Genomic DNA, 72,089 nt, shown 5'->3' on the forward strand with positions numbered 1-72,089 from the left:
AGAAGAATTTCAAGTAATAAGAAGGGATGGGGAAATAGAAAATGACCATTAAAATACCATAGTAACAATTGTTTCAAGCAAAATCCATGGATGAATGCTATAATTTGTAGGAAAAACTTTAAGGAGAGACCAAATAAGTGTATAGCCTTGAAATATCTACCCCAATATATTTATAAGTAATTGTGGTGCATTTTTAATATATGTCCATAAATTCTTTGATATTTCTTCAACCAAAAGGTGGACATTAATAGATCTTCTTGAGGGTATGCTGGATTTAGTGATTTGCTTCCACTGAATAGAATATAGAAAGCACGATCCAAAATCTTCATTGTGTTTTCCACGGAAAAGGCAAGGCAGGGCAGGGGGAAAGTTTAGGATTGACTAATTTGAATAATGTCAATACACTCTGACCTATAGGATGTCTAGTACCTTGGGTGATTTTAGGCAGGGGAAATACTGGCTTGGTATATGAGAGTTAAATAAAGGAGATGGTTGTGGGGGGGTGGGTATGGACCCAGATCGGCTCGAAGGTTTATAAAAAAATCATTTTCATGTGCCTATCTATGAAGGCTGAATCACAGGGGAAGTGCAAAGAACTTTGGCCATTCATTTGTCTCTGTGAGTATGGATGCCAAATAGATGAATACAGAATCTAAGGAAACATAGAACAGAAAATATCACATAAACTCAGAGTACAAAATGCCTTCTACAAAATACCTTCAGCAGTACTCTTCAAAACTATCTAAGTCATGAAAAACAAAGAAATACTGAGAAGCTGTTATATCCTAGAGGAAACTAATGAAATAGAATGGGGTTGTATCCAGAATTGGATCTTGGAACAGAATAAAAATCAATGGAAAGACTGATGAAATCTCAGTAAAATTTCTACTTTAGTAATAATAATGTAATAATGTCAATTTCTTAGTTTGGATAAATGTAAAATGGTTATGTAAGATATAAACATTAGGGAGAACTCAGTAAAGGGTATATAAGACCTCTTGACTATCTTTGTAACACTTCTACAAATCTAAGATTCATTCAAAACAGAAACTTTATATATAAACAAGTAAAATAACTTTCCTTTGACTCTACATATGACTCTGTCAAAATATTTCTTTCCATCTCTTCTCAGCAAAAATCTCTGGAGAAAATTATCTAATTTTGAATTTTAACTTTCAGTGAATGAATTAGACCCATGTTTCCATGTTGATAGATCTTAAAAACGTAAGTGAATAAAGCAAGTTGCAGAGCATGGAAGAATGTGATATCATTTGTAGAAAAAAAGTATTAACCTACAGAACTATACCACATTCAGTTTATGGGTATACACCCCAGAGGCTCCCAGGAATGATTTTTTTTTTTATTCCCTAGAAAAACTGTATTCCTCCCTAAGAGCAATGGTTCAGTATTATGTAATTAAGGGTTTTTAGTAAGCTTGTAGAACATAATGTGGTAAAGGAAAATCAGCTGTAATGTGTATAATATGTAAATATTAATAAAGTTACTCATTTTGAATATGAAAAAAAATAAATAAAGTCTCTGTTGATAGTTTTTTAAACACAGAAAGAATATTCAAGGATTCTTTAAAAATAATTGTTCAATTTATTAAAATTACCAATTCAAAATTCTATTTGTTCTTTAAGTTTATCCCTTAAAAGTTTTTTATTTAGGTAAAATTTATAGTGAAATGCACATATCTTTACAATATAATGACTTTTGACGAATGCATACATTCAGGTAATCCACACATGTTTAGATACAGAACATTTAAATGACCCAAGAAAGTCCTCTCATGCCCCGCATCCATATACCTCTCAGAATACTTTTTTATTCTATTAGAATTAATTTTTCTGATTTTTTCCCACCATAGATTAATTTTTCCTATTCCAGAACATCATATAAAATACATTACAGTATGAATTATTTCATATTTGGCTTCTTCCATCTAGCATAATGTTCTGGCTTCTTTCAACTCATATCATATCATATCACTAGGGTTTATCAGTAGTTTTTTCCATTTTATTGCTTAGTAATGTTCCATTTTATAAATACAACACAACTTGTTTATTCAATAAAGATAAATATTGATGGACATTTGGATTATTTCCAGTTTTTAGCTATTGCGAGTCAGTTCAGTTCAGTTCAGTCATTCAGTCGTGTTCAAATCTTTACAACCCCATGAACCGCAGCACGCCAGGCCTCCCTGTCCATCACCAACTCCCGGAGTTCACTCAGACTCACGTCCATCGAGTCAGTGATGCCATTCAGCCATCTCATCTTTTGTCGTCCCCTTCTCCTCCTGCCCCTAATCCCTCCCAGCATCAGAGTCTTTTCAAATGAGTCAGCTCTTCGCATGAGGTGGCCAAAGTATTGCAGTTTCAGCTTCAACATCAGTCCTACCAATGAACACCCAGGACTGATCCAACCCAGACCATCTGGGTTGGATCTCCTTGCAGTCCAAGGGACTCTCAAGAGTCTTCTCCAACACCACAGTTCAAAAGCATCAATTCTTTGGCACTCAGCTTTTTTTATAGTCCAACTCTTACATTCATACATGACCACTGTGAGTGAAAATGCAATAAGCTTTCATGTTCAAGCTGTTTTATACTTTTTTTTTCATTTTGGAGGTTAAGTAACTAAAATTGGAATTGTTTTGTTTTATAAGAAACTGTCAAAATTTTCCAAAAGTGTTGTGCCATTTTATAATCCCAGGAGTTACACATCCTGGTTAACATTTGGTCTTTTCAGTCTTTTTAATTCATTATTGTGGTGGGTTTACAGTGGTTTTTTCATCATGGTTTTACTTTTGCTTTTCGTTGCTGATTAGTTATATTAAGTACTTCATGCGCTTACCGGGCATTCATATATTTTCTTTTGAGAAGTATCTGTTCAAGTCATTTGCCCATTTTTTTATTGTTTGCATTTATTATTAGGATTTCTTTAATTAGTAGGAATATAAGCCACTTCCCATATACATATTTTTTACAAAAGCTTTTGATCTACAGAAAAATTGAGAATATAGTAAGAGAGTTTCCATAGACTCCCTCATTCATTTTCCTTTATTATTAACATCTTACATAAGAAAATCTTATGGTATTTCCTTAAAATTAATGAACCGATATTATTAACTAAAGTCTGTAGTTTACTCAAGTTTCCTTAGGTTTTTAGTTTTAACTAATGTATATTTCTGTTCCAGAATCCTATCAAGATATTAATTCCATGTGTCCTGTTTCCTTGGGTTCCTCTTGGCTGTGACAGTTTCTCAGACTTCCTTTATTTTGATGATCTTACAGTTTTGAGGAGTACTAGTCAAGTATTTTGTAGAATGTCCCTTTATTGGAATTTACTGCTGTGTTTCTCATGATTAAACTGGGAATATGGACTTTAGGGCTTTAGACAAATAGGGGCTTTAGACTACAGAGATAAAGTGTCATTTTTTTCACATCATATCAAAGGTACATATCATCAATATTGTTTACCACTGTTGATATTGGCCTTGATCACCTTGCTGATGTAGTGTTGACGTGTTTCTCCAGCCTAAAGTCATGGTTTTTTTCCTCTCTCTATACTGTACTCTTTGAAAGGTAATCACCAGGCACAGCTGGGATTTATGTGCCCTCTGTCTGAGGGCAGAGTATCTACATAAATTATTTGAAATTTTTCTACAAGGGAGACTTGTCTTTTCTCCTCCATTCATTTTCTCCTTGTTTATTCAATCATTTATTTATATCACCATGGACTCATATTTATTTTTATACCTAGAGCTATAATCTAACACTATTCATTTGTTGTTATTGACCTTGATCATTTGGCTAACGTAGCGTTTGAAAGGCTTCCCCACTGATACTTTTTCTCCCTTTCCAAAAACTCTTAGGAAGAAGGTCACTATATGAAGCTCAGACTTACGGAACAGGGAGTCATGTTTCAATTCCTTAAGGTTGGAAAAGCTACATAAATTATTTTGAATTCTTTTGTGCTGATAACTTATCTATTATTCCCATTTGTTTAGTAATTTAATCACTTGCCTATATCAGTATGTACTAATGAACATTTATTTTATACTTTGGGTTATTATCCAGTGTGACTTTATTTTGCATTCAAGGTGTTCTACAATGTAAGGTTTTTTTTCTTTTCATCCCCCCTTCTTTTGTTTTGGTTCTATTCTGTTTTGTTTTTTGAGCACTTCCTTACATTCTGGGGGCTTCCCTGGTGGCTCAGCTGGTAAAGAATCCACCTGCAATGTGGGAGACCTGTGTTTGATCCCTGGGTTGGGAAGATCCCCGGAGAAGGGAAAGGCTACCCACTCCAGTATTCTGGCCTGGAGAACTCTACGGACTGTATAGTCCATGGGGTCACAAAGAGTCTTGACATGACTGAGCGACTTTCACTTTCACAAGCTGGACTTACAAAATGCTCTAGGCTTATCTTGTGTATTTTCTGCTCTAATTGTAGACTCAGACATTTCTCCAAGAAGTCCTAGTTCCTTTTATTGCAGAATGATATTATAAACAAAGATCTGGGCAACAGATTTGCTTATTGCCATTATACTTCCAGGCCTTCTCAGCTGACAGAGCAAGGAAATATATACATGTATACCAACCTTGATAATACACACAGCTATAAATATTTCTATGTATTTAATAATTTTTATCTCCCCAAAAGAAAACTCTGTACCCATAAGCAGTCTCTCCCGATTTTTCTCCTCCTTCTAGCCCTGGCAACCATCAGTCTTCTTTCTGCCTCTACAAATTTACTTAATCTACACATTTCATATAAATGGAAAGTAGATATGTGACTTTGTATCTTGCTTCTTTCACACAGCATAACATTTTCCAGATTCATGTTGTAGCATGTATCAATACTCGACTCCTTTTTATGGTTGAGTAATATTCCATTGTATGTATATAGCACATTTTGCTTATTCATTCATCCATGAATAAGACGTGGTTGTTTCCACCTTTTGGCTATTGTGAACAGTACAGCTATAAACATTTGTGTAAAAGTATTTGTTTATCGGTTTTCAGTTCTTTGCAGTATATGCCTACCAGTGGAATTAATGGGTCATAAGATCATACTATATTTACTTTCTGAAAAATGACATAACTATTCTGCACAGTGGCTACAGCATTTTACATTCCCACCAGCATGCACAAGCATTTCAATTTCTCTATTTCCTCAAAAATACATGTTGTTTTGTTTTGCTTTTTTCAAATTACAGCCATTCTAGTGAAAGTGAAGAGTATCTCATTGTGATTTAGATTTGCATTTACTTAAGGACCAATAAGGTTGAGCATCTTTTTATATGTATTTCAGACATTTGTATAGTCTTTTGAGAAATGTCTGTTCAAGTCCTTTGCCCATTAAAAAAAAATGGACTGTCTTTTGTTGTTTGAGATTTTTTACTGCAGTTTTATAAGTCTTGAAATAAGGTAGTGAACCTTGTTCTTCTTTTTATAAATTATTTTGGTTAGTCGAAGTCCTTGAAATTTCCAATATAGATTTAGGATAAGCTTGTCACTTTCTCTACAAAAGCCTACTGGAATTTTTATTAGGACTGCATTTAATTTATAGATCAATTTAGGAAGTACAAACAACAATATTATGTCATCTGATCCATGAACATGACATATGTATCCAATTATTTAAGTCTTCTTTACCTTAACTCCAGAATATTTTTATTATTTTACAGTTTTCAATATACAGGCCTTACATCTATTTTATTAATAAGTATTCAATTTTGTGATGCTATTGTAAATGGTTCCTTTTTAAAATATTTAATTTATAATTGTCACTAACATAGAAATATAACTGATTTTCCTGTTGGCTTTGTATCCTCATTTATCAATTCTTGAAAACTCATTTGTTACTTCTAGTCCCTTTTATATACTATGGAATTTTCAACTAGATGTTCATAAGATCATAAGTAAAGTAATATCTTATCTGTATACTTTTCTTATCTTGTTGCACTGGGTAGCATCTTCAATACAATGTTGAATACAAGCGATTATAGTAGAATCCTTGTCTTGTTCCTGTTCTTAGAGGACTAGGTAGGTAGAATTCTAAAAATGTCCCCTATGATTCCCGTCTCCTGATTATTCAAATACAAGCATACCTTATTTTATTCGGCCTCACTTCATCACGCTTTGCAGATATTGCACTTTTTAGAAATTGAAGGTTTGTGGCACCACTGTGTTGAGCAACTCTATTGGTGTCATTTTTCCAACAGCTTTTGCTCACTTCATGTCCCTCCTGTGTCACAGTTTGGCAATTCTTTCAATATTTCAAACTTTTTCATTATTATTATATTTGTTGTAGTGATGTGTAATCAGTGGTCTTTGATGTTACTATTATGACTTGCTAAAGGCTCAGATGATGATTGAGAAAAGATGAGATGCAAAAGGCAAAAGAGAAAGGGAAAGATATATACATCTAAATGCAGAGTTCCAGCATAGCAAGGAGACCTAAGAAAGCCTTCCTAAATGATCAATGCAAAGAAATAGAGGAAAACAATAGAATGGGAAAGACTAGAGATCTCTTCAAGAAAATTAGAGATACTAAGGGAACATTTTATGCAAAGATGGCCACAATAAAGGACAGAAACTGTATGGACCTAACATAAGCAGAAGATATTAAGAAGAGGTGGCAAGAATACACAGAAAACTATACAAAAAAGATCTTCATGACCCAGATAACCATGATGGTGTGATCACTCACTTAGAGCCAGACATCCTGGAGTGTGAAGTCAAGTGGGCCTTAGGATGCATCACTATGAACAAAGCTAGTTGAGGTGATGGAATGTCAGCTGAACTATTTCAAATCCTAAATGATGCTGTGAAAGCGCTGCACTCAATATGCCAGCAAATTTGGAAAATTCAGCAGTAGCCACAGGACTGGAAAAGGTGAGTTTTCATTCCAATCCCAAAGAAAGGCAATGCCAAAGAATGTTCAAACTACCGCAAAATTGCACTCATTTCACACACTAGCAAAGGAATGCTCAAAATTCTTCCAAGCTAGGCTTCAACAGTACGTGAACTGAGAACTCCCCAATGTTCAAGCTGGATTTAAAAAAGGCAGAGGAACCAGTGATCAAATTACCAACATTTGTTGGATCATAGAAAAAGCAAGAGAATTCCAGGAAAATATCTACTTCTACTTCATTGACTATGCTAAAGCCTTTGGCTATGTGGATCACAAAAAACTGTGGAAAATTCTTAAAGAGATGGGAATACCAGACTACCTTATCTGCCTCCTAAGAAATATGTATGCAGGTCAGGAAGCAACAGTTAGAACATTATATGGAACAACTGACTGGTTCAAAATCGGGAAAGGAGTACATCAAGGCTGTATATTGTTACCTTGCTTATTTAACTTATATGCAGAGTACATCATGTGAAATGCTGGGCTGCATAAACCACAAGCTGAATCAAGACTGCCAGGAGAAATATCAGTAACATCAGATATTCAGATGACACCATCCTTCTGGAAGAAAGTGAAAAGGAACTAAAGAGCCGCTTGATGAAAGTTAGAGAGTGAAAAAGCTGGCTTAAAACTCAACATTCAAAAAACAAAGATCATGGCATCTGGTCTCATCACTTCATGACCAATAGATGGGGAACAATGGAAACAGGGACAAACTTAATTTCTTGGGCTTCAAAATCACTGCAGATGGTGACTGCAGCCATGAAATTAAAAGATGCTTGCTCCTTGGAAGAAAAGCTATGACAAACCTAGACTGCATACTAAAAAGCAGTAATAAAAATTACTTTACCAACAAAGGTCCATATAGTCAAAGCTAGGTCCATATAGTCAAAGCTATGGTTTTTCCAGTAGTCATGTATGATGTGAGAGTTGGACTAGAAAGAAAGTGCTGAAGAATTGATGCTTTTGAACTGTCGTGTTAGAGAAAGACTCTTGAGAGTCCCTTGGACAGCAAGGAAATCAAATTAGTCAGTCCTAAAGGAAATCAGTCCTGAATACTCATTGGAAGGACTGTTGCTAACGATGAAGCTCCAATACTTTGGCCACCTGATGCAAAGAACTGACTCATTGGAAAAGACCTTGATGCACAGTGCATGGAGTTGCCAAGAGTTGGACACGACCAAGCGACTGAACTGAACTGAACTATGACTTGCTGAAGGTTCAGATGATGGTTGGACTTTTTTTTTTAACAGGAAAACATTTTAAAATTAAGATACATACATTTTAAAGACATAGTGCTACTATACATGTATTAGACTATATTATAGTATAAATATAACTTTTACATACACTGAGAAACCAAAAAAAAATTGTGTGACTAACTTTATTGTGATATTCCCTTTATTATGCTGGTCTGGAAGCAAACCCCACAATATCTGTAAGGTATGTCTGTACCAACCTGGGTATGCTGTGTAGGGACTCTAAAGATGGAATTAAGGTAGTAATCAGCTCAACATTAAATTAGGAAGATTATCATGCTGGGTCCAATGTAATTACATAAGCCCTTAAAAGTGGAAGAAGAAGGCAGAAAAGTGAGTCAGAGAGATGCTAAAGAAGGAGAAGTAGTAGATGACAGATGAAGAAGAATTCTTCAAAGAGATTCAAGGCATAAGAAGGACTTGACTAGCCGTTGCTGATTTTGAAAATGGAGGAAAGGGGCCATAAGCCAAGTTACACAAGTGACCTCTACAAGCTGAGCACAATCTCCATCTGACAACCATCAAAGAAATAGAACTCCAATACTAAAACTGCATGGAACTGAATTCTGTCAACAACCTGAATGAACTTAGAAGTGGATTCATCCTCAGAGCCTTCAGAAAAAAAAAAAAGCTCTGCTGAAAACTTGAATTTGGCCTGTTAAAATCCAGAGAAAAAACTGAGCCATCCTGGCATGGACTTCTGATGTATACTGTGTAATTTTTTAAATGAGTGTTATTTTAGGGCACTAAATTTGTTGCAATTTGTTGTGGGCACAATAGAAAAGAAATAGAGAGTATGTTCCGTCTTTCACTGTTGAATATGGCATTAGTTGGCCACCTCCACCCCACAGGTTGAAGTAGTTCCTTTATATTCTTGGTTTGCTGTTTCTCTCAGCAATGGGTACTGAATTTTGTCACTTTTTTATTGCATCCACTTAGATAATTGTATGTTTTTCAACATTTTTCTATTAATGTGGTGAATTATATTGATTTTTTTCTCTTTTTAATTAATATTCAGGAAAGTAATGACAAATTGAGTTTTTCATTTAAAGCATATGAAGGCGTAGGGTCGCAAAAGGATACTCACTATAGTATGGTGAAATTATTTATGCTGAGTAGATGAGTATTAATCCTCATTTTTTATCTTTTCTTAAGTAATAGCTTTCAGTTCAGTTCAGTTCAGTCGCTCGGTCGTGTCCAACTCTTTGCGACCCCATGAATCGCAACACGCCAGGCCTCCCTGTCCATCACCAACTCCCGGAGTTCACTCAGACTCACGTTCATCGAGTCAGTAATGCCATCCAGCCATCTCATCCTCTGTCGTCCCCTTCTCCTCCTGCCCCCAATCCCTCACAGCATCAGAGTCTTTTCCAGTGAGTCAACTCTTTGCATGAGGTGGCCAAAGTACTGGAGTTTCAGCTTTAGCATCATGCTTTCCAAAGAAATCCCAGGGCTGATCTCTTTCAGAATGGACTGGTTGGATCTCCTTGCAGTCCATGGGACTCTCAAGAGTCTTCTCCAACACCACAGTTCAAAAGCATCAATTCTTCGGCGCTCAGCCTTCTTCACAGTCCAACTCTCACATCCATACATGACCACTGGAAAAACCATAGCCTTGACTAGATGTACCTTAGTTGGCAAAGTAATGTCTCTGCTTTTGAATATGTTGTCTAGGGTGGACATAATTGAGGTATAATTCACTTATCATGTAATTTCCCTTTTAAAATGTACAATTCAGTGATTTTTAGTATATTCAGAATTGTACAACCATATTATCTATTATCAGTACATTTTCATCACCCCCAAAGAAGCCCTGTACCCATTAGCAATAATCTCTCATTCTCTCCTCCACCCAGTCCCAGCAATCACTAATCTACTGTCTGTTTCTATGGATTTGCCTATTCTAGACATTTCATATAAATGAAATCATTCAACATGCAGCCTTTGCGACTGGCTTTTTTCATGTAGCATAATTTTTAAGAATAATCCACACTTACTATTTATAAGTACTTCTTCCTTTTTATTGCTGAATGTTCCATTATATAGAATAGCCTATTTCATTTATCCATTCATCAGCTGATGAGCAATTAAGTTTTTCTCGTTTTTTATTATGATGAATAATGCTGTTATGAACATTAATGTACAAGTTTTTTGCAGGGATGAACATTTTCAATTCTTTTGAGTATATAACTAGATGTAGAATTGTTAGGTCATATGCTGTCTCTAAGTTTGATATTTTGAGAAACTGCCAAACTGTTTTCCAAAGCAGCTGTGCTGTTTTACAGCCCCACTAGCAATGTATGAAGATTCCAATTTCTCTACATCCTTGCAACAATTGTTACTGTGTTTCATTTCAGTCATTCTAGTGGGTGTAAAGTGGTGTCTCACTGTAGTTTTGATATGCATTTCCTTAATAACTGATGATGTTGATAAGTTTTTTGTGTTTAATAACCATTTGCATATCTTCTTTGGAGAAACATCTATTCAAATCTTTAGCCAATTTTTAAAAATTATTTTTCTGTTTGAGTTGTAAGAGACATTTACATTTCTGTATACAGATCCCTTATCAAATATATGACTTGCAAATATTTTCTTTGTATGATTTTATTTTCACTTTTTTGATGTTGTCCTTCAAGGTACAAACATTTTCAATATTGATGACATTCAATTTACCTTTTTTTTTTTTTTTAATTTATTACTTGGAGTTCTGCCCACAGGTGCCACCTGGGAATCACTTCACAATCCCAGCAGGAGCAGCCCTGTGGATTCCTTTAGGTGGTGCTGGAGGGGCCAGCACTTTGGGGCTTCTGGCCACAGGTGGGCAAGGACTTCACTGTGCCCTTCTCCATCTCCTGGCTCACTCAGTCCTGGAGGTAAAGCTGCGCAGGCCAGCATGGCTGTGGGTGACTGGGTGCTGAGTATTGATGGTAAGAACGCCTCATCCAGCATGGCCGTGGGTGACTGGGTGCTGAGTGTTGATGGTGAGAATGCAGGGGGCCTCATACACATAGAAGCCCAGAACAAGATCCATGCCTGTGGGGAGAGCCTCAGCCTTGGTCTCAGGAGGGCTCAGCCCCCTCAGAGGAAACAGCAGAAGGCCCTGGCCCCTCGCCATGGATCCCCTCTCCCCACTCCCACCCCCATCCAGGCAGTATACCTTTGCACCCAGTGCTTCCCTCAACAATACACCTGGCCTTCAGGGCAACCCTGCTTGCTGACAGTGCCCTGTAGCAGAATGGACAGCTGCTCAGCAAGTAGTGGCTGATGGAGGACACAGAAGACTGGCAGCCGAGGTCTGGGACAAGCCAGTCCCATTCCTTCTGCATCCTCGCCCACCTCACGAGCACCGAGTTCATGCAAGACCTGATGAGGAGCACCTGAAGAAACCAAGGGAAAACTATGTCCTGGAGTTGCAGAGCCCATGCCACACCCACCTCCAGGACTGGCACCCCTGGCACTCTGCCCATGTGCCCAACATGCAATGGTAGTCTGGCCCTCGCTGGCTGGCTGCCCTCTCTGCCTCTCTTTCTGTTCTTCCACCTAGGGCACCTCCCCTTGGCATTTCCAGCTTCTGCCTACCTCACCCATCCCTTTCTTGCCCCTGCATTGAGCCTCCTGCTGGCCTAGCCCTGGCTGCCCTACTGGCACTGGGCCTGGCTCCATTTGATACTGCCCTCACTCTTTGCCCTATGGTATTGCTGTCTGCCACGTCTGTGCTGGCTTATGCATGAAAATAACTTCTTAGCCCTGCTTAAAAAAAAAAAATCTGCTTGCCAATGTAGAGATGCAAGAGGCAGGGGTTGATCCCTGGGTGGGGAAGATCCTCCAGTAGGAAATGGCAATCCACTCATTTTCTTGCCTGGAAAATTCCATGGACAGAGGAGCCTGGTGGCCTACAGTCCATGGGGTTGCAAAGAGTCACACACAACTGAGTATACACACACATACACACACAAACATATGCTGTGAAAGGATTCCTCCCATCTAGTTAATTGGCACATCCATCATGTCATATGTCATACATTTATCTTTTTTTGATGAGAACATTGACATTCTACTCTCTTATACAACACTGTGTTGATTCACCATGCTATACAATACATCCTTATACCTTATTCATCTTATAGCTGAAAGTTTATACCTGTTTACTAATCTCTTCCTATTTCTCCCTAGGTCCTGGCCACAATTTTCTACTCTCTGTTTCTGGTTTGTTTTTCAAGATTCCACATATAATGAAATCTAAATTCAGTATTTTTCTTTCTCCACCTGGCTTATTTCACTTAGCATCTATGTGTTCATCTATGTTTCAAAAGTGGCAGGATTTTCTTCTTTCACATGACTGAATAATATTGTATTCATTGTGAATATATACCACAGCTTCTTTATCCACTCACCCACTGACAAACACTTAGGTTATTTCCATACCTTGATTATGCGAGTAATACTGCAATGAACATAGGAGTGCAGATGTCTCTTCAGTATCCTGTTTTCATTCCCTTTGGATATATACACAAAAGTGGGATTGTTAGATCATATGGTAGTTCTATTTTTAATGTTTTGAAGCACCTCCCTGCTGTTTTCCATAGAGGTTGCACCATTTTACAGTCCCCAAAACTGTGCACAAAGATTTCCTTTTCTCCACAACCTACCAGCACTTGTTATCTCTAGTCTTTTTGATGATGGTCATTTTAACAGGAGTGAGGTGATAATATCGTGATTTTGATTTCCCTGATGATTAGTGATGTTAAGAAACTTTTTATGTACCTGTGGGCCATTTGTATGTCTTCTTTGGAAAAATGTATATCCCATCCCTCTATTTTAAAATCAGATTTTTTTTTTGGTTACTGAATTGCATGAATTCTTTTTTAAAAACAACAATGGCTAATTTTGTATTCAAGAGCTCTAATAATTGCTTATTTTTAATATTTATTTATTTATGTGGCTGTATCAGGTCTTAGTTGCAGTACGTGGGATCCTCATTGCATCATGCAGGATCTTTCACTGTCGCACACAGATTCTATTTAGGGTGCAAGTGCTTAGTTGCCCCTCAGCTTGAGGAATCTTAGTTCCCCAACCAGGGCTTGAATTAACGTCCCCTGCAGTGCAAGGCAGATTCTTATTCACGGGACCACCAGGGAAGTCCCCGAATTTTGCATGAATTCTTGATGTATTTTTGGATACTTACACCTTATCAGATGTATGACTTGCAAATACTTTCTTCCATTCCATAGGTTGTCTTTTCACATTGTTGATGATTTGCTTTACTATGCAGAAGCTTTTCAGTTTAATGTAATTCTTGTTCATATTTTCTTTTGCTACTTTTGCTTTTAATGAACTATCCAAAAAAATCATTACCAAGATCAATGTCAAGAAGCTTATCTATATTTTTTATGGTTTTTGTTCTTATGTTCAAGTCTTTAATGTATTTTGAGTTAATTTTTATGTGCGGTATAAGATAGGAGACCAGTTCCATTCTTGTGCATCTGGCTATCCGATTTTCTCAACCTTATTTATTGAAGAACTATACTCTCCCCATTGTATATTCCTGCCTCCTTTGTCATCAAGTTGGCCATATAGGCATGAGTTTATTTCTGGACTACTTTTATAATTCGTTCATCTATGTGCCTGTTTTTGCACAATGCCGTACTGTTTGATTACTACAGCTGTGTAGTATAGTTTGAAAACAGGAAACATGATGCCTCCAGCTTTATTCTTCTTCCTGCACTAGATTACTTTGACTACTTGGGATATTTTGTGGTTGTATACAAATTTTAGGATTTTTTTATTTATGTGCAAAAATGCCATTGGAATTTTGATAGAACTGCATTGAATATTAGATTGCTTTGAGTAGTATGGAAATTTTAACAATATTGTTTCTTCCAGTCCATAAGCATGGAATATATTTTGTGTCTTCTTCAATTTCAAAGTCTTAAAGAGTTTTCAGATCTTTTACCTCCTTGGTTAAATTTACTCCCTAGAATTTTATTCTTTTCGAAGAAATTGCAAATGGACTTCCTTTTCATTAAAGTATTGATGATTTACAATACTAATTTCAGGTGTACAGTATAGTGATTCAGTATTTTTGCAGATTATACTCCATTATAGATTATTACAGGTAGTAGATATAATTCCCTGTGCTATACAGTATGTCTTTGTTAATTATCTATTTTATATACAGTAGTTTTTATCTATTAATCCCATACCTCTTATTTGTTCCTTCCTGAATTCAGGTTGTTAATACTTTCATATTGCACTATGCTTATTATTTTCCCTTCTTGTAGTGTCTTTGTCTGGTTTTGGTTAATAGAGTAATGCTGGCCTCATAAAGTGAGTCCAGAAGTGATCACTCATCTTTCAGTTCAGTTCAGTCACTCAGTTGTGTCTGACTCTTTGCGGCTCCATGAACCGCAGCACGTCAGGCCTCCCTGTCCATCACCAACTCCCTGCGTTTACCCAAACTCATGTCCATTGAGTCCGTGATGCCATCCAACCATCTCATCCTCTGTCATCCCCTTCTCCTCCTGCCTTCAATCCTTCCCAGCATCAGGGTCTTTTCAAATGAGTCAGCTCTTCGCATGAGGTGGCCAAAGTACTGGAGTTTCAGCTTCAACATCAGTCCTTCCAATGAACACTCAAGACTGATCTCCTTTAGGATGGACTGGTTGGATCTCCTTGCAGTCCAAGGGACTCTCAAGAGTCTTCTCCAACACCACAGTTCAAAAGCATCAGTTCTTCGGTGCTCAGCTTTCTTTATAGTCCAACTCTCATATCCATACATGACCACTGGAAAAACCATAGCCTGGACTAGACAGATATTTGTTAACAAAGTAATGTCTCTGCTTTTAAATATGCTGTCTGGGTTGGTCATAACTTTCCTTCCAAGGAGTAAGCGTCTTTTAATTTCATGGCTGCAGTCACCATCTGCAGTGATTTTGGAGCCCCCAAAAATAAAGTCAGCCACTGTTTTCCATTGTTTCCCCATCTATTTGCCATGAAGTGATGGGACTGGATGCCATGATCTTAGTTTTCTGAATGTTGAGCTTTAAGCCAACTTTTTCACTCTCCTCTTTCACTTTCATCAAGAGGCTCTTTAGTTCTTCACTTTCTGCCATAAGGGTGGTGTCATCTGCATATCTGAGGTTATTGGTATTTCTCCCAACAATCTTGATTTCTGCTTGTGCTTCATCCAGCCCAGAATTTCTCATGATGAACTCTGCATATGAGTTAAATAAGCAGGGTGACAATATACAGCCTTGACGTACTCCTTTCCCAATTTGGAACTAGTCTGTTGTTCCATGTCTAGTTCTAACTGTTGCTTCCTAACCTGCATACAGGTTTCTCAAGAGGCAGGTCAGGTGGTCTGGTATTCCCATCTCTTTCAGAATTTTCCCCAGTTTATTGTGATCCACAGTCAAAGGCTTTGACATAGTTAATAAAGCTGAAATAGATGTTTTTCTGGAATTCTCTCGCTTTTTTGATGATCCAACGGATGTTGGCAATATGATTTCTGGTTCCTCTGCCTTTTCTAAAACCAGCTTGAACATCTGGAAGTTCACGGTCACTCACCTTTAACATGTTGGAAGAGTTTACAAAAAATTGGAATTAATTCTTCTTTAAATGTCTGTTATAATGCACCAGTGGAACCATCTGGTTCTGAACTTTTCTTTGTTGGGAGTCTTTGATTACTGACCTATAATTCTTCCTACTAAATGATCTGTTCAGATTTTTCATGATTCATTCTTGGTAGGTTGGACATTTCCAGTAATTTATCGATTGTTATATTTCAACTGAACAATACCTAGACCAGATAAAGAGGGCCAAGACCTTTATTTCAGCACCCTGTAGTTATTTCTTTAGCAGCATTGTATCTGTTAAAATTGCTCGATTGTATCCTACACTGGACAGCAAGTACCTAATGAACAACAGGCTGTCCTGATGTTAACACAGTCATTCCAGAGCTGAGTGGACTAAGATAAAAAGTAACCCTCATTTTTCATGGATTCCATATTTATGAATATACCTGATTACTAAAGTTTACTTGTGACCCCAAAATCAAATTTCGCTGTGTTTTCTTGCTCATTTGTGGACATTTACAAAATAGGAGAAGATTTTAGTCAGCCAATACATATTTTCCTGCTGCTGCTGCTGCTGCTAAGTCACTTCAGTCGTGTCCAACTCTGTGTGACCCCATAGACAGCAGCTCACCAGGCACATATTCCTAGCTAAGGTCAAAGAAGGCAGTGCTCTGCCTCGTTTCAGATATCAAACTGTAAACAACTGTTGTTTTCACAGTCTATTTGTGTTTCTTTTTGCTTTTTTGTGACTTTCGTTGATGACTTGGTTGTTTAAAATGGTCCCCAAATATAGTATTGTAGTGCTCTCTAGTGTTCCTAAGCACATGTAGTCTGTGATATGCCTTACAGAGAACACACGTGTTAGATAAGCTTCCTTTGTACATGAATTACAGTGCTGTTGGCTGTGACTTAAATGTTAATGAGCCAATTTATATTAAATACAGTGTCTTCAAACAGAAGCACACATAAAGCAAGATTATATATGTTAGCTGACCAAAATGTGATGCTCACAGAAATGTAATATGTACTTTCTCTAGTAGCAACAGTTCAATATTCACTAATCCAGTGTTCCAGCAACTTGACTAGAATCAACTATATTTGTTGAATGCATGAAGCTGGATCATTTGATTCCAAACCCAAAGCTTGTGTGACTGCAGTATACGGTGGTATACAGGCAGCATGCAATAGTATATGGTAGTAACAGTGACTGTGGAGACAAACTTCCTTAGAGTTCAATCCTGGCTCTTTGACTTGCTAGCTGTCTAATTTGGGGCAAATTATTTAACTTTTCTCTGCCTTCTTCCACAATTTAAAGTGCAGACAAAATAGTTGCTAATGATTGCCTGGGCTGGGTGTTGGGGGAGGGGACTGACCACAAAGAGGCACAAAGAAAGTTTTGAGAAATATTCTGTACCTTGTTTATAGGTTTACAGTGGTAGTTACAAAACTGCCTATGTTTTTCAAAACTCATAGAACTTAAAAGGGTAAATTTCACTTTGTATAAACTCTAACAGTAAATTTGAAGGTTGAAAAAGGAGTAACAGTCAAGATTAAAGGAATAATGCACATAAAACATTTACTGCACTACCTGCTTATATACTCTAAATATTTGTAACTTTCTAACAATAATAGGGAAAGGTTAGGGGGTGTGAGGAAAAGCAGAGTTGACTCCTGAACCAGGGTCCTTATCTGGCTCTTTCACATATTAGCTAGATGCTGAACTCAGTTTAGGGCGTTCACTTGCTTACTGTAAATTTTAGACTGGACAACACACGTGAAACATTCTGTGTAAACCATGGAGTCACATAGAAGAGTGGGAAATGGAATTTTTCATGAGACAGCAGTACAAAATCACAGGGCCACATAAACTGGGGTTTTAAGGCCATCTCTGCAAGGTAGTAGAATTTGGTGGGCTGTGAAACCACTGAGAAAAGGAGAATGCATTTCTTTTTAAGAAACTCGGTCCTAATCCTATTCAAGTCACTACTGGCTCCATATTAATTCCAAGACAACCCAACTGGCCTAATGAGGTACAGGCATACCTCAAACTTGAAGGAATCCCAATGCCAGGAGGATGTAAGAACTGAGTTTGGCAGCACATCTTTCTGCTGGACAATGCAGTAGGAGTCAGACACCATTTGCCTCCAAAACTCGGTAACAGCCTCTGATGTGAGGAGTGTGAGTAGAGAGTTAGGTCATTTCACAGCTGCTTTTTAATTCGTGGGATGTCTCAGGAGTTCTCCCCCTTGAAAGCGGATCAGCAGTGGCAGCCGCTGCTGGAATCTCATAGTGGGCGGCTGGTGTCTCCCGCGAAGCCCACAGTGGGAGCCGGGTAACACCATACTGCACTCATGCTCTTCCTCAAGGAAAAAGCATGGTTTGGAACGCCAAGTAGGGCTTCAAGTTGGGCCAGAAGTTGGAACCCAAAGTTCCCTCCAAAGCCACGAGATACACTCGTTGAATTCGCACGCCTTGTGAGTTCTGACAGCCGTCACATGACAACTACCACAACACCTGAGGGCACGGGCCATCGAGTGCGTGGCTTAGTTTCCGTTCAGTTCGACAGGGACCCTAACTTAATTGCACCTGGAAGTTTTAGAGAGCAAGTTTCCTTGCCGGCGAGTTTACCCTCAGCAACCGGACTCCATAAAGTGCTCTTCACGCCGGAAGTGCACTAATCCGCAGCACGTGGGGTTGCCAGGGCGCTCTTCACGTGACTGGGCGGGGCCTCAGGAAGCTTATAGCCAATGGTAGCGCGAGAGGGCGGTGCCTATGACGCGCCGGGACCTATCCCGGAAGTGGGGCTGAGGTGGGGGCGGGAAAGGGCGGGGAGGCCGGGGTGTGGAAAGTGTGGCGGCCCCGCCCCGTCTCTTGGAACTGCCGCGGCCGCCACAGCTGCCGCCGCCGCCGCTGTGCGGGACCGGCGCGGGTGCGCAGGCAAAAGGCTCTCTCTACCTTCTGAAAGGTGAAGACTCGGGGAAAAGGTGGTGGGGCTGCGACCGGAGCGAGGAAGGGCTGGGGTAGGCAGCCAGAGCCGAGCCCCGACCGAGAAGAGGAGGAAGGATGGATGGGGGACCGAGGCGAGCGCGGGACCCGCCAGGGCTCAGGCCCGTGAGGCGCCGGGCCGGGGATGTCGGCAGGACAGAGGGTGTCTGAGAGGTCGAAGTGACGCCGCTGCAGGCTGGAGGGAGAAGTGTGCGCCCACTGCCCGAGGGGCAGGTGCTGATGGCCAGGTCCTGTTATCCCCATCCTTCGCAGGGATGTGCGGCCTGGGCTGGGTCCCCCGCACTGAGGATCCGGGCGGCGGCAGAGGGCCGGGCGGCGCGGTGCGGGAAGGTCGTCCGGCTGTGGGACGGTGGGGGCCGGGATTTGCTGCCCCCCGAGCGGGTGAGCGCCCTCGGCGGGTATTCCCCAACCCCAGCGAGCTCTGCTGCGACTTCCCTCCCACCTCCCCACCAAAGGATGGAAAAGTTTGTAAGGCCGGAGTTAAAAAGTGCCCGCTATTCCGGGTGGGTGTTCTATAAATGCAGAAATAATAGATCCATGATGCTTGGCTCGTTACTTGTCCGAAATGAGGCGTTTCCCTGCTTGCATGCTAGTTGTTAAAAAGCAAACAAACTTTTTGCATAGTACCCTCAGAAGAATATCCCTAGCCCACCATGGCGGATGAAATTGATTTCACTACTGGAGATGCTGGGGCTTCCAGTACTTACCCTATGCAGTGTTCCGCCCTGCGCAAAAACGGCTTCGTGGTGCTCAAAGGACGACCATGCAAGATAGTGGAGATGTCAACTTCCAAAACTGGAAAGCACGGTCATGCCAAGGTAAATGCCCTTCCTGGTCTGCCTTGGCGTTGGGGTTTTGATCATTTGTATTCCATTACAGAACATGAGGTTTCTGGACTTATAAGTGTGTAAGAACACATTTTTATTCTTCCCACAATTACTGGGTGATCGGCTATTTGAATACTGAAAGGTAGCATTTCCTTCTTGGGCCCAATAATGTTTCATTAACTGGGAATTGAAACTTTCCTGAATCCTAGTGACTTAGGCGATCTATTTTACAAATGAAAAAACCTGTTCTAACATCATTCTAAGGAAACTAACCTCATTTTTCTTAAGCACTTTTATGATTGGGTTACTAGACTGTATGATATTGTGTCTTGAAATGTCATGATACTGTTTAGTTGTTCACTGCTTCTCAGTTGTATGACCACTACTTTTTTTTTCTAAGAAAGTAAAATTAGATGACCTTGAAAGAAGAAAGAATCTGTCATAATCAGCATTGGTATTATGCTTCTGTGTATGTAATGAGTGATACCTTGGCAAAGATTAAACAGATTTCCTGTTCTCCCTTCTCTGTTAGGTTCACCTTGTTGGAATTGATATTTTCACGGGCAAAAAGTATGAAGATATTTGCCCTTCTACTCACAACATGGATGTTCCAAATATTAAGAGAAATGATTATCAAGTAAGTATTAATTTCCTTTAAAATACTACTTGTTTCCTAAAGGTGCAAATACTTTCTACTGTCAGTTGTAATTTAATAAAACCCACAAGTAGTTTTGTAGGTTTTTCTAACCCAGTATTAGGTACTGCTTATCTTAGAAATTGGAGAAATATAGTGCTGTTTAACACTTGTACTTTATCTAGGATGACTGTTAGTTTGCCCTTTAACATTCTTGCATTTTAAAAATTTGAACACTTCCTATTTTTCAGATCAAGTGACTCCATATTGTGAGTCCAATGTTTAGTAAAATTACTATTCTCTTTGCTGTAAATTATTTCAAGTTTAAATAATTCCCTTCTAGGTAATTTTTTTTTTTTTTAACCTTACCAGACCTAAGATTCTCAAGAAATTTTTGGAATTCATGTTCCACCAACCAAGTTTGTATGTATTAATGAATGAGTGTCAGAATTTGGTGTCCTTAAATAGGGAAATAAGTTGAAAGCCATAAATACAAAGGATAAAATGTATGGTCACTGAATAGGTGAAGGAAAAAAAAAAAAAACTTTGTAGTTTTATTTATATTCAGTGACCATGCTGTGAAATTATAGGTATAAACTGCAACTTTTAGTTCCAATTATACATTTGGATAAGTCATGTTTAATGATAGCATTTTCTTGTTTGGAGTATTGATAGTAACTAAACCACTGACCTCATAGGATGTGGAAACTCAGATTAATCATAACTAAAGTCTTTCTTGAAAGTCTTTAATTTCTTTATCAAACATGCTATATGTAGAACTCTTTTCTATTCATTTTACATAGTGAAAATACAAATGTGATGCTCAATTTGTTTTACCCAATTTAAACTGATTTCTTTCATTACTTAATATTGTGTTTATAATTTTTAAAGAATGTTACCATTAACTGCAATATCCAATGATTTCCTTTTAGTTTTTGTCCACATGTAAACATATTTTTTTGGAGAAGGAAATGGCAATCCACTCCAGCACTCTAGAGAAGGAAATGGCAATCCACTCCAGCACTCTTGCCTGGAAAATCCCATGGACAGAGGAGCCTGATAGGCTACAGTCCATGGGGTTGCAAAGAGTAGGACACGACTGAGCAACTTCACTTTCAAACATATTTTTACACAATTTTAATCTAGTAAGCAGTTTTATATTTTCATTTTCCCTCTTAATAAATGTTTTCTATTGTTGTTAAAAAGTCTGCAGAAATTTAAATTGTCTTAGTAGAATAGTAGAAAGTTTTTTTTTTTAAGTCAGGCAGATCTGAGTTTCAATCTAGTCCTGCCACTTTCAAGCTGGGTGATCTTGGACAAATTATGCAACCTTTCTAAGCCTCAGTCTTCCCATCTACAAAGGAGGGATAATATGAAGGTTAAATGAGAATATGTACCCCATAATTACCTCTTAATTAGATATATGCCCCAAACTATTTTTTCCTATATAAAAACTTCACTTAATCACTAATTCTTGGAGTACTTAGACATTGCATACAGTGCTGCTGCTGCTACTAAGTCACTTCAGTCGTATCTGACTCTGTGGGTGCTCGGTAAACATTTGTTAAATGCATACATGATTATTCAATGAGGTAAGGATGGTACAGCCAACTAAAGCTAAGCATAGAATTTTCTTTTGCCAAAAATGAATTTCTGTTTTCATCCTTAACATGTGAATGCTTTGAATATGCAATATCCATTAATATTCATTCAGTATATAATGCTTTTGCCTTTGAATGTTTCAGAAAAATAGTATCAGTAGTTCAGATGACTACCACTGTGATTAAATTAGCCAATCATTGATTAGAACTCAGGATTAACATAAAGGAAAATTTTGGTTTGAGTTGTATTTTGGCAGGACCAGAACTAGAATGAGGGAAATGAGATTAGTAAAGCCCTTGCCTCAAGCACAAAATTTTACATAAAGACAAGACCAGTAACAATGCCAAGCAACATAGGGGCCTAAGTCAGAAGGGAAAAATCAAATTCTGATCTTGTCTGAAAATTTGTTCATTATAGAATTTTCACATTCTAATTTTTAAAAATACTACCTTAACCTGATCACTGAGGGTTTTGTGTGTTTGTGTGCACATGCACACCACCTTAAATTTTGCACCCAAAACAAGTGCCTCACTTGGTTCACTGTAGTCCCAGCATTCAGTATATAGTCTGTGTTGCAGAGCTTGTAAGAAAATGGCTCAAGCCTAACAGTCTAGGATCAGATCCTTTCTTTGGCACCTACTAATTACATGACGTTGATTGACGAGTTATTTAATCTCTCAACTGCCTTTTTGTATTTATAAAATAAGGATAAGAATTATAAACTCCTCGTGGAATCACTGTAAGGATTAATTAGTTAATTCTTAGAAAAGTGCCTTGCAGAGTGAGCACTCAGTGATCACACCCCTTCATTATCAAGTCAGCATAGAATACTTATTTCTGTTCATTTAAAAAATTAGTTTGATGAACCCTTCCAGTTATATTCATTGTGCTATGGAAGGCAATGGCACCCCACTCCAGTACTCTTGCCTGGAAAATCCCATGGATGGAGGAGCCTGGTGGGCTGCAGTCCGTGGGGTCACTACGAGTCGGACACGACTGACTTCACTTTCACTTTTCACTTTCATGCATTGGAGAAGGAAATGGCAACCCACTCCAGTGTTCTTGCTTGGAGAATCCCAGGGACGGGGCAGCCTGGTGGGCTGCCATCTATGGGGTCGCACAAAGTTGGACACGACTGAAGCGACTTAGCATTAGCATGGTGGTCTTCACTATCCAAGTGGCTTGATTCAATTTCTACTTACTATTTGGCTACTTGTAGTCCTTTGTATTTGCTGAATTCAGTATTTCAAATGCCAGTTTGGCAGTCAGCTGAAGTGAAATATATACATATGTGTGTGTGTGTATTCGTTATAATAATTAAAAGGTAAATCTTTGTTTAAGAAAATAAACGTATTTATAATTTTATGTATTTTAAAATAAGTTCAAAATGAAAGAAAAATTGTCTTCTGAATTCCATTCCAAGATGTAGCTGGAATTGCTAATTTCCATCCTTTCTCTCAAAACTAGTTATGGTTGTCTGGGGCTCACTGATAGTGTAAAATGTAAATACACTTATATACTTTTGGGACTCCCCAGACACTTAAATATAGAAACGCTTGTTCAAACTCTGCTACTCCCTTGAATCATATTGGTTTAGAAAGTTCTATGTTCCTGTGCACCACACCACAAGTTAAATGCATTTTCGTCATTCACTAAAGTTTTATTTGTCATTTAAAGATCACTTTTTAGAAGGAAAGCTAATCACTACAGGACATGTTAAAGTATAGATTTTGTATCTTTGGATTATTGGTGAATTTCCAAAACTATGAATGTTAAATCCTAGTATATTCTTCAAATAAGTGTATGCCTATTATATAAGGAGTTGAATTTTGTTGCTGCAACTTAAAATAGAACAACAAAGAAAATAATGATGCAATGAATTCTGTGTTTGAAGTCTTTTTATACTTTTTAACCTGTTTGTGGAATCTTTGTGTTCCCTGGTAGAAGCAGTGTTCTTTGGAATAGAAAACCTCTAAATCAGCAGATCCCAGTGTTGCAGGGAGAAGAAACAGGTATTTTGCTATAGGATCAGTGAGGGTAATAGTGAGAAGAGCCTTCTACCTTTGGTTCCTAGGCCTGTGTATTTTACCTTTGGGAGAAATAGTACCATATATTGGAATATATTGTAACTTGTAAAACAGCACCCAGGCGTGCATTGTCCAGCAGGTGGCAAAGATGAGTAGGCCAATGCAAACTCTCTTAGAATGATGGGAGTACATGGAGCAGTGACTCCTCTGAGTGTTGTCCTGCTGTCTTTTATTTCGCCTGTCAAATGAATTTTTTAACCAGAAACGACACTGTGTGAGGTTCTGAAGGAATGTGACAGTTTATAAATCCACAGATGAGATTTCAGCAGAAGCACTGCAGGCAGCAAAGGCAAATTTATATGTAAAGTAAGAATATATTGCAGTGAGCACAAACTGCTGCCTCTTCCATGATGGAGGGAATATACTATCACCAAGCAGCTGGCTCTTTGCCCTAGGTTCAGTTCAGTCGCTCAGTCGTGTCCAACTCTTTGTGACCCCATGAACCGTAGCACGCCAGGCCTCCCTGTCCATCACCAACTCCCGGAGTCTACCCAAACCCATGTCCATTGAGTCCGTGATGCCATCCAATCATCTCACCCTCTGTTGTCCCCTTCTCCTCTCGCCCTCAATCTTTCCCAGCATCAGGGTCTTTTCAAATGAGTCACCTCTTCGCATCAGGTGGCCAACTATTGGAGTTTCAGCTTCAACGTCAGTCCCTCCACACCCAGGACTGATCTCCTTTAGGATGGACTGGTTGGATCTCCTTGCAGTCCAAGGGACTCTCAAGAGTCTTCTCCAACACCACAGTTCAAAAGCATCAATTCTTCTGGGCTCAGCTTTCTTGTCCAACTCTCACATCCATACATGACCACTGGAAAAACCATAGCCTTGACTAGATGGACCTTTGTTAACAAAGTAAGTCTGTGCTTTTTAATATGCTGTCTAGGTTGGTCATAACTTTCCTTCCAAGGAGTAAGCGTCTTTTAATTTCATAGCTGCAGTCACCATCTGCAGTGATTTTGGAGCCCCCCAAAAATAAAGTCATCCACTGTTTCCACTGTTTCCCCATCTGTTTGCCATGAACTGATGGGACTGGATGCCATGATCTTAGTTTTCTGAATGTTAGTTTTAAGCCATCTTTTTCACTCTCCTTTTTCACTTTCATCAAGAGGCTCTTTAGTTCTTCACTTTCTGCCACAAGGGACGTGTCATCTGCATATCTGACATTATTGATATTTTCCTGGCAATCTTGATTCCAGCTTGTGCTTCATCCAGCCCAGTGTTTCTCATGATGTACTCTGCATATAAGTTAAATAAGCAGGGTGACAATATACAGCCTTGACGTACTCCTGTTCCTATTTGGAACCAGTCTGTTGTTCCATGTCCAGTTCTAACTGTTGCTTCCTGACCTGCATACAGATTTTTCAAGAGGCAGGTCAGGTGGTCTGGTATTCCCATCTCTTTCAGAATTTTCCACAGTTTATTGTGATCCACACAGTCAAAGGCTTTGGCATAGTCAATAAAGCAGAAATAGATGTTTTTCTGGAACTCTCTTGCTTTTTCCATGATCCAGCGGATGTTGGCAATTTGATCTCTGGTTCCTCTGCCTTTTCTAAAACCAGCTTGAACATCTGGAAGTTCACAGTTCACATATTGTTGAAGCCTGGCTTGGAGAATTTTAAGCATCACTTTACTAGTGTGTGAGATGAGTGCAATTGTGCAGTAGTGTGAGCATTCTTTGGCATTGCCTTTCTTTGGCATTGGAATGAAAACTGACCTTTTCCAGTCCTGTGGCCACTGCTGAGTTTTCCAAATTTGCTGGCATATTGAGTGCAGCACTTTCACAGCATCATCTTCCAGGATTTGAAATAGCTCAACTGGAATCCCATCACCTCCACTAGCTTTGTTTGTAGTGATGCTTTCTAAGGCCCACTTGACTTCACATTCCAGGATGTCTGGCTCTAGATGAGTGATCACACCATCGTGATTATCTTGGTCATGAAGATCTTTTTTGTACAGTTCTTCTGTGTATTCTTGCCACCTCTTCTTAATATCCTCTGCTTCTGTTAGGTCCCTACCATTTCTGTCCTTTATTGAGCCCATCTTTACATGAAATGTTCCCTTGGTATCTCTAATTTTCTTGAAAAGATCTCTAGTCTTTTCCATTCTGTTGTTTTCCTCTATTTCTTTGCATTAATCGCTGAGGAAGGCTTTCTTATCTCTCCTTGCTATTCTTTGGAACTCTGCATTCAGATGCTTATATCTTTCCTTTCCGCCTTTGCTTTTCGCTTCCTTCTTTTCACAGCTATTTGCAAGGCCTCCTCAGACAGCCATTTTGCTCTTTTGCATTTCTTTTTCTTGGGGTGGTCTTGATTCCTGATTCCTATACAATGTCACCAACCACCATCCATAGTTCATCAGGCACTATCTATCTATCTAGTCCCTTAAATCTATTTGTCACTGTCACTGTATAGTCATAAGGGATTTGATTTAGGTCATACCTGAATGGTCTAGTGGTTTTCTCCACTTTCTTCAATTTCAGTCTGAATTTGGCAATGAGGAGTTCATGATCTGAGCCACAGTCAGCTCCCTGTCTTGTTTTTCCTGACTGTATAGAGCTTCTCCATCTTTGGCTGCGAAGAATATAATCAATCTGATTTCGATGTTGACCATCTGGTGATGTCCATGTGTAAAGTCTTGTCTTGTGTTGTTGGAAGAGGGTGTTTGCTATGACCAGTGCGTTCTCTTGGCAGAAATCTATTAGCCTTTGCCCTGGTTCATTCTGTACTCCAAGGCCAAATTTGCCTGTTATTCCAGGTGTTTCTTGACTTCCTACTTTTGCATTCCAGTCCCCTATAATGAAAGGGACATTTTTTTTGGGTGTTAGTTCTAGAAGGTCTTGTAGGTCTTCATAGAACTATTCAACTTCAGCTTCTTCAGTGCTACTGGTCGGGGCATAGACTTGGATTACCGTGATATTGAATGGTTTGCCTTGGAAACAAACAGAGATCATTCTGTTGTTTTTGAGATTGCATCCAAGTACTGCATTTCAGACTCTTTTGTTGACTATAATGGCTACTCCATTTCTCCTAAGGGATTTCTGCCCACAGTAGTAGATATAATGGTCATCTGAGTTAAATTCACCCATTCCAATCCATCTTAGTTTGCTGATTCCTAGAATGTCAATGTTTACACTTGTCATCTCCCGTTTGACCACTTCCAATTTGCCTTGATTCATGGACCTAACATTCCAGGTTCTTATGCAATATTGCTCTTTACAGCATCAAACCTTGCTTCTATCACCAGTCGCATCCACAACTGGGTGTTGTTTTTGCTTTGGCTCCATCCCTTCATTCTTTCTGGAGTTATTTCTACACTGATCTCCAGTAGCATATTGGGCACCTACCAACCTGGGGAGTTCCTCTTTCAGTATCCTATCATTTTGCCTTTTCATTGTGTTCATGGGGTTCTCAAGGCAAGAATACTGAAGTGGTTTGCCATCCCTTCTTCAGCAGACCACATTCTGTCAGACCTCTCCACCATGACCCGTCCATCTTGGGTGGCCCCACACAGCATGGCTTAGTTTCATTGAGTTAAACAAGGCTGTGATCCATGTGATCAGATTGGCTAGTTGTCTGTGATTGTGGTTTCAGTCTGTCTGCCCTCTGATGCCCTTTCTCAGTGCCTATTGTCTTACTTGGGTTTCTCTTACCTTGGATGTAGGGTATCTCTTCATGGCTGCTCCAGCAAAGCACAGCTGCTGCTCCTTACCTTGGACGTGGGGTAGCTCCTCTCGGCTGCTGCCCCTGACCTCGGGCATGGGGTAGCTCCTCTTGACCGCCAGCCCTGACCTCAGGCCCCTGACCTTTGCCCTAGGAAATAGTGCCATATCAGTGACTCTGCGTTGGTCTGTGGTCTGAGGTACCAGCAGCAGCTGTAGTCAGTAGTGGCTGTAGGTCACATCAGCCTTGGTGAGAAAAAACCTGTGTCAATTAGCTTATGCCACAATGGCCAGTCATTGATAAGCCAATTGAGCAAGGACTGAGAAGACTACAGTAAGAAACTAAGTGACATTTGCCGATAGAATCATCTTGTCACCTGTCTGCCTCCTCAGTAGCGTGTCCCCTTGGTAAGCATTATATGGACACATTCTCTATTCAGAGAGGTCCCTCCAGGTACCACTCTCCCAGACCTTATTGTCAGCAGTTTTCCCATCTTGTTCTTTCAGTGTGGTTGAACTTCCATACAGACTCTTAGCCATTGCCCATCATCCGTGTAAATCTAAACCTTCAGTTCTTTATCCTCTGAGTCCAGTGCATGAAGTTCTCTTCCTCACTGTCTCTCCAAGTAGTTTCATCAGACCATGCATAACCATCTAGAAACCACTCTTGACTTTTTTTATTTTTCAGTCAGCTGCGCATAGGGAACTCCCCCAATAAAGCCACTGGTATGAGTTTAGGGGGAAGTGGTGGATGTTGCAGAAGGTACTTTCTGAGTCTCATACAGCTTGCCTGTGCCTTCAGGACCTGCTCAGGTTGGTCTCATATATGCAGCTTGCACTTGATGAAGTGGTGCTATGCATACCCAATTTTATGGCTTGATGGGTCAGATAGCACCCTAGTTGATAATAGTGTTATTTACTTGTGTTGTTTGTTAACAGTGGTCAAGCATTCAGTTCCTTCTTGCCCGATCTCCTCCCCATGCCCCCCTACCCCCGCCGCCAGGGACCAGCAGCTCTAAAGAAGTAGCTTGAGAGTGCTGGAGGAAAAGGAAAAGGAAGGAGGAGAAAAAAGGAGGTCTTACCTAAAAGTCTGACTGTTTTGAAATATATTGAGAAATAAAATTAAGTTCAGAAGTTAGGGCTACGAAGTCACCTGTAGTGATGCTATTCCTTCTCCAGCTTTCTGCTGTTGTGTACCAATAATAAAATACAGGCAAAAAGTTGCCCCATAATTTTCCTTTTTCATGTTTTTATCTGACCACATCATGGACAGAATCTCCAGTCACTGGCTTTCTCCACATACTTCCTTTCAGTTCATGCTTTGTTTCCACAGCTCCCTGTGCCTCCAGCTATTTAGTGGTTACGGTGCTCTTTCTAGAATTCTGATATACCATAGCATTTTTCTTTTTTGCTTTTTATAGTAGACATTTTCAAAATATGAACCTCATATACCCATCATCCGCCTTAAAAAATTATCAATACATAGCAAATCTTATTTCATTTATACCCCACCATCTACTTTTATTTCCTGTATCCTCTGTCTCGATTATTTTGAAGCTAATTCCAGATATTATGTTATTTATCATTTCATCTGCAAATATTTTGATACACATTTTTAAAAGGTAAGGGCTGTAAAGAGCAAGATCAAAGCACACTGTGGTACCTCAAAAATTAGTAATTCCTTAATGTCTTCAAATATCCAGTCAATATCTACATTTTCTTAATTGTATTTGTGTTTTGCTTTTTCAGATGTGATAGTTAATTGTTTTTATTTTGTAGTTTTTCTAAATCAGGACCTAAATAAAGTCCACACATTGAAATTGGTTGAGGTATCTCTTAAATCTGCTTTATAGGCTCTCCTCTCTCATACATGCATTTGAGTCTGTCTTTCCTCCCTTCTTAATTTCTCTCTCTCTCTGCCCCCTCTCAATTTTTTGATGAAGAATGTTGCTCTATAGACTTTCTCACAGGCTTTATTTTGCTAATTGCATTTTCCTTGTTCTTTAACATGTTCCTTTGTCCCACATATTTCTGAAAATGAATAATTAAATGTACAGATCTAGTTTAGATTTTTTTTTTCATCTTTTTTCTTTAACAAGAACTACTCCAAAGGTGATGTTCTGTGCAGTCATCAAGTAAATGAATCTTATGGTTTGCTCTTTTGTGATGTTATTAGATATGTAATAACTGCCTCAATCCATTAACTCATTAGGGAAGACAAAGTAATAATAATCAGTTATTCTTTTTTTTTTTTTAAAAATAAAAGCCAGAACACTTCTATAAAGAGAAACTTTCCTTTAGCTTTTTTGATTACCCTTGCAATAGTATATAATAGGAAAGGCAATATAAATACTTGATTCTTTGCCTTTAATTACCAGTTTTCAAAATTAGTTGGTTCTCTGGCTTTTATTGAAGATGACCAGTGAAATGTTTTTTTGCCACTTTGAACTCAAGCATTTAAACACATTTATGTTTCAATATATTATAGTTATTATCATTATTCATTCTCAAATTGTTCTATCTTTGGCCAGAGGGCCCTTATTTCAGTTAGCTCCTGAATCCCTTTGATATGGATCATCATGCTTTCACATCTTGTATGCTTCCTACTCTGGACCTGGAATTATCCGTTTTCCCAAGAGCCCTATGAAGAGAAATAACACCATACATTGTATTCTTTTAGTAGGGAATAATAGATACCACATTCTGGTACTAGTATTTTGGGGATATGGTATAATTTCAGATGTCATTCAGTAGCTTGGTATGCCACTGCATGATTGACTCTTCTATTACAAGTTTTCTGACCCTGCCCTCTCCTGTCTCCTTGCTTACCATTAAGAAAAGGATTTTTCTACCAAAAAAAATTCTTCAAAACATTTCAAAGTTACCAAATGAGTATTGTTGTTCAGTCACTCAGTTGAGTCCGACTCTTTTCAACTCCATGGACTGAAGCACACCAGGCTTCCCTGTCCTTCACCATCTCCCAGAGCTTGCCTCAAACTCATGTCCATTGAGTTGGTGATGCCATCCAACCATCTCATCCTCTGTCATCCCCTTTTCCTCCTGCCTTCAATCTTTCCCAGCACGAGGGTCTTTTCCAACAAGTTGGCTCTTTACATCAGGTGGCCAAAGAATTAGAGCTTCAGCTTTAGCATCAGTCCCTCCAGTGAATATTCAGGATTGATTTCTTTTAGGATTGACTGGTTTCATCTCCTTGCAATCCAAGGGACTCTCAAGAATCCTTCTCCAACACCACAGTTCAAAAGCATCAATTCTTTGGCACTCAACCTTCTTTATGGTCCAACTCTCACATCCATACATGACTACTGAAAAAATCATAGCTTTGACTAATATTGACCTTTGTAGGCAAAGTAACGTCTCTGCTTTTCAATATGCTGTCTAGGTTTGTCATAGCATTTCTTCCAAGGAGCAAGCCATCTTCTAATTTCATGGCTGCAGTCACTATCCGCAGTGATTTTGGAGCCCAAGAAAGTAGAGTCTGTCACTGTTTCCATTGTTTCCCCATCTGTTGGCCATGAAGTGATGGGACCAGATGCCATGATCTTCGTCTTTTGAATGTTGAGTTTTAAGCCAGCTTTTTCACTCTTCTCTTTCACCTTCATCAAGAGGCTCTTTAGTTCCTCTTCACTTTCTACCATAAGGATGGTTTCATCTGCATATCTGAGGTTATTGATATTTCTCCCAACAATCTTGATTCCAGCTTGTGCTTCATCCAGCCTGGCATTTTGCATGATGTACTCTGCATATAAGTTAAATAAGCAGGGTGACAATATATAGCCTTAATGTACTCCTTTCCCAATTTTGAAACAGTCCATTGTTCCATGTAAGGTTCTAACTGTTGCTTCTTGACCTGCATATGGATTCCTCAGGAGGCAGGTAAGATGGTCTGGTATTCCCATCTCTTGAAGAATTTTCCAGAGTTTGTTGTGATCCACACAGTCAAAGGCTTTAGTGTAGCCAATGAGTAGATTTGCTTAAGGTGAAGGATCAGAAGGAAATATTTAGAATTATAACTCTCTCCTTACCACCATCTCCTTCTGACTGTATAGAATCAGAGAGGGCTTTGAGGAAAGATTGAAAAAGTTGCACAGTAATATGTTTGAGACACAAAAATGACACCGTTAGCTTTTTTTTTTTTTACAAGATTGAAAATTACAAAAGGGGAAATGATACCTTGAAAGTGGAAAAATCTGGCAGATACTACTGTAGCCAGGTAATCAAAGTTAATATCACCAGTAATAGGAAATAGACATTATTTACCTCTTGATGTGATACTCTGAGGACACATCATTTATGCAGTAATCCTTCCAAAAATGCACTATCTTATTCATTAAGAAACTGACAAACTCAAACTAAGAAACATTCTATAATTCAATGAATCTGTGCTTGTCAAAAACGTCAGTGTCATGAAAGACGAAGGATCAGGAGCTGTTCCAAATTAAGAGACTGAACTGGTATGATAGCCAAAAAAATACCAGGCATGATCCTGGAGCTGGGAGGGAAAAAAAGACAATACTGCAGCTTTGAATACAGACTGTATATTAAATAATATGTTAGCAGTATTGAATTTCCTGATTTTGAAAAATAAACTGTGATTATATGAGTATGTCCTTGAGAAGAACACAGTATAATTGCTAAAGAGTCATAATGTTTGAAACTTACTCTCAAATGGTTCAGTAAAAATAATAAGAATATGTATGGAAGCATTTTATATATTCCATATATACTAGAGATTTTTAAAAAAGCACATGGTTAAATGTTAACAAAGAGTAAATTTAAGTAAAAGACAAAGGATTTTATTGCATTACTTTTACAGCTTTTCTTTAAGAAGATCAAATAATTCATTATTATTATTTAATTTCATTTTTCTGTAGCTTAGTTTTATTTTTGAAAATTTTAATTTTATTTATTATACCAATTTATTTTAATGCTTATAAGCAAATACTTTAGTAGATGTTTTATATGTCTGTACATTTTTGTATTTGAAATGCTTTATAGTTCATCCCATGGCTTATGAATGCTATGTTATGAATTGCTCTTAAAAAATAAAATACCATATAAATCTCAAAATACCAATATTATTATTTGGCTAATGTGGTTCAGTCGCTAATGGAGTGGGAACCTTTAACTCTTAAAATTGACAAGTTCTACCTCAGGGAGTTGCTAAAGGAGCTAAAATAAAAACAATGAGCCTGTGGTTGTCTAAAAGTCACACTTCTGTCTCAACCTCCTTGCTCCCCCGCCCTTTTCTGCCAGCTATCTCACAAATGTTTGAGTGACCAAAAGATTAAGTTGTTTGTGGTGGCTCAATAGGGTGGCTTTTTGTTTTTGAGATTATAGACATGTGCAAAAACTGAAATCTCCTGTGGTCAGTGCAGTGTCTGTGGAAAGCCACTGCCTGAGTCGGTAGCGCCATAAAGGAGCGCTCTGACAGCCTATCTCTGGGGTATGCCTGTGTATGAAATAGTGGCTGAAGGGGACCAGGGACCGTGTCTCTGATTCCTTTTGTGTATCTCAGTGTTAGCATCTGGTGTGCTGGCTGGTTGCCTTTCATAAAACCTCTTGGAATTCTAGGCACACTGATGGTGTACCTGCTTTTAGAATAAATGAATGTGGCCTGCCAGTTTCCTCATACCTGTAATGAAAAAAATTCAATGATATCAAAACTATGTCTTTTTGCAGGTTAGGTTGATGACTGGGTTTGTTGCATTAATGTCATCAACAAGCTAATTTTTTTCTTTTTAAAAAAACCTAGTGTTGTTAGCAGTGAGCTGGAGACTAAAAATTTTCCACTTCAGTTTGTGTATAATCAAATTATAAAACATATTGTTTATAGTCATGAAAAACTGAAAATAACTTTTATGCCCATTAGTACAAAAATGGTTAAATCAGTAACTGTATCCATACAGTTTATGGATAATCTGTATGGATTTATCCATACAGATTAAAGAGATTAAGCTAAGTCCATATTTTCTAAAATTGAAAGATTTCTAAGACATATTTAAGTGAAACAACTTGCTGAAAAATAACTCATTTATTTTTGAAAACAACTATATTTGTATTGTGTACATAATTGTAAATACTTCTGGATACGCTATTTTAAAAAAGCCAGATTGTTGAATAATGTAGAGATTGTGGGGGGGGGGAAGACTGCAAGAAGGAATGAATTTATACTTTTTATCTTCTACTTTTCTATGTGTAGCATTCTTAAGTACCAAAAATTTATTAATGTATTACTGTGTACTTATACAAATAAATGTAAATGGCAATTCATGTTAAAATTACAAAGGAGTGGATATAATCTAATCAGTGCAAATGATATAATTTCTTTCAATAGCTGATATGCATTCAGGATGGTTACCTTTCCCTGCTAACAGAAACTGGTGAAGTTCGTGAGGATCTTAAGCTGCCAGAGGGTGAACTAGGCAAAGAAATAGAAGGAAAATATAATGCAGGTGAAGATGTACAGGTAAAGACCTATGGGGAGATTTTTTTTAAGCCATTTTATAAAAGCTTTGACCTAAATTAGCATAAAATACTATAAGAAATACAGCTGTTAAATAGTGCTGAAATGTTGAAAAGGAACTCTAGAATTAGGCAGTTTTCCCAGGATACCTTTTACCATGCCCATTCCCCAAAAACATATCAAAGTTCATTTTTTACTACATAGACACTGTCAATCCCAAATTTGTTTTGAAGGTCAGCCTGAACTATTCTGAAGGATGAGAAAGGATGTTATGGGAATTCTAAAGAGTGAAGGTGATTTATTTTATCTTTCTTATGACTTTCAGAAGTATAACATCTAAGTGTTGTGGCATTTATACTTCTTATTTTCCTGTTCCCTGGAAATTGTTTTAAAAACCACAGTTTAAGAAATTCTTCTCTAGAAAACTGTAGAGAAAGATGATTTGATCTTGGAATGCCTCTTTCCAAAATAAATATGTATAAAACATCCATGAATACTCATCTCATCCTCTCCTTCCCTCACTGTATCCACAAGTCTGTTCTCTGTGTCTGGAAACGTATACATGACCACATGCCAAATAGATGAGCAGTGGGAACTTGCTGTATGATGCAGGGAGCTCAAACCCAGTGCTCTGTGACAACCTAGAGGGGTGGGAGGAGGGTCAACAGGGAGAGGACATAGGTATACCTATGGCTGATTCCTGTTGATGTATAGCAGGAACCAACACAATATTGAAAAGCAATTATCCTCCAATTAAAAATAAAGTTTTTAAAGTTAAATAAGCAGGGTGAAAAATAGATCCACAATTATCCAGTGTATGATGAATTAAATATATCTTATATAGATACTGCCTTTTGAATACCTTTTTACCTGCTTTTTTTTTTTCCTTCTAGGTATCTGTCATGTGTGCAATGAGTGAAGAATATGCTGTAGCCATAAAGCCCTGCAAATAAATGGGAACATCAGGCATGACCAAACTGTTTAGGTCTGGATCAACTACAGATCTAAAGTTTGGTTCTAAGTTGTCACCAAAGCTATGGCCTTCATAAGCAACCTCATTTCTTTTTCAGTTGTTTTGAAATTGTGCTGAGTTAGTTTTGTAGGCAATTAGCAATTTAAAAAAATAATCAAGATATATAACTTTTTTTTTTAATTTTGTAGGTGTCTTTACTATATAACATTCCTGTGGTTTTCAGTATGTGAGTCCAAGAAACAGATGAGATAAGCTTCAGCAGATATGATTTGTCTGAGCAAATCATTCCTGAATTTTAGTTAGATTATAAATAAACCAGGGTTTTAAACAATGTAGCATCCAGTGGTATTGATGTACCACATTTAAGTTGAATTGCTCTGCATTAATTTCAAACTTAATATCATAGAATAAGTAGATTATGGATTGGAATTGTCAGAATTTCAGCCTGGGTGTGGCAAGTAAAGATCCTTAAACAAAAATGTTATCAAAAGTGCCAGTTATCTTAGTAACCGTGTGCAGCCCACCTGTGTTACCTCAGTCATTCTGTTCTTTGCCAAGTTTCTGGCAGACTTAATATAATCTGTATTATGGTCATTTTAGTACTTTGTTGTGGTTAACAGAGGCGTTAAACTGTTGTGTGGCTGTTAGCAAGTCATATTGTAAAGAAGGCCCAAAGGACAGTGGCAGAGGGTGTTGGTAAAAGCTGTAGCTTTTTATTTGAGCCCTTTGTAATCAGCATAAAAATAGGAAGTTTCTGTTTGCATTTTTAACTTTTGTTTTCTCTATTTAAAGGAGTGACATGCTTTACAGGATACTGTGCAGTACTTTTTATCGATTATGTTGAATAGTTGATATTTGTAGTAATCACTCCTTTCCAGACATTTTTAAGTAGACTTTTTTTGACATCAGAGTATTTGTTAAACAAAAACTGGAAATTCTTAAATTATTTGGAATGCTTGTTAAATTTATGTATGTTTTTTCTAACATGAAAGTGAATCATAAAAGAAAAGTTACTTTATATGATTATTATTTAACTTAAGTATATGTATTTATCTGATTGTCATGTGACTTAATTCACTTAACTGGTATGAAATATAGCTAGGAAAGATTTCTATAAACTGAATTACTTTTAAAAGTATTTTAGGTGATTCTGTTACATTTCTGTTCAGTCTTTTGGATCATATATCTCTCTATTTCCAGAATTCTAGGCATTATCACAGGGTTTGTGAGGCCTCAATAACAGCCATTATATTGCAGTGAAACTTAGAACAAAATCACCTTTTTAGTAATACTTTCATTCTCTAAGACTGATTCTAAGACCTCTCCCATCATACATTGACTTCTAAAAGGCCTTTGTACCCTATCACCTAGAGGAAAATCTGCATGATGCTATAATCGGTCTACTCAGTGATTGGAAATAGCATTAGGAACAGAAGATCCCAGTTTTAGTTACTTAATTTGCCCACGTTTTAAATCTTGTATTGGCCTCAGCAAAACCACTTGGAGAAGAAGCAAGATGCTTTAAGGAAATGCAAGAGGAATTCTAAAGCACAAGAAATATTGATGTTATAGTTAATCATTTTTTAGTATAACATTTTAGCTTTTGCCCATCTAAGCACAATTAGTAATTAGGCTAAATTCTTTCATTTCCAGAATTCCATTTAGGTATCACTGCTCTAGTTTTTTTAATACTCTGTAGTATGTATCTTACTTGTGACTGGTTGGCATTGTTACCTGCAGGAATTCCAGCAAGTTACCAGTCTGTGCTTCTTGCTGGCCATTCATATGACCCCAGTGAACTACACTAGTATTCTGGTTTAGTATTAATTCTGGGTTAGCATGCCCTTGTTCTTCCTAATTTATCAAACTTCACATAAATATATTTTCAATTGCAAGGTAAAGTATTTCAATTGCAAAGTATATATAAATTATAATAATGCACCTATACTTCATATATTGAATGGCAAAAGCTACTTATGCATAAGTATTTCAAGTACTATAATAAAGTGTAAATTCTCTTCTGACATATAATTATAGATTTTAAAGATATGTGACTGTTTATTTTCATGTAAGTCAATACTTGTTTCTCTTGAACAATATATTTCATTTAGAAAAGCTTTATAAATTGTATTAAAAGGAAGCAGGAAACATTTTTTAATAGAACAGAAATGACTTCTCTTTTGACATCAGAAATGTTAAAAGTTGATTCCTAGTATTTGTTGTACTTTTTTGTAGTAAATGTTAAATGTCACAGTTACCATGTGTAGAATGTAGACTGTCATCTTGATAGATTATACAGTGATATACCTTTTTGTCTGCAGGCATTTCACCAATTTATATACAGTATTATACTAACAAGTGGAATATTTGTTTCTTTCTAGAACAACATATTTTATTTCTAGTGTGAAGACTTTGTTATATCTTATTTGCTACAAAGTTGTATACCCTCTGAAACAGATCAAATTATTGCTACTTTCACTTAGCATTTGCATCATAGACATGATGTTTCTTTCATGCTCCCCTCCAAGGGCTGTCAAGTCACTTGAAATTGCTAACTGAGCAACTTCACATTCACTTTTCACTTTCATGCATTGGAGAAGGAAATGGCAGCCCACTCCAGTGTTCTTGCCTGGAGAATCCCAGGGACGGGGGAGCCTGGTGGGCTGCCGTCTATGGGGTCGCACAGAGTCGGACACGACTGAAGCGACTTAGCAGCAGCAGCAGCAAGCTCTTGAATCCATTTCCATTTGTGGTACAAAATTCTGTATGGATTCTTTATAACTATTACCAAAACTCTCCTGCAGCCAGAGCATGAAATCTTTAATAGAAGATGCTGCAATAAAATGTTTAGGCTATAAAATTTGGGGATACAGTTTTTCATTATAGCACAACATGTGTGCATATGTGCACATAGCTTTGTATGTTTGTTCTCTTTACAAAGTCCTTCCAACTCTTAAAAGTACTGTAGTCTGGTAGTGCCTCAAATGTTGGTAACTTTTTTTTTTATTTACAACTTTTCCAGAATTTGTTTTTGTATTTTAAAGTTTCTCAATTAGATTATTTCTAGTTGCAATTTGAATGCATTGTTCTCAGGGCTGTTTGTGCTAAGAGCTGAAGTTTCCTTATTTTAAAGCTAACTGCCTGAAAGAATATTGTAAAAATTTCCCACATTGTAATACAATGATACATACAAATAAAAATCTGTAATATCAACACACTTAAACTATATGCTAAATATTCAAGAAAAAAATTGGAATATTGCTAACATGTATACTGGAATCTTGGCATATTTTTTTCATTTTAGAAAATAATTTGGTGGTCTTATCTTAGAACCTTATCGTTAATGGTACACCTGAAAGCACTCCTTTGGCATGGACCCCAAAGATAGCTTTGGAGCCAAACTTTGATGCGATTTTCAAAACATGTCTAGGGACAAAAGAATTAAAATTCATAATACTTTTGGGGGCACATTAAAGTGTTTACAGATGGAATTCTGTATATGAACTAGTAACAAATTTATTATAAGAAAATATGACTCTTAAGCAGTATATGTACAAACTATAAGTATATATCCATAAACAGCATAATATTAATTGGTCAACAGTTTTAAATTTTCTGATATCTAGGCATATTTCATAGTTTTCAAGCCTTTTTTCCTCCCAGCATTTGGACAAGTAATAGGTAACAAAGACGTAAGAAAATTTCATTGTGAAAAACCTTAAAATTGAGAAAATTCAATCCATTAACTTTATTAAATTTTCTTTCTCTGAATTGGGCATATGGTATTTGATTTTAGCAGGGAACATTTGGATTTAGCTTACAGAACACAGATGTTCTATGGGAACATGACTTGAAGTTCTATATAATTTAATATTTTTTCATTAAATGACCATCTGAGCATCAACATAACTACCACGTGAGGTCAAGTGCCTGAAAAGTGCTGTATATATCTATACACGTTTTCCTTACATGAAAGATGCATCTTCTAGCAATGCATATCAGGCTTTCACCTGCTAAAAAAAATTCTTGTTGCCCAACCTTACCATCCACCACTATTCCTGACTCCTTATTACAAGTTGCAACCTATTTTACAATTAAAAGAGAGGTTCCTTATTTATATAAAGTCCCTAAAACTATGTCTTGATATTGGTAGACCTAAGTTTATCATAGTTCAAGATTGCACTTTTTTAAAACTCTGGATGTAAACTTTATTCAGTGGTGACTATACAGCTTGTCATAAGTCACAGTTGTTATCTTTCTTGAGAGGAATCCTTTATGTGGTTAATATCTACTATAAATAAGCACTCTTGTGCTTGTTATAAAGAATAATGCAAATTCGTAGCTCTGTACTGTTTCTGTCCTTCTCTTCAAAAAGGAAATAGTTGAAATGGCATTGTCTAATCCAGTGGCACTTTATTAGTAATACATTTTATTTGTCATAGGTATAAGAGAACTCTTACCTGCAGAGACTCATATGTTTTAGCTAAAACTTTAAAATTCTAAGATATGTAGTATGGGTAATATTATAATTGTGTATTTTACATTTCAAAAATGGGTAAAATTCATACAGTAAGCCTTTGACTATGTTAAAATAATTGTGAAATCCTTTAAAATGTAGATAGTAAACTAATCAATTATAACTTTTTGTTACAATATATTTGTCTGTTAACTTCATCAGTTATATTAAATAAAGTTAATAGCTTATACTACTCTTGTATATATACATTCCTAGAGACATTTTCATACTAGAAAATTAACTACTGTTAAAATCTAACTTATATTTTGTTTGTTTTTCTATATTTTAGGTTCTTATTGTACAGCACCCTAGCTTTACACCTGAAAATGTTAATTTCTAAATTTCAGTTCCAGATTTAGATATACTTTTTAAAAAAATCTTTTAAGTTTTTAATAGTTTTTAGAATATATAAAATACATGGTTCAAAATTCTATAGATACAACAATAAATGCATCCCTTCCTCCTCTTCCTGTGCATTCTTCCGGGGATACATAATGCAAGAGAGTTCAGTGGTCCCAACCCCTGATCAGGGTCTGAGGTGTTCCTTCCCTACCAGACTTGCTGTTCGCTTTCTATACTGATGTGAATGGTGTGATGAGTCCCAGAAGCAAACTGTTTTCCCAGTCCTCATCATATCTCATCAGCATCATCTGGAGATTCATCCTGAGGGGGTGCAGCAGTTTCTTCCTTTTACCCACTGCACCATTCTAGAACATCTGTCGCTTCCTGACGTGTGGACCTACCGAGGCTACCAGCACAGTTGTCACCCCCTATCTGTGATGAGTATTACTGTCACCCAACCCTCCAGATCCAGCAAGCATAACTGGGCAGTGGGAGAAGCACCGGATTAAAGTCTTGTACACCTCAGCCCCACTCTTTTTTGCTGCTTGCAAACACTAATAACTTGTATCCCAGAGATAGGCATGGGAGGGAGAAAAGAGTGAAAAGGGACTATGTCACATATCAGCTTGAGTTTCTTCACGGTCCCCCCCCACCTCATATTTAAACAAATATTCTATCCAAATAGGATGTGTCCTATGGGACTGCCACTTTTAGAACTTGTACTGCCTGTCTAAAGTGTGTGCCACTGGGAACTTAAAATACCCATTCCCACAGTACTTTCATCCAGCAGGATCAGTTACAATCACTGGGTGTGTATTGGCTCAAAAGGACCCACCTACAATGTTTTATCAATCCACTGTCCATTTGTGAGTTATTTAAATCCAGTTGAAACAATTTTTGATCCCACCCATGGGTACTACCCAGCATCACAATGACTTGTGTCCTAGTGTTTAGAAGGGCAAAAAGACTTGGCAACCACAATTGCTATCAGATCCCTGACAAAGATTCTAATTGGGAGAATGGAGGTTTATCTACCTAATATTGATAGTGTGTCTGCCTTTTTTGTTCACACTGATGTGTGTGAGTTTCACTTAAAATTGTTGCCACTCTAGTGCATTTTAATTTTGTACAATCATTGAGGTAAACCTTAGAGAAAAAAATACAAATACATGGAACTTTCTGAAAAGAAAAGGACATTTAGGGCACAAAGAAAACAGTTTCTACAAAGAGGAAATGTTAAAAAATAACGCTGATACCAATCCTAAGTGAAAATAAAAAGACCCTTCTACCTGGAAATTTGAAAACCTATTACATAATTCTATAGTGAAAGGAGTACTACAAACAAAGAATTCCTGAAAAATAATGAAAACTATATCCGAATCTAAAGCAGTATATAGGAAAATTTGTAGCTTTAACATCTATATCAAAAATGAAAGGAATGTAAATAAATTCCTAAATCAAATAACCAGAAAAAACAAACCAAGAGAGCATAAGAGAAGAAATGATAAAAACAGAATTAGGTGACTAGAGAACTTCCCTGGTGGTTCAGTTGGTAAAGAATCCACTTGCAATGCAGGAGACATGGGTTTGATCCCTGGGTCAGGCAGATCCCTTGGAGAAAGAAATGACAACCCACTCCAGTATTCTTGCCTGGGAAATCCTATGGATAGAGAAGCCTGGCTGGCTACAGTCCATGGGGTTGCAAGAGTTGGACATGGCTTAGTGACTAAACCACCAGGTGAATAGAAAAATTGAAATAAAATCCTGGTTTCTTGAAAAACTAACAAATCACTGGCTAATTTATTTAAGGTAAATAAAGGAAGAAAACACAAAAGTAAAAAATGAGAACAAGAAAGAATGACTAACAATGCAGAGGGAAAATGAAAATAAATTCTATGCAGATAAATCTGAAAACCTACATGATACGATTTTTTTGGAAAATACGGTTATTAGAATCAACCTCCATAGAAAGAGAAAGCTTAAATAGAACAACTTTAAAACAGAGAAAGTTATCAAGCAATTGTTCACACACACACAAAACCCAACAACCAAAAATGAAACCAGGCAAATAGTTTCACAGGAGAATTTTACCAAACTTTTAGTCTAGATGGTCTCAAAGTTACATAGATTGTTTTAGAGCATAGAAGATTAGAACTTCCAAATTCTTTTTACAAAACAAGTATAACATTGATACCCGAACTTGATAAAGATAATAAAAATAAATACAAGTACTCATGCAAATATCTTAATATACTATACTAGTAGTGAATAGACTCAAACCACATGTGAAGAAAATGATACCCACACCCACATGGAGTTTACATCAGAGATGCAAAATAAATCAATATGAAATCTATCAATTCACTCCCAAGGAAATAGATTAATATCTTAGGAAATCTCTCTTAATAGTATTCACTATATTAATGAGTCTAAAGAGAAAAGTCATATTATTTTCTCCATAGATGCTGAAAAAAAACTTTGGATAAAACAAAACCCATCCTCAAAACATCTCTCTAAAATGGGAGCTGTGTCAGGTTTGTGAAATTATAGAAAAATTCCTTATTTGTGTTACTAGTGCTATGTTCCATGTGCAATAAATTTGATTTCCCCCCACAACTTGTTTGCATGAAGCACAGGTAGGTTTCTGTAACAACCCAAGTGGGCCATTTTAAAAAAGGTAACTGTAGGTTTTACTAACTGCAAGATCAGACCAGTGCTGCCAAAGTTGGGACTAAAGTTCAGCAGAGATTATCTGGGATCTCTGAAACCAAATTATTTTACCTGAAATTGGTGAAAAAAAAACTCTTCCAAAGAAAAAAAGGTGGATGAATATTTACCACAAATATATCTCCATTTACACATGATAACATGGTATATGTAACATTATATGTGTGTATGTGTGTGCATGATCACATGTGGGTGTGTGTTTGTGTGTAAAATTGTAAAAGCTAGCCATTTACCTAATGGAAAAACACTGAAGGCATTCTCAGTAAGGTCAAGAAATAGACAAGAATGCCCACTATCTTGACAACTATTATATTGTTCTGAAAGTATTAGCCAATACTATTGTACAACAGAAAACAGTTAAGACACATTAGAACTGTAAAAGAGAAGAAGCTTTCCTATTTTTAGATGATCTGATAGAATACCTGGAAATCCCAGATAATCAATGATAAAGCTAACTCAATAGAATTATTCATCAAGGTAGAAGAATATAAGATTAACATACAACAGCTTTTATATACAAAAATAATGACCAATTAGAAGATATATAATGGAAGGAAGACCAGCAAAAAGATAAAATACAATGAAGAAACATACAAAAATTTTTTCAAAACCTATATAAACTATAAAACACTACTGAACGACACAAATCTGACTTAAACAGGTGGAAAGATATTCCTTGTTCTTGGCTGATAGCTCAACACTATTGAGATGCTGCTGCTGTTACTGCGGCTGCTGCTGCTGCTGCTAAGTCGCTTCAGTCGTGTCCGACTCTGTGCGACCCCATAGACGGCAGCCCACCAGGCTCCCCCGTCCCTGGGATTCTCCAGGCAAGAATACTGAAGTGGGTTGCTGTTTCCTTCTCCAATGCATGAAAGTGAAAAGTGAAAGTGAAGTCACTCAGTCATGTCTGACTCTTAGCGACCCCATGGACTGGAGCCTACCAGGCTCCTCCATCCATGGGATTTTCCAGGCAAGAGTACTGAAGTGGGGTGCCACTGCCTTCTCCGATTGAGATGCTAGCTCTACTTAATTTAATTTATAAACAATGCAGCCCCCTCAAGCTACAAGCTTTTTTATGGAGCTAAGCAAGTTGCTAAAAAGTTCATGTGGAAATATAAACAAGAAATAGCTAGAAAAATACTGAAAAGAGCTAGAAATAGCTAGAAAAATACTGAAAAGAGCTATAAGTGGGGACTGATGCTACTGCTAAGTCGCTTCAGTCATGTCCGACTCTGTGTGACCCCATAGACGGCAGCCCACCAGGGTGGGGGCAGTGGGGACTAGCACTACAGAAATTAAAACTTACTATGAGGTCTCTATGGGGCTTCCCAGGTGGTGCCAGTGGTAAAGAACCCACCTGCCAATGCAGTAGACATTAGAGATGTGGGTTTAATCCCTGGGTCAGGAAAATCCCCTGGAGGGGGGCATGGCAACCTACTCCAGTATTCTTGTCATGGAGAATGCCCTGGACAAAGGAGCCTGGAAAACTACAGTCCATAGGGTTGAAAGAGTCAGACATGGACTGAAGCAACTTAACACACACACACACAAAGACTCTATAATGAAAAGAGTGAGGTACTGGCAAATAAACAGACCAAAAGAGTGAAATATGAAGTCTCAAAATAGACCCAAATATATACACAGAAATTTTGTATTTGATAAAAGTAGTATTGCAAACTACTGGGAAAATATTTATTTAGCTAAATTGTGCTGGGACAATTGGAAAAAAATAAACTTGGAAAAAATTAAATGAATTCCATACAACATACATAAGAATAAACTCCAAATGAAGCAGAGGTCCAAATGGAAACAATAAACTCTACAAGACCTAGAAGATAATATGGGTGAATTTCTCTATAACTTGGCTTCCTTTCAACTATGACTGAAAATCCAGATACAATAAAAAAGATTTATAGATATATAGATATATTGTAGATAAAAAACAATAAATGGAGCAAAATGCTAATAGTCGGTAAAAGTCTAGATAAAGAATATATAGACACACATATATATTTATATATTCTTTACCAGATTTTCATGTATTTATATATGTATACATTGTGTTTTGAAATATTTTTACAATTTTAAGTTTGAAATAGTTTATAAAGTTTTTTAAATTTCAAAAAAGTATGCATTGTACCAACTAATATTTACAAATGTATAAAATTACTTGTATAATCTAAATGATATAGATATATAAATACACATTCATAAACATGCATGTTCCAAAGGAGTAAATGGCTATTTTAAGCAGGTGTGATTTTAGATATTTTTATGCATTATCTTTTTTACTTCTTTATATTTCCTTTCATGAGCCATTTATTTCAGCATAAGAGGATAAATAATAATTTTGTTCTTTAAAAGTTTCTCAAAGCATTGCTTATGGTAGTGAAAAAATGGAAATAATCTAAATGGACACAAATAGGTGAATGACTATGATAAAAATGACAAGTAATAAAATTAAGCAATGAAAACAGATACTTGTTCTTATTTTAAAGGTTGATCAATTATTCAGAATTATTTTGGCATTGTATAGCAATAAAATCTTACTTCTGAAACTGCAATTGTTAAAAATAATTTAAAAATAACTTTGGTTTTTCTAAACATACATTGAGGGCTTCCCTGGTTGCTCAGTGGTAACAAATCCACCTGCCAACGCAGGAGATGCAGGTTTGATCCCTGGTCTGGGAAGATCCCAAATGCTGTGGAGCAATTACGCCCCTGGGCCACAACTACTGAGCCTGAATTTTCACAAACCACACACACTTTATGTAACCACCCCCAAGATCAAGAACTACATTACTAGCACAACAGACCCACAAAATAAACTTTTTTTTATACGCAGTAGGTGTTTGTTTAGATTTACGCACATCTTAGACCTTTTCTTTGCTCACTATTTCTTTTGGCAGATAGCCCTTCTTTCTAGGATTATTTTTCTTTATACCAAAGTATATTTTTCAGAGTTCCTTTACTAGGGGTCTGTTGTTAATAGCAAATTTTCAGTTTTGTTAAAAATATCTTAAATGCATCTTTACTCTTGAAAGTTAGTTTTAAACTTTTTACTTCTAGTGTTAGTGTTAGCCACTCAGTCATGCCTGACTCTGTGACCCCATGGACTGCATCCCACCAGGCTCCTCTGTCCATGAGATTTTTCAGGCAAGGATACTAGAGTGGATTGCCATTTCCTTCTCCAGGGGATCTTCCCACCCCAGAGATCAAACCTTTGTCTCCTGCACTGCAGGCAGATTCTTTACCGACTGAGCTACAAGGTTTTAGTTCTAGGTAGACAGTTATTTTCTCTTGTGTATGTGTCAGTTGCTCAGTCGTGTCCGACTCTTTGCAACCCCATGGCCTGTAGCCCACCAGGCTCCTCTGTCCATCGAATTCTCCAGGCAAGAATACTGGAGTGGGTTGTCACGCCCTTTTCCATTTTTTTTTTTTTTCTCTTAGTACTTTGAAGATAATAATTCTCTGTTCCTGGCTTTCATTGTTGCTGATGTGAAATCAGTTGTTAATATATCTCCTGTTAATAAACATTTTGGTTTTTCTTTCTGGATGTTTTGGAAACAACTGTGTGTTTGTGTTTTGAAGTTTCACTACAATGTGTTCAGGTATGCATTTCTTTTCAATTATCCTGCTTGAGGCTTCCTCAATCTAAGAATTTAGCCATTATTTCTCTAAATTTTGCCTTACCCCCACTTTCTCTACTGTACTTCTGTGCGTGCGTGTGTGCTTAGTTGCTAAGTCACGTCCGACTTTGCAACCCTGTGGACTGTAGCCCGCCAGGCTCCTCTGTCCATGGGATTTTCTCAAACAAGAATACTGGTGTGTGCTGCCATTTCCTTCTTCAGGGGACCTTACTGACCTGGTACCCTTCTAGATCTCCCATTTGACATAACTAGAACATTCTTACTCTGACATCTTTGTCTCTTAACCTACCTTTTTACATTTTCTCTTTGCTTGTCTATGTTGCATTTTAAGTAATTTCCCATTCACTGATTTTCTTTGCAGTTGTCTACTCTTCTGTTTAACTCATCCACTCTTCCTAATTAAAGATGTTCTGTTTTTAATTTTTAGAAGTTCTATTTTGTTCTTGTTTTTAGAAAATTTATGGCTGATTTCAATTGTCCCTGGTTCTTTTATCATATCTTAAATAATCTTAGCTTTTAAATGTATTGAAGATAGTTATTTGCATTTGCTTCTGCCTGGCACTATCAAGCCAAGCACATTTTTAAACTGTTTTTTTTAGGCTGGAGCTGTCTCATACCATTTGAGCAGAACTAATTCTAGCCCTAAATTGGTATGAGCATGAGGACTGGTCATTTCTGCCTTCAAAAAATCTTTAGCTTTTCCACCAACCTAACCATACATTAGAAATTATTGATAACTATATTTTATCTGGTTTTTTAATGTGACTTCATATGGGAGGGTGTCCTTGTGAATCTAACCTGCCATATTGTTCAATATTTTATTTTACTGCTCTATTCAGGCACTATTATAACATAGACCCAATGACTGAAGGTTATATTAGAAATATATCTATCACATATTATAGTATCTATATTTGAATAGCAGAAAAGACAACTTCCCTTCATTGTTCTAAATTATCTTGGGTCTTTTTAGACACCTATTATTTCATATGTTTTAGAATCTATTGTCAAAATAAAAAGTATTTGTAGGGTCTTGATGGGCAATGTACATACATATACTACGTATATAATGGAGAGAGAGAATCTGTGTTTAAAATTTGGTTATTTATAATATTTAATCTATCTTACATTTCTGGTTAATATTTTCCTTAAGTTTTTTTTCATAATTAAAAGATTTTTTTTCTGTTATAGTTTCTATTTAATTATCTTGGGATTACTAGTTATTTTCAAAAACATATTGTTTTTGATATCCACTTTGTACAAATGGCTTAATAGTTTTAAGGATTTTTTGGTCATTGCATGCAAGACTGCCAAAAACAAACAATAAAGTATTAAGTGCCTCAATTAATGGCTTATTTTCAAAATACCAATAGTACAAGGATCATTTCTACTTTTCAGCCTGGGCAGCCCTGGAGGAGAAAATGCCAATTGCTCTTCTTTTTCCTTAATGTTTATAAAATAAATAAAATTACAGTGGTTCCTGAAGCAAACAAGCAAAAAAAGTCGAAATGAATTTTTTCTAGGAATTCAACACTTCTATTTAGAATCTACATGTTTTATGCTTCATTAAACATAGCTCTATTACTAATCATTTTCACCAAGAACATACACAGCTATCCCTTTCTAGGGTTGCTCTCCCAATTAACAAAAATCCACCCCAGCCTCTACACTTGCCCACCCCTCCCCTCTGCATGACAGTTGCATCTCAACAAACAAAAATACTGCAGAACGCTGAGAGGCATGCCACATTTCTGAAATGACATCAACTTAGAATCCTTCAAAGTTCAGAAACTATTTTTTTTCTTTTTTCATCAAGTATGTCACCACCACATATCCATCCTCTTGTGTCTTGTACATTTTAGTAGTTAGAGCTCAGCAAAATAGTCTTTGGATGGCATCACCGACTCAATGGACATGAGTGAGTAAACTCTGGGAGTTGGCAATGGACAGGGAGGCCTGGCGTGCTGCAGTCCATGGGGTCACAAAGAGTCGGACGCCACTGAACTGAACTGAAAATATTCCTCGAATGTTTACTGGGAGGCATTGAGGATGGAGTCAGGAGTTCTAGGATTAACTCTGTGTTGTGTGCTGTACTTAGTCGCTCAGTCGTTTCCGACTCTTTGAGAGCCCATGGACTGTAGTCTGTCAGGCACCTCTGTCCACGAGAATTCTCCAGGCAAGAATACTGGAGTGGGTTACTATGCCCTCCTCCAGGAGATCTTCCCAACCCAGGTATCGAACCCAAGTCTCCCGTATTGCAGGCGGATCCTTTACCATCTCAGCCACCAGGGAAACCCAAAAATACCGCAGTGGGTAGGCTATCCCTTCTTCAGGGGATCTTCCCCACCCAGGAGTCGAACTGGAGTCTCCTTCATTACCGGCGGTTTCTTTACCAGCGGAGCAACCAGGGAAGCCCAGGATTAACTCTAAAACCCATAAATAGAATAAAATAAGATAAATTACACACATGTGTGAACACGTGAGCACTACGCATTTTTCTCTTAAAAGATTTTCTTTTTAACCTCAAGAACCTTATTTTGGCTCCCCAAACACTGATTTCCCTCAACAGTCATTCAGAAAACAAGACTTAGAGTCAAAGCATATATGTAGAAATAACTTTTTTGCTAGAGGATTATAATTGCAATATGAGACAGGAGATCCCAAAGGAACCTGAGACACTGCCTTGCCCTGATTTGGACGAAAGACCCAGGCGATTAGTGAAAAACGTTTCCTGCATCCCTCGGGTGTGTGTAGCTGGAGCGGTCTCCCAGAAAGTAACCGCAGACACCACTGCGGTCAACCAGCATTTGCAGTCACCAGCGCAGCATCGTAAATGGTTTCTCCTACCCGCCGGCCGGCGCTCCCTAGTAAACTGACTGCCTCCAGCCCTCCGAACCAACCCCCGGTTTCCTGGGTTACTGGCCTCCGCGCTCCTCCCAAGTTCTCCTCAGAGAGACGGCGATCTTACGTTCTCGGCGCGTGACGCAGCACGCTTTGGTATAAATACGTGCGGCCGGCCCCCTATTTCTCTCTCATCGCGCGGCAGGCTTCAAGATGGCGCCGGTGAGTGTTCGTGTTGCCGGGAGTGAGCTGATTTTCGCCAGTTGTAGATGAGTTTTGTAGCTGGCGAGTTGAGATCGTCTAATTTTAGGCAGAGGAAGGATAAAAATGGGAACTTCGGTTAGGAACACAAGCAGAACGTTAAGATTGTGAGGGGTTTTTTTCTTAACTGCTGTCGACTGCCATGCGGTCTTGTGGATTTCGAGGTAGGCCCGAATTGGCTTACCATGGTTGGTCGTGGCAGCGCAGGGAACGAAGAGGAGGCAGGACGGTGAACGGGGTTAGTGGGACAGCCTTTGGGCCATTACTTTTTTTTTTTTTATCTCGCGCCTGATAACGCCGATGATACCCTGTTTGTTTCCACTAGGAAGCGACGGTGGGTAATGCGGCAGGTCTAATGGCTTTGCCAGGCGGAGTGAGAGAGCTGAGGCACTCAATTTCCCGGGATAGCCGCGGTTGCAGAAGTTTCAGAGAACTTAAAAAGTTAGAGAAGAGGGTTTCTTCATTATCTCACGATAAAAGTTTTTAAAATGGTGAAAGCCAAAACTCTTAAGTGAATGTAAAAGTGGCGTTTTTCAAAATTTTTACTTAATAAATAAGGGAACCAGTACCTAAAGCCGGTTAAAGAGCTTTAAAGCCATCCAAAGAGCATTTGAAATGTTAGGGTAAAACTGCATTTCTAAACCTAATTAATACTCAGAGGTATAAATTGCCCAGTCAAGTCCAGCTCCTAGTATTCTTTTCTACCAGTTTCAGTTAAGTCGCTCAGTCGTGTCCGACTCTTTGCGACCCCATGGACTGCAGCACGCCAGGCTTTCCTGTCATCACTAACTCCAGGAGCTTGCTCAGACAAATGTCCTTCGAGTCGGTGATGCCATCCAACCATCTCATCCTCTGTTGTTCCCTTCTCCTGCCTTCAGTCTTTTCCCAGCATCAGGGTCTTTTCCAATGAGTCAGTTCTTCACATCAGGTGGCCAGAGTAATGGAGCTTCAGTATGAATATTCAGGACTGATTTCTTTTAGCATTGTTTGGTTAGATCTTGCAGTCCAAGAGACTCTAAAGAATTTTCTCCAGCACCACAGTTTAAAAGCATAAATTCTTTAGCGCTCAGCTTTCTTTATGGTCCAACTCTCACATCTATACATGACTACTGGAAAAACCATAGATTGTTTCAAAGTTTGGATAAAAATTTTTGACACAAATATGTTTTTTTAAAAAGCAGAACAGATTAAAGGAATATCCCATTCTGGCTTGCAGCTGAGCTTCGGCTAAGTGGTAGGCTACCTGATTCCCCACCTGCAGAGGGGGTGGCAGTAGTAAAGACATACCTGGTAATTTGAAATTGAACATGTACCCTCTGGAAAATAAAAGCCCACAAAACTTAGTCTTGATAATTTGAGGGGGGAAAAAATGGACCTAATTAGAAGTTCTGATCAAGCTCTGGGTAACTTGTTTAAAGGAGGTTGATTCTCTTAATTTTTTCCATTTAAAAAATAGGATTCTTGGGAATCTTCTGGTGAAGGAAACCATAGGTCACCATGTACTTTGAGATTTCTTGAATTTTGCAGTTGTGAAACACTTACATGATGAACAAGGGAAATTTCCAGTGGATTTCATGAAACTTGGTTTTTAACCAAGTTAACGAGTGTACTCCCTTACTCATAGCCAGGTTAGAAAAACTTGGGGTGTAGAATTTTGCACTGTTTCATACATATATAGCCTCATTGTACATCTCTGCACTGATATAGGGTTTTGATTTTACATGTGAATAAATTGTTGTAGAGAGCCATACTTACATTAACGTTTCTGTAGAAGAAAGACAAGAAGCCTAAGAAGTCAACCTGGAAGTTTAATTTGGATCTTACTCATCCAGTAGAAGATGGAATTTTTGATTCGGGAAATTTTGTAAGTATCACTCTACTCAGCTTGGTTTTATCATTTTAGTAGAATTTCTAATAATTAATTATATAATCTTGGATTTTAACCTAATCTCTGTTCCTAGGGTACCTTCCCTAGTGAATATCTAGGGTTTTCTTCCCTAGTGTGGCATTTTTTTTGTTTTAAAATAGGAACAGTTTCTGCGGGAGAAGGTTAAAGTAAATGGAAAAACTGGAAATCTTGGGAATGTGGTTCACATTGAACGCTTCAAGAATAAAATCATAGTCGTTTCTGAGAAACAGTTCTCTAAAAGGTTGGTATGTGTTTTCCATCGTGTTTTGTTTAAACAGTGTTGGGTACTGTAATATTACAATGTGTTTGAAGAAACATGTCTGTTGTGTAGTACAGGAGTAGTGTCCTAGCTTCTAATAGAAGCAGCCAATCAAAGGTAAATTTCTCTAATGTTCATCCTGTGGCCAGTTTTCATTCATTAAAATTTTCTTGACAGATAGTAAATATTAATACTTCGTAATGACAGCACTGTTTGTTACTGCATAGCCTAGCAGTGAACCAAACACTAGGTAGCCACCCCCAAGGAACTTAAATTTAAGCATAGAAGAGAGATAATGAAATGCAGTAATGTAAGTAGTTGGTAAGAGCCGTGCGTAAGTGCATAAAAAAAGTTGATGTTTAAAGTGGTCAGGGAAAGCTTCATCTAAATGAAATACAGTAGTGAGCCAAAGACTTAGGAGCCTGTGGTGGTAGTACATATTAGCTATGGTTGTGAATTAATCACTAGGGATTTGGAGATGAAGTATCTGTCCCCAAGATTCTTATGGACATGCAGATAACTGTTATAAATGCAATATTGTAATTGCTGCATTGAAGGTAGAGATTGGGATAGCAGGAGTTTGCAGAGAACCTGAGAGTAAGCTTAGTGTTGCCAGTGGAATGAGATTCCTAACGGGGGAGCAACATTGACAGAGGGCAGGGAGGCTTGAGAGGAATGCGTAGGAGTTCAGAATTGTAAAATGTAAAGGGAGAGTGATTGGAATAATGAAATCAGGCCACGCTGAAAGCTTTTTTTATAAGGACTGCACCACATGCAGGTTTTAAGACTGGATAATCTTGAGCTTGTGAATAAGATTCAGCCCTGTTGACAGGTTGCCTCTTGTTGATCCAAGATGGGATTGAAATTAGGGAGATTGGTGGTGAAGAGAATGTTGATACTGGCATGTAACATTTGAAGAATGAGATCATATTGTTTAATTTAAAAATCTAATGTCGCAGTAAGACTGAAGAGGAAGCTACTATTACTGCTATCCTTTATATTAGTCTCCATATAAAGTTTATTGTGAGGGTGGGGGAGAATAAGGGTTTTGTTGTAGGGCATAAATTGATACTAATTGGGGTTGAGAGTGCTACCTTATATCCCTAGCAGCCTTGCTCAATATTTAGTACAAATGAAATAATTAGAGGGAACTAGGAACACAGAAGATGGATATGACAGTGCATCTTATATAGGCCTTTATGTAGTAAGTATTATATGTAATGAAATTTATTTTTATTTTAAAGGTATTTGAAGTACCTTACCAAGAAATACCTTAAAAAGAACAATCTTCGTGATTGGCTTCGTGTGGTTGCATCTGACAAGGAGACTTATGAGCTTCGTTACTTCCAGATTAGTCAAGATGAAGATGAATCTGAGTCTGAGGACTAGATGATGCCATCCTTCACAGGGCTTTGCTTGCTAATAAAACTAATTACACATACAAAAGAAAGAAACATCTTGAAATGGACCTTTAGCTTATCAGTGAATAAAAAACATTACTCTGTATGTTAAACATTCTATTTAAGTGTATGCTGTTTATATAGTGCTGGCTTTCCTTTAATACTTTTTTATATTTTTATTGGAGTGTAGTTGATTTACAATGTTGTGTTAGTTTCAGGTATATAGCAAAGTGAATGAGTTATACATAGATATCCACTCGTTCTTCTGTCATATAGACCATTACAGAGTATTGAGTAGAGTTCCCTGTGCTATACAGTTTTTTAGTTATATGCTAAGTTGCTTCACTTGTGTCCAGCTATCTGCAAACCCATGGACTGTAGCCTGCCAGTCTCCTCTGTCCATGGGATTCTCCAGGCAAGAATACTGGAGTGGGTTGCCATTTCCTACTCTTACCTGTTTTATGTGTAGTAGTGTGTACATGCCAGTGTCAATCTCCCAATGTATCCTTCTCCCCCGTATCCCCTGGTAATAAGTTTGCTGCATCTGACTTCCATTTTGTAAATAAGCCTTTGTCCACCTCCCCCCCGCCCCAAATACTTTGTATAAGCAATATTTAAATAGCTTATAGCTAGTGGAATTTCAGGATTTATCTAATGTACTGTAAAACAGATGTCCTCAAGTTAAAAGTATATAGCAAAAACACAATTGGGTGTAATTATATAATAAAATATTTAGATTTGATCAACCGTATCTTTGTACAATGTGTAAAAGAATCCTGATTGCCTACAGTTCTTACACATAAGTGCTCAGTATTGAATCACTCCTGCCTTTTGCTTCAGGGGAACACTTCCCTAATGAGTTGAGCATGGTACTATAAACCAGATTCCCTGTTGATCATGATCCAGGTGCCTTGTGGGCACTAGAAACAAAACCTTTGAAGGATTTGAATCTGAGCTCTTACCCACTAAATCTGCTTGTATGTTCTTTGAATAATTAGAATTCCCTCAACTAGTTGGAATCTCTCAACCTCCGTACTAATCATTCAGAAAATGTTGGTCTTCTGTTGCTTGAAACTCAGTGGACAGACCCTTTCTCCCAAATAAAGCAACCCTTGAGAGCTCTTGAAGCAGTCAGTTCAGTCGCTCAGTCGTGTCCCCGTGAATTGCAGCACGCTAGGCCTAACTGTCCACCAACCCCTGGAGTTCACCCAAACTCATGTCCATCAACTGATGCCATCCAGCCATCTCATCCTCTCTCGTCCCCTTCTCCTGCCCTCAGTCCCTCCCAGCATCAGAGTCTTTTCCAGTGAGTCAGTTCTTTGCATGAGGTGGCCAAAGTATTGGACCTTCAGCTTTAGCATCAGTCCTTCCAATGAACACCCGGGACTGATCTTTAGAATGGACTGGTTGGGTCTCCTTGCAGTCCAAGGGACTCTCAAGAGTCTTCTCCAACACCACAATTCAAAAGCATCAATTCGGGGCTCAGCTTTCTTCACAGTCCAACTCTCACATCCATACATGACCACTGGAAAAACCATAGCCTTGACTAGACGGACCTTTGTTGGCAAAGTAATGTCTCTGCTTTTGAATATGCTATCTAGGTTGGTCATAACTTTTCTTCCAAAGAGTAAGCAAGCGTCTTTTAATTTCATGGTTGCAGTCACCATCCGCAGTGATTTTGGAGCCCCAAAAAATAAAGTCTGACACTGTTTCCCCATCTATTTCCCATGAAGTGATGGGACCAGATGCCATGATCTTAGTTTTCTGAATGTTGAGCTTTAAGCCAACTTTTCCACTCTCTTTTCACTTTCATCAAGAGGCTCTTTAGTTCCTCTTCACTTTCTTTAAGCAGAATGGTTAACAATCTCCAAATTGTAGATGAGAATTAATGGAAGGGAGGTACTAGAGCCATATCTTCTACTGGTCCCAGGGTGGTGGTAGTACCTCAGGTACTTAGATGGGCCATGAATCCTAATGCCAGTAGAATAGTGTTGCCAGATTTTGACTATTCCAACTGAATATAGATGTGTGTGTAATTGGTTTTGGGAGTGTTAAATGTTTTCATTCTATTAAGAGCTTTAAGTACTCACCAAAGTTAACACAGCCACTCCTCCCTTAACTCTGCCCCATTTGAATTGTTCATGTTTTTCATCAACATCCTACTGTGTGCTTGCTTTGTTGGGCATGGTGGATGCATTGAAGTAAAAACAGCCTGCTTTCAGGTATTGTGAGGGAAACTGACCACATGGTGAGGAAAATTGCATTAAAGTATAACAAAGGGAGAAGGCAATGGCACCCCACTCCAATACTCCTGCCTGGAAAGTCCCATGGATGGAGGAGCCTGGAGGGCTGCAGTCCATGGGATCGCTGAGGGTTGGACACGACTGAGCAACTTCACTTTCACTTTTCACTTTCATGCATTGGAGAAGGAAATGGCAACCCACTCCAGTGTTCTTGCCTGGAGAATCCCAGGGAAGCCTGGTGGGCTGCCGTCTATGGGGTCACACAGTGTCAGACACGACTGAAGTGACTTGGCAGCAGCGTAACAAAGGGGTTTTAAAAGAGTTTGATGTGGTCAAGGGAAGGAAGTGAGGAAGTATTTGAGCTGACCTAAAACAGGCAAAGTCAACTCTGGATAAAGAGAAAAGGGTGTTTCAGGCAGAGGGAACAGCATAGGTAAAATTCTCAGGACATTGGGGGTCTGGTTGGCATACCATTCATCTGAGAAGAATCTGGAAAGTTAAGTAGAAGCCAGCCCATGTAGGACAGAAGTTGATGCCTCCTTTTAATCGAGAGCTATGGGAAAGTGCTGAATTTTAAGTAGTGGGTAATGAGAATCCAATGAGGTAAGCATTTTGAAAAAGATCAGTGGCTGCTTTATGAAGACTGGTTGTTAGTGGGGGTCATATTGGATGCTTCCCAGGTAGCTCAACTGGTAAAAGAATCCACCTGCAATGCAGGAGACCTCAGTTGGATTCCTGGGTTGGGAAGATCCCCTGGAGAAGGGAGAGACTACCCACTCTGGTATTCTTGGGCTTCCCTAGTGGCCCAGACGGTAAAGAATCCACCTGCATTGCTGGAGACCTGGGTTTGATCCCTGAGTTGGGAAGATCCTTTGGAGGAGGGCATGGCAACCCACTCCAGTATTCTTGCCTAGAGAATCCCCAGGGACAGAGGAGCCTGGTGGGCTACAGTCCATGGGGTTGCAAAGAGTCAGATACGACTGAACAACTAAGCACATATTGGGTGCAAGGATACAGGAGGCTTATGGCTAGATCCTTGATGGTAGAGAAGAGTGAGGTGTTGGAGATGGGCAAGTAGATGATTTAGGGATTTTTCAGAGGATAAAATTTTGAGGACTTGGTGATGGACATTGGTGGAATGGGAGAAATGTCAAGGGTGACATACAGTGGGCTTAGATGGTGGCGTTTGCTGAGTTTGGTTACAGTGGAAGAAGTAGGTTTAGGCCATGCTGAATTTGAGGTCCAGAAAGTGTCAAGTATGAACTTGAATATAGTACAGGTTTAGTACAGGTATAGTACAGATAACCTGCTTGTCTTCTGCAAGAAAAGTAGTAAAGAAAACAGTGGACATGGGTGAAATTGCCTATGGAGAGCGCAGGGTGAGGATAAAGTATTGCAAACACCAACTGCCTCCTTATTTCTCTCCTAATCTTTCAGAAACAATTAATTTAACTTTTGATCCTGTATGCTGGAACTTGGATATTTTGCCAAGTAAGATACATATGCCTTTAAGGAGTTGGCAAGTTAGTTGAGATAAGCACATTCACTTAACATTTTTTTGAGAAAAGCTGCATGCTAGAACTGCTGATAGTAGTGCTCACTCAGTCCTGTCCGACGCTTTGTGACCCCATGGACTGTAGCCCATCAGGCTCCTCTGTCCGTGGGATTCTCCAGGCAAGAATACTGGAGTGGGTTGCCATTTCCTCCCCATGGAATCTTCTGACCCAAGGACTGAACCGTACTGAAGTACAAAATAGACATTTGTTTTTTGAAGCTTATACTCAAGTGGAGGAAGATAGTAACATGTATGATTGTTGTTTTCATTGTTGTTTAGTCCCTAAGTCATGTCCAACTCTACTGTGACCCCATGGACTCTAACCTGCCAGGCTCCCCTGTCCATGGGACTTCCCAGGCAAGAATACTGGAGTTAACAGCCTTTTCCTCCTCCAGGGAATCTTCCTGACCCAGGGATCCAGCCCACGTCTCCAGCATTGCAGGCAGATTCTTTACCACTAGTGCCACCTGGGAAGCCCCAGAATGTTTGGTACGTAGTGGTAAATTTTATGAAGAAAAATCAGAGATAAAAAATGTAGGGAGGATGGCTTGTTGAATTTGTCAATAAGGTCAGGAAAGGGTTAACTGAGAAAAGCTTAAGTGAGGAAAGACCTAAAGAAGCTAGGGTCCAACCAGATACCTGGGGGGACACATCCAGGCACAGAGAGTAACAGAACAAAGGCTCTGAAACAGGAGTGCCTCTGGTATTAATACAAGCAGGGAGGAACAGGGAGGCCTCTGAGCTGAGCTGTGTGTGGTGGAGAATAGTGCTTAGTCACTCAGTCGTGTCCAACTCTTTGCAACCCCATGGACTTTAGCCCGTCTGGCTCCTCTGTCAATGGGATTCTTCAGGCAAGAATATTGGAGTGGGTTGCCATGCCATCGTTCAGGGGATCTTCCCAAACTAGGGATTGAACCCAGGTCTCTTGCATTGCAGGAGGATTCTTTACCAGCTGAGCCACCAAGGAAGCCCCTGGTGGAGAGTAGGATGAGGTGAAATTAGAAACGAAGTGGTATATGTGTTGGAATGGGGGTGGTGGGCAGGAATATAGATGAGAGTGTGTTAATTCCATTATGGCAAGGTGGCTTAAATGGTAAAGCATTTGCCTGCAATTCAAGAGACCCAGCTTCAATACCTGGGCTGGGTCAGGAAGATTCCTTGGAAGACAGAATAGCTACCCACTCCAGTATTCTTGCCTGGAGAATCCCATGGACTGAGGAGCTTGGTGGGCTACACTCCATGGGGTCGCAGAGTCGGACATGACTGAGCAACTAACACTTTCCTTATACCATTATCATATCTATAATAAATTAACAATATTTTCTTATATTATTCAGTGTCCAGTCAGTGTTTAAGTTTCCACAGATAACTTTTCACCTGAGCAAATCAGGGTTATAATATGGTCCATGTGTTGCAATTAATTGATTTCTTTAAAATCTCCTTTAGAGTTTTCTCTCTGTCTCTGCCTCTCTCTCTCTTGCCCTGCCAATTTATTTGTTGACCTAACTAGATCCTTTGTCCTATAGAATTTCCCACAATCTGGATTTTCCTGATTCCTCATCCCCCAGCCTCAGTATGATCATGGCCTCCGGTCCCATCACTTCATGGGAAATAGATGGGGAAACAGTGGAAACAGTGTCAGACTTGATTTTTCTGGGCTCCAAAATCACTGCAGATGGTGACTGCAGCCATGAAATTAAAAGACGCTTACTCCTTGGAAGGAAAGTTATGACCAACCTAGATAGCATATTCAAAAGCAGAGACATTACTTTGCCAACAAAGGTTCATTTAGTCAAGGCTATGGTTTTTCCTGTGGTCATGTATGGATGTGAGAGTTGGACTGTGAAGAAGGCTGAGCACCGAGGAATTGATGCTTTTGAACTGTGGTGTTGGAGAAGACTCTTGAGAGTCCCTTGGACTGCAAGGAGATCCAACCAGTCCATTCTAAAGATCAGTCCTGGGTGTTCATTGGAAGGACTGATGCTAAAGCTGAAACTCCAGTACTTTGGCCACCTCATGCAAAGAGTTGACTCATTGGAAAAGACTCTGATACTGGGAGGGATTAGGGGCAGGAGGAGAAGGGGACGACAGAGGATGAGATGGCTGGATGGCATCACTGACTCGATGGACATGAGTCTGAGTGAACTCCGGGAGTTGGTGATGGACGGGAAGGCCTGGCGTGCTGCGATTCATGGGGTTGCAAAGAGTCGGACACGACTGAGCGACTCATCTGATCTGATCTGATCTGAGCCTCAGTACTATCATCTAACAAAGTCCTCTGGCCACTGTGTTAGAGGTACTCTTTACTACTGCTTTGGTCATTATTTCTAGACCTTTTCAGTGAACAGAGCAAGAAAATACACTTTTCTTTTTCAAGAAAAAATACTTTAATGAATTAACACTGATTAAATAATACAAATCTAACACAAATTCAGGATAACAGGATTTTGGTAACCTCATCTATTGTATAACCATGTTTCCTTTTTCCAGGCTGAAAATGTCAATGTCACCAGCGCCAGTACTCATTCGCTTTACCTTACAGTCCACACATAATAGTCTCAAAAAAGCAGTAGCAATACTACTGCCTATAACACGACGACTCTGCAGTTTAGGGTTGTTTTGCAGTTCTTTGTGTCCTCATGATATATCCACTATGAATGAACAAAGCCCTGTGTTTTAAAGTCAGTGGAGATGATTCATTGCTGTATGGCTAGGACACAGATTTGATCCATGGGTTCATTTGTTTCATTTTACTTTTGATTTTAAAAGTTTGCTTAAAATCTTTTTATGTTTTATATTTCTGTAAAGTATTTACAAGGCTTCAAAGTCCAAAACAAAGTATGTTTAAAGAAGTCTAACTCCTGTATTAGTCCCCTTTATTCTGTTTCCTCCTCTCCCCTGCAGATAGCCATTTAAAAAGGCTATTATGATCAGTTGTTGTTGTTTAGTCTCTCAGTTGTGTCCAGCTCCTTGTGACCTATGGACTGTAGGCTCCCCGCCAGGCCCCACTGTCCATGGGATTTCCTAGGCAAGAATACTGCTGTGGGTTGCCATTTCCTTTTCCAGGGGATCTTCCCAACCCAAGATTGAACCTCCGTCTCCTACATTGCTGGTAGATGCTTTACTGCTATGCCATCATTTCAGTTCAGTCGCTGTCGTGTCCGACTCTTTGCAATCCCATGAATCACAGCCCGCCAGGCCTCCCTGTCCATCACCAACTCCCAGAGTTCACTCAAACTCACGTCCATCGAGTCAGTGATGCCATCTAGCCATCTCTTCCTCTGTCGTCCCCTTCTCCTCCTGCCCCCAATCCCTCCCAGCATCAGAATCTTTTCCAATGAGTCAACTCTTCGCATGAGGTAGCCAAAGTATTGGACTTTCAGCTTCAGCATCGGTCCTTCCAAAGAACACCCAGGATTGATCTTTAGAATGGACTGGTTGGATCTCCTTGCAGTCCAAGGGACTCTCAAGAGTCTTCTCCAACACCACAGTTCAAAAGCATCAATTCTTCGGCGCTCAGCTTTCCTCACAGTCCAACTCTCACATCCATACATGACCACAGGAAAAACCATAGCCTTGACTAAATGAACCTTTGTTGGCAAAGTAATGTCTCTGCTTTTGAATATGTCATCTAGGTTGGTCATAACTTTCCTTCCAAGGAGTAAGCGTCTTTTAATTTCATGGCTGCAGTCACCATCTGCAGTGATTTTGGAGCCCCCCAAAAATAAAGTCTGACACTGTTCACTGTTTCCCCATCTATTTCCCATGAAGTGATGGGAACAGATGCCATGATCTTCGTTTTCTGAATGATGAGCTTTAAGCCAACTTTTTCATTCTCCACTTTCACTTTCGTCAAAAGGCTTTTTAGTTCCTCTTCACTTTCTGCCATAAGGGTGGTGTCATCTGCATATCTGAGGTTATTGATATTTCTCCCAGCAATCTTGATTCCAGCTTGTGTTTCTTTCAGCCCAGCATTTCTCATGATGTACCCTGCATATGAGTTAAATAAGCAGGGTGACAATATACAGCCTTGATGTACTCCTTTTCCTATTTGAAACCAGTCTGTTGTTCCATGTCCAGTTATAACTATTGCTTCTTGACTTGCATATAGGTTTCTCAAGAGGCAGATCAGGTGGTCTGGTATTCCCATCTCTTGAAGAATTTTCCAGTTTATTGTGATCCACACAGTCAAAGGCTTTGGCATAGTCAATAAAGCAGAAATAGATGTTTTTCTGGAACTCTCTTGCTTTTTCCATGTTCCAGCAGATGTTGGCAATTTGATCTCTGGTTCCTCTGCCTTTTCTAAAACCAGCTTGAACATCTGGAAGTTCACAGTTCACGTATTGCTGAAGCCTGGCTTGGAGAATTTTGAGCATTACTTTACTAGCATGTGAGATGAGTGCAATTGTGTGGTAGTTTGAGCATTCTTTGGCATTGCCTTTCTTTGGGGTTGGAACGAAAACTGACCTTTTCCAGTCCTGTGGCCACTGCTGAGTTTTCCAAATTTGCTGGCATATTGAGTGCAGCACTTTCACAGCATCATCTTCCAGGATTTGAAATAGCTCAACTGGAATTCCATCACCTCCACTAGCTTTGTTCGTAGTGATGCTTTCTAAGGCCCACTTGACTTCACATTCCAGGATGTCTGGCTCTAGGTGAGTGATCACACCATCATGATTATCTTGGTCGTGAAGATCTTTTTTGTACAGTTCTTCTGTGTATTCTTGCCACCTCTTCTTAATATCTTCTGCTTCTGTTAGGTCCATACCATTTCTGTCCTTTATTGAGCCCATCTTTGCATGAAATATTCCTTGGTATCTCTAATTTTCTTGAAGAGATCTCATCTTTCCCATTCTGTTGTTTTCCTCTATTTCTTTGCATTGATCACTGAGGAAGGTTTTCTTATCTCTCCTTGCTATTCTTTGGAGCTCTGCATTCAGATGCTTATATCTTTCCTTTTCTCCTTTGCTTTTCGCTTCTCTTCTTTTCACAGCTATTTGTAAGGCCTCCCCAGACAGCCATTTTGCTTTTTTGCATTTCTTTTCCATGGGGATAGTCTTGATCCCTGTCTCCTGTACAATGTCACGAACCTCCATCCATAGTTTATCAGGCACTCACTCTATCAGATCTAGTCCCTTAAATCTATTTCTCACTTCCACTGAATAATCATAAGGAATTTTATTTAGGTCATACCTGAATGGTCTAGTGGTTTTCCCTACTTTCTTCAATATAAGTCTGAATTTGGCAATAAGGAGTTCATGATCTAAGCCACAGTCATCTCCCGGTCTTGTTTTGCCGACTGTATAGAGCTTCTCCATCTTTGGCTGCAAAGAATATAATCAATCTGATTTCGGTGTTGACCATCTGGTGATGTCCATGTGTAGAGTCTTGTCTTGTGTTGTTGGAAGAGGGTGTTTGCTATGACCAGTGCATTCTCTTGGCCTTCGCCCTGCTTCATTCCATATTCCAAGGCCAAATTTGCCTGTTATTCCAGGTGTTTCTTGACTTCCTACTTTTGCATTCCAGTCCCCTGTATTGAAAAGGACATCTTTTTTGGGTGTTAGTTCTAGAAGGTCTTGTAGGTCTTCATAGAACCGTTCAACTTCAGCTTCTTCAGCATTACTGGTTGGGGCATAGACTTGGATTACTGTGATACTGAATGGTTTGCCTTGGAAATGAACAGAGATCATTCTGTCGTTTTTGAGATTGCATCCAAGTACTGCATTTCGGACCCTTTTGTTGACCATAATGGCTACTCCATTTTTTCTAAGGGATTTCTGCCCATAGTAGTAGATATAATGGTCATCTGAGTTAAATTCACCCATTCCAGTCCATTTGAGTTTGCTGATTCCTAGAATGTCGACATTCACTCTTGGCATCTCCTGTTTGAATACTTCCTTGCCTTGATTCATGGACCTAACATTCCAGGTTCCTATGCAATATTGCTCTTTACAGCATTGGACCTTGCTTCTATCACCAGTCACATCCACAAATGGGTATTGTTTTTGCTTTGGCTCCATGCCTTCATTCTTTCTGGAGTTATTTCTCCACTGATCTCCAGTAGCATGTTGGGCACCTACTGACCTGGGGAGATCCTCTTTCAGTATCCTATCATCTTGCCTTTTCATGCTGTTCATGGGGTTCTCAAGGCAAGAATACTGAAGTGGTTTGCCATTCCCTTCTCCAGTGGACCACATTCTGTCAGACCTCTCCACCATGACCCGCCCATCTTGGGTGGCCCCACATGACATGGCTCAGTTTCATTGAGTTAGACAAGGCTGTGGTCCGTGTGATTAGATTGACTAGTTTTCTGTGATTATGGTTTGTGTGTCTGCCCTCTGATGCCTTTTGCAACACCTACTGTCTTACTTGGGTTTCTCTTACCTTGGACTTGGGGTATCTCTTCATGGCTGCTCCAGCAAAGCGCAGCCCTGCTCCTTACCTTGGACAAGGGGTATCTCCTCACAGCTGCCCCTCCTGACCTTGAATGTGGAGTAGCTCCTCTCGGCCCTCCTGCGCCCATGCAGCCACAGGGAAGCCCATTATGGTTTATCCATCCATTTAAAAGTAATTTGAGCCATTTGTTAAATGATACCTTAATGTACTCACTTTTCTCCATGTTACTTATTTTTCCTTAATAGTATCATGGAGTCATCATTCCCATGTGTGTCCACACTTCAGTCAACCAGTTCCTACTGATGGACATTGGAGTTGTTTTCAAGCCTTTACTATTATAAATAGCACTGTGATTAAAAACCTCATGCATGTGCCTTTTCTTATTTTTGCCATTAAATCTTTGGACTGTATTCCCAGAAGTGAGACTCCTAGGTCAAAAGATAAATGAATGTATAATTTCACTATATATTGCCAGACTTTCCTCCATGAGGGTTCTACTTTTTTACCTTCCTAGTAGACTTCCATGGAGAAGGCAGTGGCACCCCACTCCAGTACTCTTGCCTTGAAAATCCCATGGATGGAAGAGCCTGGTAGGCTGCAGTCCGTGGGGTCGGACATGACTGAGCGACTTCACTTTCACATTTCAGTTTCATGCATTGGAGAAGGAAATGGCAACCCACCCCAGCGTTCTTGCCTGGAGAATCTCAGGGATGGGGGAGCCTGGTGGGCTGCCCTCTATGGGGTCGCACAGAGTCAGACACAACTGAAGCGACTTAGCTGCAGCAGCAGCAGCCTTCCCACTGTTGTAGTCACGAGTTCCGGGAAACAAACTCACTCAGAAGGACAATACAGATAATGGAGCGCAGTTTATTACACAGTGGAGCCCAATGCAGAGTCTCCTCTTAGCCAAGGAGCCTGACTAGTTTTTGTGAAAACCTTATATACCCTAAGTGTACGTGCACAAACCCACCTCCACAAATTCCCTGAAACTAGTCTGAACAAAGGAAAAAGAAAGATACAATCAAAGTTAACCCGTGATTCAAATGCCTTAAGCCTAGGTAGTTAACAGTGGACAATTATCAATACCTGTGGTCATACCCCAATAAGCATATAGAATGTATGATTCTATTCGGTTACACAGATAATTAGGGAATTCTTTTAGGTGGTGGAGAGTCTAGGTACAAGCCCTGGGGCTCTTCCTTCTGGGGGCCTGGTTTTCCAATTGGTATCTCGTTTCCATAGATACTGGGCATATAGCTCCAAGTCCACAGTCCGGCCCAAGATGGAGTCCTGCTTTCAAGATAGAGCCTGTTGTTTCCTCCTTCACCACCAGCAATGTACGTAAATGTCCATTTGCCCACAGTATCACCAACAGCTTTTATTGTCCCAGTTGGGTATTTTTGCTGATAGATGAGACATTGTTTTCAGGATCATTTAATTTGTATTTCTCCCATGGGTGAGACTGAGTGTCACTTAATAAGTTAAGGACTATTTACATTTCTTTTTCTGTGGGCCACTTGTTAATATCTCTAAGATGTATAAGGGATTCTTGGTCTTTTTATTCTTTATTTTTAGAAGCTCCCTGTAAATTAAGGCTATTAAGCTCTTGTCTGTGATATAAGTTGTAATTTTTCTTTTTAATTTAAATATGTCTTTATGGTATTTTTTGTTTTGTCTTGTTGAAGTATTATTTTGATGCAATTAAATCTTAATCTTTTCCTCATTGTTTCAGAATTTTTGAGTCAGGGTTAAAAATGTTTTCCCTATTTCTAGGTTATAGGAGAATTCACTGATGCTTGTATGGTTTCATTTTTAAAATTTAGGTCTCTCTTCTATTTAGAATTTATCCTGGTTTGCAAATTTGAGAAGTAAATATAATTTTACCTTTCTTTTTCCCATGTGGCTATCCACTTATACAATTTCCCCTCATTAAAAAGTGCTAAAAAAAGTTTTGATTAGCATTAATTTTTCTACTTTACTGGAAATCCTTGTTTGTGGTTGGAGAGTCTACAGGTATAGCTTAAGTGTGTGTCTCTTTTTCAAGTTGGATGATTTAAATGCTAGAAAAAGTTAAAGTTAAGTGGCTCAATCATGTCTGACTCTGTGACCCCGTGGACTGTAGCCTAGCAGGCTGCTCTGTCCATGGGATTCTCCAGGCAAGAATACTGGAGTGGGTTGCCATTTTCTTCTCCAGGGGAGCTTCCCGACCCAGGGATCAAACCCAGGTCTCCCGCCTTTTCTCCTGCAAATGCTAGAAAGGTCACCTTTAAATAATGTGTTGCATTTTATAAAAGAACTTGTCTTCTCTTTTGGTCCTTAAGCAGCCCCATGTGGTAGAATGTTGTCTTCCCCATTTGGCATATGAGCACATTGGGTCTTAGACTGCTGGCTTTCTCAGGATCACACCACGCTTCTGCCTCTCTGTCCTCTCTCAGTGTTCCTCCTGCTCTTGGGCTGTGCCACTTCTTCACCACACAAAGCCATGGTCAGGCTGAGATGCAGTGGAGAAACACAAATCCTGCCTCTGCCTGCACACACAGTGTGTCTCCTTGGACACACCTGTTTCCTCACATGTATGCAAATAAGTGGTTGGAAATAGGTTGGTGTTTGTCAGGCTTCAGTAATGTCTGCCTCCTTTTGACAAATACGGATACATCATGCTTCCCTGCCCTGGTTCTGGCTGCCCTCCTCATGATATGATTGACCCACACCTATCCCCACCAACTGAGGTTTTTGGGTGCTTTCCATTCAAAAACTCAACAAAGTAAGGTCCTTCTTTAACTTTTCCAAATATAAACTTACAATGTTGAGTACAGTTTTTAAGACACACAAGCTGCTTGAGATAGTCCCCTCTCCTTCCATGATGAAGCACTCTCTAAAGCTTTTTCCTGCCTTAGAATTCTATGATCCAAAGACCCAGACTAGGAATCAAGGACCTACCATCTCAGTTTTGATTAATTGGATATGTTTTCTCCCAAGGGAGGAAAGAAGTGACATAGACTGCTCTTTCCCTATCTCTGAGGTGGGATGGTGTGAATTACACAGATCTCATATATGTCACAATTGCCAGGTCATTGATTTCTGTTCTTCCAGGTCCTATCTTGAGAGCTGTACTATACAATTTGAGTAGTAAACATAATTTTACCCTTCTTTTTCCCATGTGGGAAATACTAACAATAACACTGCTAATGTGGGAAATACTAATAATACTAATAACACTACTCTCAGGAATACAGTGTTCTCTATACTCAAGGAGCCCACAGTTCCAGTTGGGGGAAGTGACTTTACAATTTCAAGTAAGTGTGGTTAGTGCCACAGTAGAGATATCACAAGATGCTTTGGAAGCATCTATACCATAATGAAGGGGGAAAGGAGTCCAGGAAAGCTACTGGAAAAGATGACTGACTCTGAGCTATCCTTAAGGGAGAGTGGGAATTAATGGGGCAAGGAAGAAAGAAAAAGGCATTGTAGGCAGAGGAAGGATGGTGATGGTGGTTACCACTCATGGAGGGACTTCTCTTTTAGTCTTTTTCACACCCAACGTTTCATCTCCACAGCCATCCTTTACATTAGCTATTATTTCCTTTTTACCAGTCAGAAAACCAAGGGCTTAGAGTGCTGAACTGTCTACCTGTGGTTACACAGCTCATAAACTCCAGGTCTATCTGACTTCAGTGGTCATTCCCTGTAAAGGCCTTAGTATAAAAATATTTCTAAACTTCTTTCTCTCTGACAGGCAGTTCTTTCTCACAGTGATACACATCCAGCTGACTCCATTCAGCTTCTTAGGAGAACCGATATTTTGTTTTGTTTACTCCTTTGAGACCCACAAACTGCTTTAGCAGTTGTCTGGTGCCTATCTCTGTTGTAATAAAGTCAATTATGGGAGCTGGCCCACTGCTTTCTAGAAACAGCTTGGAAGATTCTGTATTTCATCACTCCTATACTTTTCATATAAGCATGAAATAAACTTTTTCAATGAGACCTTTTCTGTTGCTTTTCAGCTGAGATCCACAAAACTGAGAACACAATTGAAGGTGGCAGATTTTCCCACTTCCCAAGTGAGGTGTTTATAGTCTCTGTAGACCTTGCAAAGAGGTGCTCAGGTTCCAGTTTTGTAACCTTAGTTCACTATCTACACACCAGGACTATAAACACACCTAGCCTCCTGAGTGTTTGACTCAACCTTGAGAAACCAAAGCTCGCAGTGGTGGCCAGAGCAGTTTGCTAGCAGCAGAGCAATGGGAGATGCATATCCACAGATGCAAGGATGAACAAATGTTTCTCTGGACCAAATGTGATCCATGAAGAAGGACCAGGCCTGGGTTAAATATTTGTCCACCTAAGAGGATTTCCTGGGAGAGAGATAGGACCCCAAACAAAAAGAAATTGTGTAGAATGAACTCCCAAGTACTCAGAGGCTACAAGAGCAAAGTGAAAGTTCTAAGAAGGGGCACTGCCCATGTCATAAATATAAATAAAGATTCTCAGTGATAAATCTTTGAGAAATGCAGATACGTGTTGTCTACTGAAATAGAAACATACAAGATAAAAGCTGTGAATTTAGTTTCATTCATGGACCTTACTGAGGACTATAGTCCAGGAGACAGCCTCTTAGATAGCTTTGAGGAACTGCTCTGAAGAGGTAAGGGAGGAACCATGAAATGTATGAGGCGTTTTGCTGGAAAAAAAAAATGTAGTCCAATGTCAGAAGATTACTTACTGCTATTTAAAAAGAACAGACATCTCTAGTTAATGATTTTAGTGCTTTTCTGTGTATGGGAAGATGCAAGAATCTGGGCTTATTGCAATTATTCCTTAGATATGAATCTTCACTATCTAGTTTCAGTATAAAAAAAGCACAGAATATTTTCTGTTTTTCTCTATCCTGAATTCCCCTAGGAGTGACTGCAATGGCTTGCCCACTGTAGAACTGGAATGGTGGATCACTCTTTGCTTAGAGTATCCTTTGAGATGAAGAATAAGGGTCAAATTTTCTTCTTGTCCAGAGAGCCATGCCACCAAACCATTGCTCTTACATCAGACTTTTCAGTCTGTTTCTCTGCCAACCCTTCCATTTCCAGCTCAACACAGAAAGAGCCAGAGGCAACTACGAAGTTGGAGGAGGGGCACACTTGAAATTTCCTGGCACACAAACTAATACCACCACCTTTTCTAAACTACACTATAGGCATTCTGACACTGACAGAATTTTTAATTTGCTCATTTTCCTCCCTCACTAGACTTCAAGGTCAAATTTACCTCTGCATGCCTTTCTATATAAACCAATCCATATAACTTCAAATGAATTCCAAGCCAGATCATTAACAGGATCTTTCATTCATAAATATGGAAGGATCAACCAAGGATGACTCAAAATGAATAAAACATCAAAGAAAAAGCGACTGGTTTGAACAAATCAAAACAACTGGCCCAGATATAGACATGCAAGGAACCGATGAAGGTTTCCCTCACCCTAAGGAAGCTTGGATCTTCATAATAAAAAGGCTGACTGAAAGCCAGGCAGAATGAAAGGAAAAGCTCATACTTAGACACATCCTGAAGAAACTTCAGAACTCCAAAGTATAAAGAGAAAATCCTAAAAGCTTCCACAGGGAATACAAAACAGTTTACCTACAAAAAAAAATAATTCTGAAAGGGACTTTTTCAGTGTATTATTAGATTTAGCAGCAGGAACATCTGGGTTTTAGTCCTAAGCTGTGTCCCTCATTGGCTGTGAGAATCCTTTCCTATTCCTGGACGTTCTGTCCTCTGTGAATGAAAAGACAATACCAGATGACTTCTGGGATATTTTTCAGCTCTGACTTGCTGCCAATTCTTGTTGCTCAGCTGCAAAGCCAGCCTCACCACTGGAGCTTCCTCCCAGTGAACCTCACCAGGCCGTTCCGCTCAGTGACTGCAGTCTACACAGCTGATTTTCCTTTTCTTTCTTTTTTTTTGACTGCCTTTCCTTTAAATGGCCGTGTGCATTTGCCTTCTGGACACCTGCTGATTCATCAACTCAGCCTTAACTTCTGAGAACAGGAATAGTGTTTTCAAGTATTTGGTGGTGGCTTAGTCGCTAAGTCTACCGTAACCCTATAGACTCCTCCATCCTTGGGACTTCCCAGGCAAAAATACTGGAGTGGGTTGCCATTCCCTTCTCCAGGGGGTCTTCCTGACCCAGGGATCGAACTGGCATCTCCTGCATTGCAGGTGATCTCCTGAATTGCAGGCAGATTCTTTACCACTGAGCCACCAGGGAAGTGTTTTCAAGTATAATACTCTATAAATAGAAAACATAATAAATGTCTGTGGGATCCCTCTATCAGCAAACTTGTATAAAGATCTGCAGTGGATCTTGCTCCATTCAAAATCATGGAATTCTGAGAAGACCATTTAGATCTTTTCTTCCAGTGTCTATCAGAATGTGTAAAACAGGACTCTAGTTCCATGTGAATATAATAGGTAGTACAACAACAATAACAACAACAAAACCTGAAGGAAATGCACAGTTAAGCAAAATTGAACATTTCCTCACTTTAGGATTTTTCAGGTCTTTAATCTGTAAATCTCCATATGTTGATTTACAAAGTATACAGCATTTCCCAAAGGTACTGCATCATAGAGCCCTTTTATTTACCCACTCAAGAAACACATTTGTTCCTAGGTCTGTCTACTGGCTTACAAAAAATTCAGTGAATAAAGACGTGTAAAACAACACCAGGAGGATTTAACTAGCTATACGCAGAATGTGAGAAATTCTACAAGATAAATGACCTGTTTCTTCAACAACAAAGAAGTAGCATTAAGCAAAGGGGATAGGACTTTTACAGAATAAAAATATTTAAGAGAAAAATTAACCAAGTATAATATGTGGACCTTTTTGGATTATGATTCAAACCAATCAAATGTAAACAGACATTTTTGAGATAAGCAAAAAAAAAAAAAAAAAAAAGAACATGAAGTGGGTATTAAAATTTTTAAGCATTAAACATTTCTAATTCTAATTATTGTTAATTTTACTGGATGTGATAATGGCATTATGGTTATGTTTTTGAGTTTCTTATTATTTTATCAATGGTATTATGATATGTGTTGAGAGAGACAATCTAAACGAAGAGGTAAGCTGAAGCAGGCTCAAATGATTAGATATTGAGTTTATTTGGAAATAGCAGGGGAATTGCAGCCTAGGACACACCAGGCTACACATGAATCCATTGAGGGTTTGAGGCAGGTGGTATTCGCAGCAAGTTCATTGAAAACGGGGAAGTATTCGTGGTGGATGTTCATTGGTCAGGAGACAGGTTTGGGGAAATTAGTCTTTCCATTCTTCTTAAGTTTAATTTTTCTGGGGAGGGGGGGCATGCCTGAGAGTCTCCATTTCAAATCCTCCCATTCCACTCTAGGCTGAAATCTTATATCAAGGGATACATACTGAAATATTTACAGGCAAAAATTTTAAATGACTGGTATTTTCTTTAAATACACACTGCTGCTGCTACCGCTGCTAAGTCGCTTCAGTCGTGTCCGACTCTGCGATCCCATAGATGGCAGCCCACCAGGCTCCCCCGTCCCTGGGATTCTCCAAGCAAGAACACTGGAGTGGGTTGCCATTTCCTTCTCCAATGCATGAAAGTGAAGTCGCTCAGTCGTGTCTGACTCTCAGCGACCCCATGGACTGCAGCCTACCAGGCTTCTCCATCCATGGGATTTTCCAGGCAAGAGTACTGGAGTGGGTTGCCACTGCCTTCTCCAAATACACACTAGTAGTGCTCTTTTACTTGACATGAATTTTTTTACTTGGTTATGTTGACTTTATAAACGTTTGCTGTCTTTCACACTTAAAATTTGTACACTTTTTGCACATAAGTTCTTTTTACAAAATTTTACAAAATGCTTAATTTATTGGATTTTTGATTTACAGAAAATACACACAGATGGTTTTAAAAATCAGTTTATATAGAAAGGGTATACATGAAAAAGTATGTCTTCCTCCCCCTGAACCATTTCTTCTCTCGGAGGCAACAACCATTATCAGCTTTCATCTGGAGGTATTTTTCTTTGTGTACAAGTATGTGTGTACAAGCATGTCTTCAAGATAATTCCATGTCAGTGTATATAGATTTTCTAACCTTAATGGTTACATGGATTTCACTATGCATTACACTAGACACCTAGTGCTGGACATTTAGGTGGCTTACAGTTTTGGTGACTGTCCTTACCTATAGGTCTTATACTCATGGGTTTTGAAATGTTAATAGATGTTGCCAAATTGTCATCCAAGGTATTTCTATTAATTTCTGTTTCTACCCACCAGTATGTATCAGAGGGCTGGAGTTTAACAGTATACTGATGCATAAGTAGTAATGCCCTCAAGAGGGAGATATTTCAAAATAAATGAACCTTTGATTTTTTTTTTTTAATTTTATTTTATTTTTAAACCTGAAACACTGTATTAGTTTTGCCAAACATCAAAACGAATCCGCCACAGGTATACATACGCTCCCCATCCTGAACCCCCCTCCCTTCTCCCTCCCCACACCATCCCTCTGGGTCGTCCCAGTGCACCAGCCCCAAGCATCCAGTATCATGCATCGAACCTGGACTGGCAACTCGTTTCATACATGATATTACACATGTTTCAATGCCATTCTCCCAAATCTTCCCACCTCCCCACCTTTCAACAGAGTCCATAAGACTGTTCTATACATCAGTGTCTCTTTTGCTGTCTCGTACACAGGGTTATTGTTACCATCTTTCTAAATTCCATATATATGCGTTAGTATACTGTATTGGTGTTTTTCTTGAACCTTTGATTATAACAGTTCTTATTCAAGTACCTTAAACAAAGAGGACATGGCTTGTTTGTTTATAAAATTAGTACTGAGAAATGTCTACTGGAGTACTTCCAGAGCGAAAAGTTTTCCCTTCTAAATGGTGTGATGCTAAATATAAATTTTGG

At 38.9% G+C, this 72,089-nt stretch overlaps 2 protein-coding genes and 1 pseudogene across 4 annotated transcripts; all 3 read left to right on the forward strand.

Annotated features, from left to right (window-relative positions):
- The first annotated feature begins 10,898 nt into the window (after positions 1 to 10,898).
- On the forward strand, positions 10,899 to 11,807 carry LOC129644928 (PDZ and LIM domain protein 7-like; annotated as a pseudogene).
- A 6,738-nt stretch (positions 11,808 to 18,545) lies between these two features.
- On the forward strand, positions 18,546 to 40,006 carry EIF5A2 (eukaryotic translation initiation factor 5A2). 2 transcript variants are annotated; one of them, XM_055569084.1, is made up of 5 exons: positions 18,546 to 18,716; positions 19,382 to 19,575; positions 20,117 to 20,221; positions 33,924 to 34,055; positions 39,831 to 40,006. In XM_055569084.1, the coding sequence occupies exons 2-5, from the start codon at positions 19,411 to 19,413 to the stop codon at positions 39,879 to 39,881; spliced, it is 453 nt and encodes a 150-aa protein (XP_055425059.1). In that variant the 5' UTR covers positions 18,546 to 18,716; positions 19,382 to 19,410; the 3' UTR covers positions 39,882 to 40,006. The 2 variants fall into 2 exon arrangements, with proteins under 2 accessions (XP_055425059.1, XP_055425058.1); XM_055569083.1 differs by lacking the exon at positions 39,831 to 40,006 and adding an exon at positions 34,946 to 39,731 and having other exon boundaries at positions 18,554 to 18,716.
- A 9,168-nt stretch (positions 40,007 to 49,174) lies between these two features.
- Positions 49,175 to 53,036, forward strand: RPL22L1 (ribosomal protein L22 like 1). Of its 2 annotated transcripts, none has more exons than XM_055569087.1 (4): positions 49,175 to 49,323; positions 51,134 to 51,226; positions 51,391 to 51,512; positions 52,775 to 53,036. In XM_055569087.1, exons 1-4 carry the CDS (start codon positions 49,315 to 49,317, stop codon positions 52,917 to 52,919), a joined length of 369 nt encoding a protein of 122 aa, XP_055425062.1. In that variant the 5' UTR covers positions 49,175 to 49,314; the 3' UTR covers positions 52,920 to 53,036. The 2 variants fall into 2 exon arrangements, with proteins under 2 accessions (XP_055425062.1, XP_055425060.1); XM_055569085.1 differs by lacking the exon at positions 49,175 to 49,323 and adding an exon at positions 49,490 to 49,600.
- Positions 53,037 to 72,089: the final 19,053 nt, after the last annotated feature.

This window comes from Bubalus kerabau, chromosome 2 (assembly GCF_029407905.1).
Source record: "Bubalus kerabau isolate K-KA32 ecotype Philippines breed swamp buffalo chromosome 2, PCC_UOA_SB_1v2, whole genome shotgun sequence".
Taxonomy (NCBI): Eukaryota; Metazoa; Chordata; class Mammalia; order Artiodactyla; family Bovidae; genus Bubalus; species Bubalus kerabau.

Excerpts from the sequence above, each read along its gene's own strand:
- EIF5A2 (XM_055569083.1), top strand. The coding sequence starts at position 19,411 with ATGGCGGATGAAATTGATTTCACTACTGGAGATGCTGGGGCTTCCAGT. Across the intron at positions 19,576-20,116 it reads GAAAGCACGGTCATGCCAAG|GTTCACCTTGTTGGAATTGA; the intron begins GTAAATGCCCTT and ends CTTCTCTGTTAG. Across the intron at positions 20,222-33,923 it reads TTAAGAGAAATGATTATCAA|CTGATATGCATTCAGGATGG; the intron begins GTAAGTATTAAT and ends TTCTTTCAATAG.
- RPL22L1 (XM_055569085.1), top strand. The coding sequence starts at position 49,505 with ATGCGGTCTTGTGGATTTCGAGGTAGGCCCGAATTGGCTTACCATGGT. Across the intron at positions 49,601-51,133 it reads GAGGCAGGACGGTGAACGGG|AAGAAAGACAAGAAGCCTAA; the intron begins GTTAGTGGGACA and ends ACGTTTCTGTAG. Across the intron at positions 51,513-52,774 it reads GAGAAACAGTTCTCTAAAAG|GTATTTGAAGTACCTTACCA; the intron begins GTTGGTATGTGT and ends TTTATTTTAAAG.